At 46.3% G+C, this 72,089-nt stretch overlaps 2 protein-coding genes across 3 annotated transcripts; one reads left to right on the top strand and one right to left on the bottom strand.

Annotated features, from left to right (window-relative positions):
- Positions 1 to 19,027: 19,027 nt before the first annotated feature.
- On the top strand, positions 19,028 to 26,964 carry LOC142913987 (uncharacterized). Its single transcript, XM_076061112.1, has 2 exons — positions 19,028 to 20,352; positions 25,788 to 26,964. The coding sequence occupies exons 1-2, from the start codon at positions 19,249 to 19,251 to the stop codon at positions 25,920 to 25,922; spliced, it is 1,239 nt and encodes a 412-aa protein (XP_075917227.1). The 5' UTR covers positions 19,028 to 19,248; the 3' UTR covers positions 25,923 to 26,964.
- Positions 26,965 to 37,616: 10,652 nt separating this feature from the next.
- LOC142913986 (baculoviral IAP repeat-containing protein 7-B-like) lies at positions 37,617 to 56,751 on the bottom strand. Of its 2 annotated transcripts, none has more exons than XM_076061110.1 (7): positions 56,608 to 56,751; positions 45,706 to 46,251; positions 43,980 to 44,133; positions 42,652 to 42,751; positions 40,647 to 40,707; positions 39,524 to 39,575; positions 37,617 to 38,879 (listed from the first exon to the last, which is right to left on the bottom strand). In XM_076061110.1, the coding sequence occupies exons 2-7, from the start codon at positions 46,030 to 46,032 to the stop codon at positions 38,683 to 38,685; spliced, it is 891 nt and encodes a 296-aa protein (XP_075917225.1). In that variant the 5' UTR covers positions 46,033 to 46,251; positions 56,608 to 56,751; the 3' UTR covers positions 37,617 to 38,682. The 2 variants fall into 2 exon arrangements, with proteins under 2 accessions (XP_075917225.1, XP_075917226.1); XM_076061111.1 differs by having other exon boundaries at positions 37,617 to 38,876.
- Positions 56,752 to 72,089: the final 15,338 nt, after the last annotated feature.

Genomic DNA, 72,089 nt, shown 5'->3' with positions numbered 1-72,089 from the left:
GTACACACACACAGATTGTACACACAGTGTACACACACAGTGTACACACACACAGTGTACACACACACAGTGTACACACACAGTGTACACCCACACACAGTGTACACACACACAGTGTACACACACAGTGTACACATACACAGTGTACACACACACAGTGTACACACAAAGTGTACACACACACAGTGTACGTACACACACAGTGTATACACAATAATGTCCACGTTGTTGTAGCTGAGCCCACGCACCCAAGGGAGGGAGCAATGAAAATTAATCTAAATCAACTTAAACTCCAATCCCGCTCTGTGACGTCACCACTCAGCATTACTTCATCGGCGTGAAACGCCAGGGTGAGGTGTACCTCGCTAGTTACGTCATATCACCATGGTATTCCACCGCGCTCTTGAGCGTGACGTCACCTCCGCTTGGGTCACTGCCGATTGAGTTCCAGTGCCAATCCTTATTTGGGCAAAGCTACGCCCAGTGACGGCCTCCATTAACATAATTTATTCGTTAAAGCCGGCGAGTTCATTGCCCACGACAGATGGGACGAGTACATTAACATAATATATTTATTCTCTATTTAGTTACGGAGCCGCTCATTGTGGGAGGAGCGTGTATCGTTCCCCGGATGTGACGTCATGTCACCTGCTGCTGCGTGACGTCATGAGGTAACACAGCACTGAAATCCGAGGTGAGAAATTCTCATTGCGATTGTGGTTGTTGTTGTGGTGGTTGTGGTGGTGATTGTTGTTGTTTACCAAGGTAGAGCCTCGCTCTCTTTCGTAGGGATGTCAATTGAGTAGCAGCGAGCATGGGAATCGATGTCCAGGTTGGAACTTTACAACGCGGGGCCTAGCCACGCGGGGCCTTGCCTCCTGCCCTCGCCTGATTGCATTCACTTTAATTATCTCGCTTAAGTTTAATTTGTCTTCACCCGGCTCGCCACTTTGTAACTTTGTTTTATTGTCAATATTCACGCAGTTTTTATTTTCTTTTGTTAGCAGGCCAAGCCCGCTTGAGCTGCTATACCGCTCTTGTTATCAGAAGCGACCTGCCCACAACAACACAAGGTGAGGCTTTGTCAACGTGTGTGAATGTTTTGACTTAAAACTTTGGTGACTGCAGGAATTAATATTCTTGGTTCTTTCGGTAAAGTCACGTAGATAGAAAATAAAATTAAAATAAATAAAAATAAATTGTAAATAAAGCAAAAAAACTCACGTTTTGATCGCAACACAAGTGGTCTTTATTTAATGTAATTGTATTATCTGTTATTGTTATTTTCTATCTACGTAACTTTACTGAAAGAAACAAGAATACGTGTGTCAATGTCTATCGGTCAAAGACGATAGACGGAGAGACGCGCAAACTCCAAATATAGAGCAGGCGTCAGGGTCGGGATCGAACCCACGACTTCCTGTATACCAGGTGAGGCAGTTAACATCTCACCACGGAGAGAGACAAGCAAACTCCAGTTAGCCTCGGATATGTTCGTTGATCCTCAATTAATTACTTAGTGCAGTGAGGAAGCATTCATGCCAAGCAGATGAAGGTGGCCAGGCGTGATTCTAGACACGCCACCGCCTGTTTACCCAGTGACAGTGTACAGTTTGTGTTTGCAGTAACGTCTATTAACTCTGTTGAACACGGAGGTTATATCATAACAATAGTTTACTTTTGTTTTCCTCTGGAACTCTTTATGCGAATGGAAACAGGAAGTTAACACAGCACACACATTCAGCTGAAGTCGGAACTGTTCATCCCAGCATTCAAGGACATCTGAGCCTGGATTCACACCTCTAAGTTGCGATTGAACGTTAATTTATGAATTTCTGCATAACACAAATAGTATTGTTTTCAACACCCTTTGCTATGTCAGCTGAATTTAGCTCTCAAATATTCCTTTTGTAGCCAGACAGCTGAAATTGTGTGCTAGGAGTTTTGGGTGAACATTCATTTTGAAGATACGAGGGCTTCCAGGCATGTTTATAACCATTTGCCCTCTCATTGTGTGCCATAACAGCCCTGTGATGAATTTGGGAAACGTTTTTACTACATCATGAATATATGAATATAGACGTGTAAGTCACATGTGACTATATATGCATTCCTCTGTGCCTCGATACTGACGTGTAGATGGTGTGGATATTTTTTTCTGTCTGCAGCTGACACTTCCTCTGACGCTTCCTCCGCAGAATTGGTCTGATGGAGCAAATGCACTCAGCGCAGCTCGGTATGACAAGTCAGCAATGCAACCAGCGTGCATACAGCACGGATCAGACTGGAAATTTGACACGGCACCAAAGAACTCACACAGGAGAGAAACCCTTCAAGTGCACGATGTGCGGGAAGGCATTTGCACATTCATCACAGCTGCAAAGACACCAGAGAACACACACGGGAGAGAAACCCTTCAAGTGCAGTGCGTGTAACAAGGCATTTACACGGTCATTTGCTCTTAAAATACACCAGAGAACACACACGGGAGAGAAACCCTTCAAGTGCACTGTGTGTGGGAAGGCATTTTCACAGTCATCTGTTCTTAAAGAACACCAGAAAACACACACGGGAGAGAAACCCTTTAAGTGCACTGTGTCTGGGAAGGCATTTGCATGGCCATCAGTTCTTCAGACCCACCAGAGAATTCACACGGGAGAGAAACCCTTCAAGTGCACTGTGTGTGGGAAGGCGTTTGCACGTTCATCTACTCTTGTAATACACCAGAGAACACACACGGGAGAGAAACCCTTCAGGTGCAGTGTGTGTGGGAAGGCGTTTGCACATTCATCTACTCTTGTAGAACACCAGAGAACACACACGGGAGAGAAACCCTTCAAGTGCAGTGTGTGTGGGAAGGCGTTTGCATATTCATCTGCTCTTGTAACACACCAGAGAACACACACGGGAGTGAAACCCTTCAGGTGCACGATGTGTGGGAAGGCTTTTGCACATTCATCTACTCTTGTAGAACACCAGAGAGCACACACGGGAGAGAAACCCTTCAAGTGCAGTGTGTGTGGGAAGGCGTTTTCACGGTCATCTGTTGTTAAAAAACACCAGAGAACACACACAGGAGAGAAACCCTTCAGGTGCATTTTGTGCGGGATGATGTTTGCACATTCATCAAATCTTCAAGTACACGAGAGAACACACACGGGAGAGAAACCCTTCAAGTGCACTCTGTGCGGGAAGGCGTTTTCACAGTCACCACATCTTAAAGCACACCAGAGAACACATACAGGAAAGAAACCCTTCAGGTACACTCTGCGGGTAGGCGTTTGCACATTCATAAAATCTGCAAGTACACCAGAGAACACAGAAGCATCAGAAGATCTGCAAGGAGTGGAGTCTGAAATCAGCTTGTGAAAGTCAAAGTGCCACAATAAGCCCATCCCTCATGAAACACGAACCGGAAGAAAATCCCAGCTTGGACACTTTTAAAGGTATCGAGGTGAAATATGAAGAGGTGATGGTGAAGAGGGAAGAAGTGATGGTGAAGAGCGAAGAAGTGAAGGTGAAATGTGAAGATGAAGATTCAACTCCAAAATGCGACCTTCACATCGATGGAGGCAACGTGAAGCAGGAGGAGAATTCTAACTGTGAGGCAGAGCGAGGCAACTCCCAGTAGTTGGTGGAAGTGGAGGTGTGGGTGGACTTCCTCCGAGACAATCCAAAGTCAAGTGGAGACCCGGTAGATGTGTAAGCCAGAGACGATGTCGCTACAATAGATGCACCTTTGTCACAGGCCTTTAATCACAAGAATGTGAAGTTGAACACTCATTTCCTAGGTTCAACCTGCAGAGTAAGAGCGGCCAGTCTTTGTGGGCCCGTGGGTTGGGTAGATCTCTGACCAGGAGCGAGAGCAAAGAAGCCCCCAAGCATTCACTATTTTATAATAATTGCATTTGCTCGGTGCTTGCTTAATCGCCTCGGCAACTGGGAGTTTTGTATCTCGTCTGAAACACTCGAAGAGCATCCCCAAGTAGCAGCTGCCCCTGTGTGGCACAGGGTAGTGGCCCTGCACCGGCCTGCATTTATTATTTTTTCTGCCTGAGGACGACCGCTTGTGTTACGATCGAAACGTCGTGATCTATTATTTTGTCTACCTACGTGACTTTACTGAAAGAACCAAAGAGTATGTGAACAAGAGGCTGTCAGTAGGAGGCGATGATTGATGTTTCATCTCAGTTGTGTAATTTGTCGCTAATGTTTAGAATTCGCCAGCATGCAATGGCCTCGTTTTGAATGACACAAAAGTATGTTTTACATCCACTGTTAAGTAGACCGTGCATATATTTTTTTTCAAATAGCTTCTTAATCAGATGTTATCTGATGCAGTACATTTCACTGCAGTAATTAAATTTTGTTAAAATGCCTGTCAATTATTCAGAATGAACACTTGTCTGATTTTGTGTGTACATGCATCATTTTATTTATAAGGGTCAAACATTGAATAAGTTACGTTAGGACAAAGTGTGTGTGTGTGTGTGTTTTGGAAGTAACCTGTACAGAGAACTCAGGTGAGACCCGTTGTTCTTGTGATACAGGTCATGAAGCATCTGGAGCAACTCATTGTCTTTGACATAGGAAGCACACTCGGATCATTCATCAGTTACAAGGCATACCACCTTAAAGTTACACGTAGAGGAGATACATTCTCTATAACACGAATTATAATTTTGTATTACGTGTTGACGTAGATTTTGTCGAACTAGGACATGAAATGCTCCTTGCTGATTCACGTCTGGATGTTCACGACCAAGGGCTGTAGCAAGCCTGACCGCCGGCGGCGCCCCTCACAACCATTTGCGGCCTTGGGCCAGGAAAGTCACGAAAAAAATTGCACACGAACGACGCCTCCACGCAAGCTCCCGATGCTCCGTCTTGAAGTTTTAAAGTGAAACAACTTTGAATTGTGTTATGTCTTGAATTGTATAATTGTATTTCTTCATTAAAAGCTTATTCATTGAAAAGGACATTTCGTGTGAATGTTCTCTCATCGTAATTAGACGATGGCCTTGCCGGGGGTTCGGTTCGATGCGGACTTTCACCTGTTTGGGATTGCGGGATCGAGATGAGGCGACACGGAGCTGCTGGCCGTCTGCAGGTCGATTCCAACGTAATCGAACGTCTGTCCCTGCGCCTCCGTCGTTGGTACAGGGGGTGCGTGTCTCCGTTGTGGAGTTTCTGGATAATGTTTGGAATTAACACAATTTTGACCGTTACACCAACATGACCTGTGCGTTGTGAATGACGCAACGTTATGTTTGACATCTGCCGTTTAGCAGACTGCACATATTGTGGTGAATGTTTCTGGGGTAGCCAGGTGTGCCTGTCGGATTTTAACCTTGAACCTCTGCAATAAATAGAGAATGTGCTACCATATTCCTGGTTCTTTCGGTAAAGTCACGTGAATAGAAAACAAAAAAATAAGAAAATTGGAAAATAATAAATTGATGAAAAGATGCCCATTGGTCGACTGAGATGACTGTGCCCCCCACAGTGTACACACACTGTGTACACACACAGTGTACACACACTGTACATTCACAGTGTACACGTACACACAGTGTGTACGTGTACACACACACAGTGCACACACAGCGTGTACGTACACAGTGTGTACACACAGTGTACACAATAGTTTCAGTTTATATATTTTGGTATACCCCTGTGAGCCATTCGGCTCTTGAATCAAGTGCAACCACAACAAACACAAAAACGAACAAGAAACACATCTTAAAGTGACTACTTTGTGTGACTCTGCAAACAGAAAATCCATGAATAAAAAACAGCAAAATATTCCTGAAAAAAGCACCGTACACCAACGCTGTGTGCTAAAAAATCCCAGTGGGATGCAATGTCCACGTTGTTGTTGCTGAATTCAAGGGAGGGAGTAATGGAAAATGAATCTAAATCAACTTAAACTCCAATCCCGCTCTGTGACGTCACCACTCAGCATCACCTCATCGGCGTGAAACGCCAGGGGGAGGTGTACCTCGCCAGTGTCGTCATGTCACCAAGGTATTCACCCCACCCCGTCTACCGCGCCCTTGAGCGTGACGTCACCTCTGCCTGGGTCACTTCCGTTATCTGTTCAAGTACACTCCTTATTTGGGCAAAGCTACGCCCGGTGACTGGCGGCTCATTAACATAATATATTCGTGAAGGCCGTCGCGAGTTTATTTGCGAAGGGTTTGAGCACCCACGCCCCATCCCTCCACGTATGGACCGGGCTCATTAACATAATTTATTTAAATTAGGTCCGGCTCGTTGCGGGAGGGGAGTGTCTTGTACCACGCAAGTGACGTCATCTCATGCTGCCGCGTGACGTCACGAGGTAACAGGAATTTGCCGCTCCGCGCGTGAACTGAAATCCGAGGTGAGAAATTCTCATCGCGGTTGTGGTGGTGGTGGTTGTGGTGGTGGTTGTTGTTGTTGTTTACCAAGGTAGAGCCTCTCTCTCGTAGGGATGTCAGTTGAGTAGCAGCGAGCATGGGAATCGATGTCCAGGTTGGAACTTTACAACGCGGGGCCTAGCCACGCGGGGCCTTGCCTCCTGCCATCGCCTTATCGCGTTTACTTTAATTATCTTGCTTAGTTGAGCAATCTTTGTAAGAAAGTAATCTACCAGGCTATGCGTTTATTGTGTGTTGATCGACTCTCTGTGTTGCATTGCATTACATTTCAAAAATTTTACTCAGTTTCTTTGATTAAGTGTGCTTTTGATTTAAAGCTTTCTTGACTGCAGGGATTTATATTCTTGGTTCTTTCGGTAAAGTCACCACCACGTAGAAGGGAAACAATAAAATAATAAAAATATCAAACAATAAAATTCTCACGACGTTTCGACTGCAAGACGAGCAATCATGATCAGGTGTGAAAACCACAGCAAGAACATTTTCTTGCTGTGGTTTCTTGCTGTGGTTTTCACACCTGATGATGATTGCTTGTGTTGCAGTCGAAACGTCGTGAGAATTTTATTGTTTTATATTTTAATTATTTTATTGTTTCCCCTTCTACGTGGTGACTTTACCGAAAGAACCAAGAATATAAGTGTGCTTTCTCTCTCTCTCTGCGTGTACTCGTGTTATTATTATTTCCTGCAGTCACCAAAGTTCCAAATCTCTCATTGACACAAGGCCGTAATTATAATATATTATAATAATTATAATATATATTGGTGGGGGACATATCCCCCCACAATAATCAAACATGCTCAAAATGTCTCCCCCAATTTATTGCTCTAAAAATATTTTTTTAAATAATAATTGCTATTCTATGTTAATAAAAACAATTTGCTAAACCTTGGCCACAAAATGTGGACTTGTCTTCATATAACAATGCGTAGATTTGTGTTTATATGATTGGGTTGTACTTTATGAATCCCTAATCTCTGCCATTATATACTATGAAACAAGAAAAGTAAAAAAATAAACAACAGAGCAATGTAATACAATACAATATTATACAATATTGTATCAAATAATACAAATTCCATCCCATGTGTTAGTGAAATTTTTCAATATTTTAGAAATTAGTTTAGATTTTCTTTCTAGGGGGGGAGACCCCAGAGCCCCTGGTAGATTTGTTCCCCCCCCCAATGTTGACTCCATGGCGACGGCCTTGCATTGACTCGCGGATTTCTCTAAACCCCTCCCCTCTCTCTCTGCCCCCCTCTCTCTCTATTTAAGGCCTCGACACAGAGGCGTTGTTTCTCTGTGTGCCTACAGTGAGGGAGAAAAGTATTTGATCCCCTGCTGATTTTGTACGTTTGCCCACTGACAAGGAAATGATCAGTCTATAATTTTAATGTTAGGTTTATTTGAACAGTGAGAGACAGAATAACAACAAGAAAATCCAGAGAAACGCATGTCAAAATATTATAAAATGATTCGCATTTTAATGAGGGAAATAAGTATTTGACCCCCTCTCAATCAGAAAGATTTCTGGCTCCCAGGTGTCTTTTATACAGGTAACGAGCTGAGATTAGGAGCACACTCGTAAAGGGAGTGCTCCTAATCTCAGCTTGTTACCTGTATGAAAGACACCTGTCCACAGAAGCAATCAATCAATCAGATCCCAAACTCTCCACCATGGCCAAGACCAAAGAGCTCTCCAAGGATGTCAGGGACAAGATTGTAGACCTACACAAGGCTGGAATGGGCTACAAGACCATTGCCAAGCAGCTTGGTGAGAAGGTGACAACAGTTGGTGCGATTATTCGCAAATGGAAGAAACGCAAAAAAACTGTCAATCTCCTTCGGCCTGGGGCTCCATGCAAGATCTCGCCTCGTGGAGTTGCAATGATCATGAGAACGGTGAGGAATCAGCCCAGAACTACACGGGTGGATCTTGTCAATGATCTCAAGGCAGCTGGGACCATAGTCACCAAGAAAACAATTGATAACACACTTCACCGTGAAGGACTGAAATCCTGCAGCGCCTGCAAGGTTCCCCTGCTCAAGAAAGCACATATATATGCCCGTCTGAAGTTTGCCAATGAACATCTGAATGATTCAGAGGACAACTGGGTGAAAGTGTTTTGGTCGGATAAGACCAAAATGGAGGTCTTTGGCATCAACTCAACTCGCCGTGTTTGGAGGAGGAGGAATGCTGCCTATGACCCCAAGAACACCATCCCCACCGTCAAACATGGAGGTGGAAACATGCTTTGGGGTGTTTTTCTGCTAAGGGGACAGGACAACTTCACCGCATCAAAGGGACGATGGACGGGGCCATGTACCGTCAAATCTTGGGTGAGAACCTCCTTCCCTCAGCCAGGGCATTGAAAATGGATGGTGGATGGGTATTCCAGCATGACAATGACCCAAAACACACAGCCAAGGCAACAAAGGAGTGGCTCAAGAAGAAGCACATTAAGGTCCTGGGGTTGCCTAGCCAGTCTCCAGACCTTAATCCCATAGGAAATCTGGAGGGAGCTGAAGGTTCGAGTTGACAAACGTCAGCATCGAAACCTTAATGACTTGGAGAAGATCTGCAAAGAGGAGTGGGACAAAATCCCTCCTGAGATGTGTGCAAACCTGGTGGCCAACTATAAGAAACGTCTGACCTCTGTGATTGCCAACAAGGGTTTTGCCACCAAGTACTAAGTCATGTTTTGCAGAGGGGTCAAATACTTTTTTCCCTCATTAAAATGCAAATAAATTTATAACATTTATGACATGCGTTTATCTGGATTTTTTTGTTGTTATTCTGTCTCTCACTGTTCAAATAAACCTTCCATTAAAATTATAGAGTGATCATTTCTTTGTCATTGGGCAAACGTACAAAATCAGCAGGGGATCAAATACTTTTTTCCCTCACTGTATGTGTGTATCTCTCTCTGTGTGTCTCTGTGTTCTATCTCTCTCTGTCTGTGTGTCTCCGTGTCTGTGTTTTGTCTCTCTTTCAAATTGAGCAATCTTTGGAAGAACGTTATCAACCAGGTGGGGTGTTGACTCTTATGTTGGCCGACTCTCTGTGTTGTATTGCATTACATTTCTATTCTAGATTTAAAGCTTTCGTGACTGCTAGGATCCATACGCTTGCTTCTATTGGGTAAAGTCACGTAGGTAAAAAATAAAATAACAAAAATCACGACGTTTCGGCCACAACACAAGCGGCCTTCATCAGGTGAAGGGACGAGACTGTCTGGAGGACAGCGCTGGAGTGGAAAAAGCCACGCGCAGATCACGACCTTTAAGCTGTGTGAGAAGAAACAAAGCACCTTGACAAAGGAATTAGCATATAATTTAGCATTGAAATGGCTCATTGAAATAGATAAATTAAAGTATACACATCCGCAGAGGCACCCCTTGACAAAGGAATTAGCATAGAATTTAGCATTGAAATAGCTGAGTTAGTAGCTTGTAACTGGTCACAGAAATAGCTATGTTAAAGTCAGAGCATATACATTCACCGAGGCACCTAGTACAAATCAAACAGGAGAATTTAGCGAAACACAACCACGCTCAGACCGCGGACCTTTAAACTTTGTGCGAGCAAACAAGGTGTCCTGACAAAGAAATTAGCATAAAAATTAGCATTTGATTGGCCGATTTTAGAAAAGAGGTGTTGTACGTGCCGGTGGACTTGCCGTTTGGCGCGGGGGGGGGGGGAGAGTTTACCTATTGATGGTGTGAAAAGGGAATTTATAAGAGCTGCGAAAGTTTGGGGTACCACTACTTGAAAAATATACTGTACCATTGAAATTAGTTTAATGTTTAGTTCGATTTAGAACATCTTTCCAATGGTTGCTAAATTTGAAACCATCTCGGTTGAAATTGTGTCTGTGTTTGTAGATCTGAATTGCCTCGTGAACAAATCTCTGATAAAAACCCGTGGGTTTGCAAAGTACCTTGGTATCGGAGAAAATGATATCGTGATCACCCACAGCGTTGTAACAGTGATCAGCCACGGCAGAAGAATTCGTTTTGCCGTGTTTCAAATCTGATTTGTGCTCGCAGATTCGGTCAGAGACATGTCGCTTTGTCTCCCCGATATAGCAATCACCGCAGGTACAACTCAATTTGTAAACCCCGGGGTACTGTAAGTCAGGAATGACATCCTTCACGGATGGGATCAGATCACGAATTTTGTGTACTGTATTGAACCGGACCTGGATCTTGTGTTTGTTTAGAATTTTGGAAATCTTTTTAGTAACGCCTGCTATATATGGTAGTGTGATGGTTTTGACCGGAGTATCAAGTGGTTGTTTCTGTATGGAGGGAGAAACAGCTTGGCGGATGATACGGTCAGAGTAACCATTCCTTTTGAGGGCCAGGTGTACATGTTTTAATTCACTGGTCAGGTGGTGTTCGTCCGAAATGCAATGAGCCTTATGGTATAAAGTTTTGATGAGAGAATTATTTTGGGCTGGGTGGTGGTGGAAATCAGGTTTCAAGTAGGAATCTGTGTGGGTGGGTATCCTGTAGACAGAATGCCCCAATGAGCCATCAGGTCTCCTCTCAAACAGAACATCTAAGAATGGTAGCTTGCCATCTTTCTCCACTTCCATGGTGAATTTGATGGCGGGATGTTTGGAATTGATGTGGTGTAGGAAAAGGTTCAAAGCTGGGAGGCCATGTGCCCAAATGACGAAAGTGTCATCCACATATCTCTTCCACAGGGAAGGTCTGAGGATGGAAGTCTGGATGGCGTCTGATTCAAATTTCTCCATGAAAATATTGGCTATCACTGGTGATAAGGGGGATCCCATGGGGGTACCCTCATTTTGATTGTAGAAGGAGCCATTCCAAGTAAAGTAGGTATTGTTGAGGCAGTGCCTAACCAGTGCAGGTGTGTCGGGGTCTAGTCCATGTTGGACCAAATTTTCAATTATTTCAATGGTATCAGGTACTGGGACCTTGGTGAACAAAGAGACCACATCGAAGCTGACAAGGATATCGTCAGGGGACAGTACAACATCTTTGACCTACGTGACTTTACCCTTTGAACCAAAGAGTATGGATCCTTGCAGTCACGAAAGCTTTAAATCTAGAAGTGTACACACACACACACACTGTACACACACACAGTGCACACACACACAGTGTACACACACACACACACTGTACACACACACAGTGCACACACACACAGTGTACACACACACACACACTGTACACACACACAGTGTACACACATAGTGTACACACACACACAGTGTACACACACACAGTACACACACACACAGTATACACAGACACACAGTGTATACACACACAGTGTACACACACACACAGTGTATACACAATCATGTCCACGTTGTTGTTGTAGCTGAGCCCACACACCCAAGGGAGGGAACAATGTAAAATGAATCTAAATCAACTTAAACTCCAACCCCGCTCTGTGACGTCACCACTCTGCATTACCTCATCGGCGTGAAACGCCAGGGTGAGGTGTACCTCGTTAGTGACGTCATGTCACCAAGGTATTCCACCGCGCTCTTGAGCGTGACGTCACCTCCGCTTGGGTCACTGCCGATTGCGTTCCAGTGCCAATCCTTATTTGGGCAAAGCTATGCCCAGTGACTGGCGGCTCATTAGCATAATGTGTTCGTTAAAGCCGTCACGAGTTTATTGCGACGGGTTCATTGCCCACGACATATGGGACATGTCACATTAACATAATTTATTCATTCTCTAATTTATTCAGTTACGGAGCGGCTCATTGTGGGAGGAACGTGTTTCGTACCCCGGATGTGACGTCATGTCACCTGCTGCCGGGTGACGTCACGAGGTAGCAGGAAACTATCGCTTCCTGCACTGAAATCCGAGGTGAGAAATTATCATTGCGATTGTGGTTGTTGTGGTGGTGGTTGTTGTTGTTTACCAAGGTAGAGCCTCGCTCTCTCTCGTAGGGATGTCAGTTGAGTAGCAGCGAGCATTGGAATCGATGTCCAGGTTGGAACTTTACAACGCGGGGCCTAGCCACGCGGGGCCCTGCCTCCTGCCCTCGCCTGATTGCGTTCACTTTAATTATCTCGCTTAAGTTTAATTTGTCTTCACCCGGCTCGCCACTTTGTAACTTTGTTTTATTGTAAATATTCACGCAGTTTTTATTTTCGTTCTTTTGTTAGCAGGCCAAGCCCGCTTGAGCTGCTATACCGCTCTTGTTATCAGAAGCGACCTGCCCACAACAACACAAGGTGAGGCTTTGTCAACGTGTGTGAATGTTTTGACTTAAAACTTTGGTGACTGCAGGAATTAATATTCTTGGTTCTTTCGGTAAATTCACGTAGATTGAAAATTTAATAAAAATAACATAATGAAAATAAATAAAAAAATAAATTGTAAATAAAGCAAAAAAACTCACGTTTTGAACACAAGCAGTCTTTATTTAATGTAATTGTATTATCAGTTATTGTTATTTTCTATCTACGTAACTTTACTGAAAGAAACAAGAATACGTGTGTCAATGTCTATCGGTCAAAGACGCTAAACGGAGTGACGCGCAAACTCCAAATATACAGCAGGCGTCAGGGTCGGGATCGAACCCACGACTTCCTGTATACCAGGTGAGGTAGTTAACATCTCACCACGGAGAGAGACACGCAAACTCCAGTTAGCCTCGGCTATGTTCGTTGATCCTCGATTAATTACTTGGTGGAGTGAGTAAGCATTCATGCCAAGCAGATGAAGGTGGCCAGGCGTGATTCTAGACACGCCACTGCCTGTTTACCCAGTGACAGTGTACAGTTTGTGTTTGCAGTAACGTCTATTAACTCTATTGAACACGGAGGTTATATTATAACAATAGTTTATTTTTGTTTTCCTCTGGAAATCTTCATACGAATGGAAACAGGAGGTGAACACAGCACACACATTCAGCTGAAGTCGGAACTGTTCATCCCCAGCATTCAAGGACATCTGAGCCTGGATTCACACCTCTAAGTTGCGATTGAACGTTGATTTATGCATTTCTGCCTAACACAAATAGTATTGTTTTCAACACCCTTTGCTATGTCAGCTGAATTTAGCTCTCATAAATATTCCTTTTGTAGCCAGACAGCCGAAATTGTGTGCTCGGAGTTTTGGGTTAACATTCATTTTGAAGATACGAGGGCTTCCAGGCATGTTTATAACCATTTTCCCTCTCATTGTGTGCCATCACAGCCCTGTGATGAATTTGGGAAAGTTTTTACTACATCATGAATATATGAATATAGACGTGTAAGTCACATGTGACTATATATGCATTCCTCTGTGCCTCGATACTGACGTGTAGATTGTGTGTATATTAATTTTTTTCTGTCTGCAGCTGACGCTTCCTCTGACGCTTCCTCCGCAGAATTGGTCTGATGGAGCAAATGCAGTCAGCGCAGCTCGGTATGACAAGTCAACAATGCGACCAGCGTGCATACAGCACGGATCGGACTGGAAATTTGACACAGCACCAGAGAACTCGCACAGGAGAGAAACCCTTCAAGTGCACTGTGTGTGGGAAGGCATTTTCACAGTCAACTGTTCTTAAAAAACACCAGAGAACACACACAGGAGAGAAACCATTCAAGTGCAGTGTGTGTGGGAAGGCATTTTCACTGTCATCTGTTCTTAAAAAACACCAGAGAACACACACGGGAGAGAAACCCTTCAAGTGCACTCTGTGCGGGAAGGCGTTTTCACAGTCACCACATCTTAAAGTACACCAGAGAACACACACGGGAGAGAAACCCTTCAAGTGCAGTGTGTGTGGGAAGGCGTTTGCACAGTCATCTCCTCTTGTAACACCAGAGAATACACACAGGAGAGAAACCCTTCAGGTGCACTCTGCAGGAAGGCGTTTGCACATTCATAAAATCTTCAAGTACACCAGAGAACACAGAAGCATCAGAAGATCTGCAAGGAGTGGAGTCTGAAATCAGCTTGTGAAAGTCAAAGTGCCACAATAAGCCCATCCCTCATGAAACACGAACCGGAAGAAAATCCCAGCTTGGACACTTTTAAAGGTATCAAGGTGAAATATGAAGAGGTGATGGTGAAGAGGGAAGAGGTGATGGTGAAATGTGAAGATGATTCAACTCCAAAATCGGACCTTCACATTGATGGAGGCAACGTGAAGCTAGAGGTGAATTTTGACTGAGGCAGAGCGAGGCAACTCCCAGCAATTCATGGAAGTGGAGGTGTGGGTGGACTTGCTCCTAGACAATACAAAGTCAAATGGAGACCCGGTAGATGTGTAAACTTGAGACGGTCGCTACAATAGATGCACCTTTGCCTTTAATGAAAAGAATGTGAAGTTGAACACTCAATTCCTAGGTTCAACCTGCAGAGTAAGAGCGAGCGGCCAGTCTTTGTGGGCCCGTGGGTTGGGGAGATCTCTGACCAGGAGCGAGAGCCAAGAAGCCCCCAAGCATTCACTATGTTATAATAATTGCATTCATTCGGTGCTTGCTTAATCGCCTCGGCAACTCGGAGTTTTGGATCTCGTCTGAAACACTCGAAGAGCATCCCCAAGTAGCAGCTGCCCCTGTGTGGCACAGGGTAGTGGCCCTGCACCGGCCTGCATTTATTATTTTTTCCGCCCAAGGACGACTGCTTGTGTTACGATCGAAACGTCGTGATCTATTATTATTTTTTCTACCTACGTGACTTTACTGAAAGAACCAAAGATTATGTGAACAAGAGGCTGTCAGTAGGGGGCGATGATTGATGTTTCATCTCAGTTTTGTAATTTGTCGCTAATGTTTAGAATTCGCCAGCATGCAATGGCCTCGTTTTGAATGACACTACAATAGTATGTTTTACATCCACTGTTAAGCAGACGCTGCATATCTTTTTTTAAATAGTTTCTTAATCAGATGTTATCTGATGCAGTATATTTCACTGCAGTAATTAAATTTTGTTAAAATTCCTGTCAATAATTTAGAATGAACACTTGTCTGATATTGTGTGTACATGCATCACTTTATTTTTTATAAGGGTCAAACATTGAATAAGTGATGTTAGGACAAAGTGTGTGTGTGTTTGGAAGTAACCTGTATAGATAACTCAGGTGAGACCCGTTGTTCTTGTGATAAAGGTCCAAGGCTATTTTTGTGTTTCAGGAAGCATCTGGAGCAACTCGTTGTCTTTGACATAGGAAGCACACTCGGATCATTCATCAGTTACAAGGCATACCACCTTAAAGTTACACGTAGAGGAGATACATTCTCTACAACACGAATTATAATTTTGTCTTACGTGTTGACGTAGATTTTGTCGAGCTCGGACTAGAAGTGCTCCTTGCTGATTAACGTCTGGATGTTCACAACCATGGCTTGAAGCAAGCCCCACTGCTGTTGAGACATTGTCCACCAAAACCGGTCCACAGTTGGCTTGCACTGAAGCAATGCTGCAGTAATTATGGACTCGCACGAAGGCCGTGGGATTCATATTTCGTGTTCAACATTCCTTTGTTTCGTGGAGAGACCGATTAAATTAAAGACGTCTTGTCTGCTGATCTTGTTCATATCTGTGTACATCGATATCCCACATTGCTTGCACGTACACACCACACACAATTAAATCAATAAAAATAAGAATGACTTCCGGGCATTGCGAAGATCGAGGAATCTCTTTCAATGGAGCAAGTTCAGTGTGTTCGATTCAACATGTCTCTGTCCGTCTGTGTCATCTGTTTGCCTCTGTGTTTATTTCTGCCTGTGTCTCTCTGTCGTCTCTGTGTTCCTCTTGTCTGTGTCTGTCCGCCTGTCTTGTCTGTGTGTGTGTCTCTCTATCAGCGTCTATCCAACCGTATTCAACGACTGTCAGTAGCAACACGCGCCCGGTCAACTTCCACGGCCCACGACTCAAACTTGTTTATCTGTAACTTTTGCACCGTACGTAGCCAACCGTGTTAATCCATGGGTCTCTGTGTGTGTGTACATAACTTCTTTCGCACCATACCTAGCCAACCGTGATAATCTATGGGTCTCTGTGTGAGTCTCTGTGTGTGTATCTGGAACTTATTTCGCACGGTACGTAACCGAACCTGCCCAGGAGGAGCGGCTGGTATCTGTGGAGCTGTGGGCTGGGTAAATCTGTGAGCAGGAGTGAGAGACAAGCTCCCAAGCATTCACTACGTTATAAACAACACATTTGCACTCATAAGTCGCTTGCCTAATTGCCTCACCAACTCGGTGTTTCGTATCGAACCTCATCTCAAACAATGGAAGGGCGCCCCCTAGTGGCAGCTGCCCCTGTGTAGCACAAGGTGGCCCTGCACCGGCCTGCACGAGACATGAGTCTGTCGGTAGGGGGCGATCATTGACGCGTCATCTCCCTGTGGAGTTTCTGGATAGTGTTACTGGAATTGCCACAATTTTGACCGTGACACCAACATGCAATGTGCGTTGTGAGTGACACAGTGGCTTGTTTGACATCCGCTGTTAAGCAGACTGCACAGAGGATGTACTTTCTACGGCAGCTGAAGAAATTCAACCTGCCAAAGACAATGCTGGTGCAATTCTATACAGCGATCATTGAATCCATCCTCACATCCTCCATAACCGTCTGGTACGCTGCTGCCACTGCCAAGGACAAGAGCAGACTGCAGCGTATCATCCACACTGCTGAGAAGGTAATTGCCTGCAATCTACCAACCCTCGAGGACCTGCACACGACAAGGACCATGAGGCGAGCGAGGAAGATTTGTGGCCGATTCCTCCCACCCTGGACACTCTGTTTCAGCTACTCCCCTCCGGCAGAAGGCTTTGGTCCATCAGGACCAAAACCTCACGTCATAAAAACAGTTTCTTCCCATCTGCTGCTGGCCTGTTAAACAAGGCCAAGGGCTAACACTGATATTAACATTTTATCTACATAATGACACCTTGCCGATATTAACTATGTTAACCTATTTGTATTTTTTATTTTTAAATTATATCTTAAAGCTATTTTATATTCGATATTTATTCAATTTCATATACTTCAGCCCCTTGTGTGTTAGTTAGACTTTTAACCCTTATAGTAAGACTTGTTTAAAACTTATTGAAGATTTTAGATTCCTATATGTTGAATGTATGCACCATCCTGCCAAAGTAAATTCCGTGTCGGTGTGAACTTTCATGGCGAATAAAACCCTTTCTGATTCTGATTCTATCAGTAGTCTATGGGTCTCTATCAGTAGTCTATGGGTCTCTGTGTAGTGACTCTATGGGTCTCTATCAGTACTCTATGGGTCTCTATCAGTAGTCTATGGGTCTCTATGAGTAGTCTATGGGTCTCTATCAGTAGTCTATGGGTCTCTATGCAGTGATTCTATGGGTCTCTATCAGTAGTATATGGGTCTCTATCAGTAGTCTATGGGTCTCTGTGCAGTGACTCTATGGGTCTCTATGAGTAGTTTATGGGTCTCTATGAGTACTCTAAGGGTCTCTATGAGTAGTCTATGGGTCTCTATGAGCAGTCTATGGGTCTCTATGAGTAGTCTATGGGTCTCTATCAATGTTCCGTTTGGAATTGATAAAAGCTACCATACTGCCTCTACTTGACTACTGTGACATCGTGTATAAATCAGCCCCAAGTACTGTACTGAAGAAGCTTGATTCCATCTATCACTCGGCCTTAAGATTTGCATTGAACTGCCCATATAGGACTCACCACTGTGATCTCTACATTGGGTCAAACTTAACATCTCTTAATGTTCGACGGCTTGTGCACCAGATCTTATTTATTCACGATGTACTTACAAAAAATTCCGCAGACTACTGGATCTCCTCTGTTTCAAAGAACAAATTTGACCTCAGGTCTTCGCTCATTTACCAGCTTCACATTCCCTATTGCCGTACAAAAACTGGAGGAAGAGCTTTTGCTATTGATGCCCCCAGGGTCTGGAATGCTATTGCCAATAAACTGCAACTTAAATCACTACCTATGAGATCTTCACTCAAAACTGCTCTAGAGGAGTTGTACAACCCTAGCTGCCACTGCTATTCAGTGGCCTAAATTATGGCCCTAGATTTTGGTGTTATAATTTATTTATGTAGTTTATTGTTAAAAATTCGGTCACAGTCCCTATGATCACTGTTACATTGCATTTATGGCTTTTATTTTGGTGATTTCGAAAAGTTTTTTTTTGTTTTGGCCATGTTTTTGTTTATTGTAGTACGGAGTTAGACTGATGGCCTTAATCTTAGTTGTCTTGTGGTTGTTGTTGTTGTTTGACTTGCATCCCACTGAGATTTTTGCACACAGCGTTGGTGTACGGTGCTATTGCTGCTTGAATATTTTGATATTTTTTTCCTGTATTTTCTGTTTGCACAGTCACACAAAGTCACTTTAAGATGTTTTCTTGTTCATGTTTTTTGTTTGTTGCGGTTGCACCCGATTCAAGAGCCGAATGGCTCACAGGGCTATACCAAATAACTGAACTATGAACTCTGTCTCAGAACTGATTTTGCATTGTACGTCCACCCACGTGGCCCCGCCCCCTCGCGTGCGGATCGTGAATCGAGGTCAAAATCGACCGACGGCTTGCAATCGAAGTCGATTCGAACGTGGAGGAATCGATTTCCCTCGATACCGAATAGATCCACGGATCGATCCTACGCCATCACCGAGAACCAAATCTGAATGGAGGGAGAAGCCAAACAGCTCCCAGCGAGGCGCGAAGTCGCCACCTCCTCTGCCTCCTCTACCTCCTCTACCTCCACCTCGTCCCCCTCCTCCACCTCCTCAGTTGCCTCGCGACATCAACGACCCCGCAGCAGCGGAATCAGCAACAACGACGTCAACGCCCGCCACTGAGGCCTACACCGCCATGCAGCCTGCGGCCTCTGCCCATGCCGCGTCGCATTCTGCGGGTGGGATACAGGCGAGGGTCGGCTGCTGCGGCGGCGAGGAGGAGGAGGAGGATGAAGCGATGCAGCTGCTGACCATCGTAACCTCCGATCTAATCTCCGGCTACGTGGCTCACCTGACAGAACAGGCGGAGCAGCGGCGGCAGCTCCACAAGCAGCAGCACCAGCAGCCTGTGCAGCAGGGACTGCAGCACCAGCAGCCTGTGCAGCAGGGACTGCAGCACCAGCAGCCTGTGCAGCAGGGACTGCAGCAGCAGCACCAGCAGCCTGTGCAGCAGGGACTGCACCAGCACCACCAGCAGCAGCTTCAGCAGTTGCCGGAGCAGCTCCTGAAGGTGCAGCGACAACTCCAGCTGGCGCAGCAGCAACAGCAGCAGCGGGCGGAGAATCTCCGGCAGCAGCAGCTCCAGCATGTGCAGGAGGTGCAGGAGCAGCTTGAGCAGGTGCAGCAGCAACAGCAGCTCGTGCGGCGGCTCCAGCAGGAGCGGCAGCAGCTCCAGGGGGTGCAGGAGCAGCAGCTCCAGGAGGTGCAGGAGCAGTATCGGCTCCAGGACTTACAGCTAATGCATCGGTTCAAGCAGCTGCAGCTGACGCAGCACGAGCAGTTTGAGCAGCTGCGGCAGTTCAAGAACTGGCAGGAACTGTGGCGGCAGGTGCAGCAACTGCGGCGGCAGGCGCAGGAGGTGCAGTCGGAGCTCCAGGCTTCCCAGCGGCTCGTCCGGCAGCGTGTGGAGCAGCTGCAGGAGGTGCTCGACACCCAAGGGGACATCTTGCTCGCTCAGCTTGAAGCCTCCATCCCGGACTTGGCGAGCCGCACGGAGGAGCTGGCGAGGGAGGCGGAGCCGCTCCGGCTGGTCGTGACCATGGCCTGGAAGGTTCTCGCCGGCGGGCCCATGAACTGGGAAGGCGTCCTGTCCATGGTGGTGTTTTGCGCGCTGCTCGTGAAGAGCTTGAGGGCCTCCGGTCGTCTGGGCGACTTAGAGAAGTCGTGGCCCTTGACAGACGCGGTGGCCGCTGTGCTGTTGATCACACGCAAGCCGTGGCTCATGGAGCAGGGAGGCTGGGTGAGGGGTTACACACCGCCAACACCAACACCACTACCGTCGCCACCACTAACACCGCCAACACCACTACCGTCGCCACCACTAACACCACTACCGTCGCCACCACTAACACCACTACCATCGCCATCACTAACCACTAACACCACTACCGTCGCCACCACCAACACCACTACCGTCGCCACCACTAACACCACTACCGTCACCACCGCCAACACCACTACCGTCGCCATTGCCACCACCAACACCACTACCGTCGCCACCACTAACACCACCAACACCACTACCGTCGCCACCGCCACCACCAACACCACTACCGTCGCCACCACTAACACCACTAACGTCGCCACCACCACCAACACCGCCAACACCACCACCGCCAACACCACCACCAATAACATGTTTGAGAAATAGGGAGCCATCCCTTGACTGCACCCGGGCATCAATCAGCCTCCCATTGTATCTGTACCAGATGAAAAGGCTTCACAAACTACGTGGTCAAAATAGATGTTAAATAATGTGGGAGCCAGAGGACATTCCTGTCGCACCCCAAGGTGTACAGGGAATGGCTGCGACTCCCGGCCACGTAGTTTTACCCAGGCCTGCTCACCATCATGAAGGTCGTTCATGATCGTGAGCAGCAGGTCAGGGACTCCGAAAGCACGAAGAACAACCCAGATCCCAGGCCTACTGATGGTATCATAGGCCTTGACCAGGTAAATAAAGCAGAGATGTGTAGGTCTTGTTGGAATTCCCTACACCTCTGCTGTAGCAAACGGACAGATCACATGGCATCTGTGCAGGACCGCTCTTTCCTGAAACCGCATTGGGGCTCCGTAAGCCTCTCCTCAGCATGCCTGGCAAGGCGATGTTAAATAATCCTTGCCAGGACCTTTACCAGCACACTAAGGAGTGAGATGCCCCTGTAGTTGTTACAGTCTGTGCGGTCCCCCTTTTTAAAGAGGGAGACCACCAGGGCATCCTTCCAATCCTGCGGAACCCGTCCAGTGGTCCAGACTGTTGTTATGATGTCATGTAGGGCAGTTTCAAGTTTTCAAGTTTCATTCATTAGGTGTAGCCCTGTGAGCCATGCGGCTCTTGAGTCGGGTGCAACCGCAACAAAGTATGAACAGAGAAACATCTTAAAGCGACGACGACGCGCAACAGAAACATCCTGGATAAACCAGCAAATCTTACAGAAAAAAACACCGTATTACAACGCTGTGTGCAAAAATCCCAGTGTGATGCAAGACAAACAATAACAACCAGAAGACAAGTTAGATTCAAGTTATCAGGCCAACTCCGCACTTCCGCAAGAAACATGGCTTAACCATCTGTTTTAGAAATCACCAAAATAAAGCTATAAAATACATAGTGGTCAGCACACCATACGATTGAACCCTAGTTCAACTCCCAGCCACGGCTAACATCACAGTGAGGAGCTATATCTGAACTAGTCCCTGGCTTCCACCATATAAACTAAATTAAAAATATATATTTCACCAGGTAAGGCCCAGAGCTATATAGCTCTTTTTTTATAAACGATCTGGCTATCACAAATGATAGCTCAACGAAGTGGCTCATCATGGGGAAATTTATAGCAGCCAAATACTCTATAAACGCACGTTGATTCTAAATGTGGAGAGGGAAAAACCGGAGGCCCCGGAGAAAAATCTATGCGACCACGATGAGAGAGAAATTAAAACTCCAAATATACACGTGTAAGGGTCGGGATCTAACCCACGACCTCCTATATACCAGGCGAGGTAGTTAACATCTCGCCACCTCGAAGTATGGTCATACAACCATTGTGACCAACATGGCACAGACGCATCCATCTGTCTAGCAGTGGATTGACAAATGTCCACGATTTAATTATTTGAAAACTGCTGAACTGTACTGTCTGCTACACTTCACACAGCATTCAGTTGCCTTGGAGGTGGGTGGGCGGCTGCACAGCATGGCATCTCAATGCCTGTGTTATCCACCAACACTGCTTGCTTGTTAATGGATTATACATGCATCAGCGCCATTAAACGTCGTCAACAAAGGACAGCTGGGCAAAAAATTCAGTTAAAGATTTTTTTTTAATCAAGGTGTTTCTTTCTTCATATGCACTGCTTATCACGGTTGCTGATGCAGCACACCAGTAAAGATTTATGCGGCACTTTGTCAATCCGCCGCTGGATGAAGGATTCCCCAACAGTATTGGTCATGGGAATTGTTGGGCCATGCTTTCCCACCAGCCCTTTCGTGAAAATACTGCTGAATAATGGTCTGATTACACCATGTTGGGTCATTTAGGTTGTTTGACCATACTTCACCATGCTGATCAGTGTGGGTTGTGAAGTAGTGTGGACCTAGGACCGGTTCAGATATTATTCGCCGCTGAGAGTCATCCAAATTGCGTGTAATTCCAGGTGTTCGCTTGTTTATCAAGGACAACCTCAATGAGTATCATGACTCTTTCAGGAGGCCCCTGCCATACTTCAGCCATAGGGGTCTTCCACGAGTGCTGTCTATTACAATCTGCGGGTCATTTTTTTTTATTTGGCAAATCGGGACCGTGACAGCAGCACACAATGGCGTGATCTTGCGACAGACGTTGCGAGGTCTTTAACATCCGACTGTCAAGTGGAAGGCGCGTATGTTTACGGTTAATGCAACGGCAGCCGTGAGCAGGGTGAGTGCCGGATTTGAACGGTGAATTTCTGCAACAAGCGGCGAACGTGGTAAAGCTGGCATGCGCCACCAAAATGATTCAGCCGTGGGGATAAATGGCCACTGCTTTTGTTGATGGTTTGGGGGGGGGGTAGTTATCCCCGTTGAGAAACTGAATAAGTAAATAATTGTCCTCTGTCATTTGAGCTACCACTGTCGTCTACTCCGTGTCCAATGCTAATAGGCGTCTCTCTCTCTCTTACTCCGGATCATCAAAGCAATGCTGCGGTTGCCACCTAGCGGTTGAATCCCCGTACTGCCATTTCTAATAACATGATGTAAACCAACTACGTAGATGCATAAATAAATAAATAAAGGGTCGCCATTCAAATTTATAAAAGACAATAACCTATCACAGCAGCAACATGAGCGCGGGACGGGCAACGAACGGTTTCAGCAACGCCAAAAGACGTGTACTGTGTGGACAAAACTTTTCAACAAACGCCACCCTCGCTCAGCATTTCGCTTGGGAGATCATCTCTGCCCTCTGCCTTTCCTGGTCTTAGGCTCTGGATCGCCTTAAGTACTTCCTCAACAGATGGTACCTCAGCCAGCCACTCACAGGGGGTGACTTCTTCGACACCTTTGAGGCACCGCAGCCTCAGCAGGGTCATCCCCACTTTGTGCCACGATGTTTTCCAGGCTGAGGGATTTCCCCTCCTCCAGGACCTCACAGAAATGCTCAGCAAATCTGCAAACCCGTTCCTGGGGGTCGGAGATTGGATCACCGTTCTTTCCCCTAATCATAGTAATAAGTGTGGTGCTGCAGGTTACTTCTTTATGGAATTAAAGAGCGATTTGTGATAATGGGCCATTGAGGCAGACTCCATCTCCTTAGCAACCCGCGACAACCGACCGTCCTTACAGTGCCTCACGGCTCTCCGAACCTCCGAGCGAAGGCTGCGGTAAGCCTCATTCTCTGACGTGGGATGCTGCAGACGATGAGAGTCAGCCTGTCGCTTTTTTCTCAGCCAGCCTGAACACCTACTTTGTGAGCCAGGGTCTATGGGGATAGGTCTGGACCGCGTACCCAAAGCAGCCAATTGCAGCTGCATGAGCCACAGTCCTCGCCCATTTCCCCTCGACATCAGGAGGAGCGGGGGATGAACCAGCCCGAAGGTTCTGGAAAGGGGCGTGGCCAGTGGTGGAGCTTGGAAAGGGGCGTGGCCAGAGGTGGAGCTTGGCCACGCCCGGCATATATAAGGGAGACCGAAACCAGAGGTTCAGGGCTGTTAGCGGGTCTTGGGTCCTGGCTGCGTCTCTGCTCGTCGTGATCCCTTCGTCTCCGACCACGTGGCTGTTCTGCAACACCCTCTCCGTTGCCGCCGCCGCTACGCTAGTCGGACAGCTGGCGCAGCGTATGCCGGAGATGGGCTGTGTGTTAGGATCGTCTATGTGCAGCTGTGTTACGAAGTGTGTCGCCCCGTGTGCTCTTAATAAATAAGAAGCCTTCTACTCGATGTGTCTCGGAAGTCGCTCAGTGCACACGCTTTGTCTTTGAGAACTGGTCGGCCTACACCAGATACAGCAGTAGAAGCAGTCTTCTCTATGGCCTAGACTCCTACCCAGTGTCTCACTCCCCAGTGTCTCACTACCCAGTGTCTCACTACCCAGTGTCTCACCACCCAGTGCCTCACTACCCAGTGTCTCACTACCCAGTGTCTCACTCCCCAGTGTCTCACCACCCAGTGTCTCACTAGCAGTGTCTCACTACCCAGTGTCTCACCACCCAGTGTCTCACTAGCAGTGTCTCACTCCCCAGTGTCTTACTACCCAGTGTCTCACTACCCAGTGTCTCACTACCCAGTGTCTCACTTGCAGTGTCTCACTACCCAGTGTCTCACTACCCAGTGTCTCACTAGCAGTGTCTCACTACCCAGTGTCTCACTACCCAGTACCTCACTAGCCAGTGTCTCACTTCCCAGTGTCTCACTACCCAGTGTCTCACTACCCAGTGTCTCACTACCCAGTGTCTCACTAGCAGTGTCTCACTATCAGTGTCTCACTACCCAGTGTCTCACTACCCAGTGTCTCACTAGCAGTGTCTCACTACCCAGTGTCTCACTACCCAGTGTCTCACTAGCAGTGTCTCACTACCCAGTGTCTCACTACCCAGTGTCTCACTAGCCATTGTCTCACTACCCAGTGTCTCACTACCCAGTGTCTCTCTACCCAGTGTCTCACTAACCAGTGTCTCACTACCCAGTGTCTCACTGCCCAGTGTCTAATTAGCAGTGTCTCACTACCCAGTGTCTCACTACCCAGTGTCTCACTACCCAGTGTCTCACTACCCAGTGTCTCACTAGCAGCGTCTCACTACCCAGTGTTTCACTACCCAGTGTCTCACTACCCAGTGTCTCTGTACCAGTGACTCACTACCCAGTGTCTCACTAGCAGTGTCTCACTACCCAGTGTTTCACTACCCAGTGTCTCACTAACCAGTGTCTCACTACCCAGTGTCTCACTACGCAGTGTCTCACTACCCAGTGTCTCACTACCCAGTGTCTCACTACCCAGTGTCTCTCTACCAGTGACTCACCACCAAGTATCAGATCAGAGAACAACGCCAAAAGGCGACCAGCACAAGGACAATGCCATGCGTATCAGCAGAGCATTTACAGCTCGGGGCTGAGTAGCAGCAGCAGCAGCAGCAGCTGTGTGATGACGATGATGATGATGGGGCTCTCTTTTCGTTCTGTTTCTCTGCTGCCACACAGGAGGGCTTCCTGGGAGCGTTCGGGCCGGGGACGCCCACCTATGAGAGGAGCCGCAGACGCCGAGCTCCGACGGGCAGCGACAGTGGAGACGAGAAGAGAGAGACAGAGAGAGAGACAGAGGCTTTTGACTTTTAAACAACTTTCATTGCCGCGTTAAAAACGTGCCAACTACAAACTTAAATGTTCATGTTTTAAAAAAGAAATTCCACAAAAATAATTGTCGTGGGATGCATTTTATTGAGTGCGTATACGCAATTTGACTTTAAGTCTTGCCGCAGAAAACTGGTTACACACAAACAGAACGTACAGCCAAGAAATTGTGATGACGTGTTGTTTTAAATTGCCTGAATTTCTGTTAAAACACTTTTTTAAGTCACAACGTCAGACAGTTGTCTTTGATCATTCACAATGAACGTTTGTGTGTTTAGCGTTACCGACGTAAAGTGCGTGCAAGTAAGTCGTGACTTTTAACCGTAATCTTAACTTCTAATGGAACATAAATCTGAGTAATAGTATCATGGCACTGAGCTATGTGAAAATATAGCTGGGTACGCTCAGTCACATAAAAAAAGTCATTTTCATGTTCCGTTGAAATACGTTCACTCAGTGTACTAAGCAACCAAAAACGACATCATTATGAACAGAGGATTAACCTTTAGTTATGGAATGCACCGTCGGATCCTAAAGATTGTTGAACTATGAGACCACAACGACGCCTATCTTATAATCCTGTGGGGAGTATACAACATGCACACACACCAAAGTAGTCTGAGCATTCGTGGAAAATGTGCGGTACAACACATCGTTCAATTCCTGTCAAGCCTAACGCATTGCTTACGAGTATCCTATTAGTGTAACAGTCGGCATTGGTCACAGGTTCATAACGTATATATATGTATCGTGTACAAAATCCTCTTCGAAGACGTCTGGCCAACGTGAAAGAGTCAAAATTACCCCCCCCCCCCCGCCCGCCTCAAAGGGGCTCTCCAGTGCCCCCTCTCGTGGAGCCCCATCTGTCAGCAGTGGCACGGGTAAGAATTGCAGGGCTACGCCTCTTACCTGTTACACAATGTCTGGCAATAGTGGCGGTGAGCGTTGACCGAGATTGAGTGATTGATGTGAAACTATCTGCAGTAAATGATATGTTGCGTCTCTTAAAACGTTTGTGCTTTTTTTTTCTAGCTGCGCTCCGAGAACAATTTTCCCGGATGATTGTTGCGTTTGTTCAAATGCATGTTTTTTTATCTTCATTAGACCTCCTTTGCCAGTACCAAAATGTAATAATAATAGGGGTTTTTCCCATTTTTTTGGCAACAAAACTGAAACCTTTTTACAAGGATTCATGTTACTGCATTAACCACAATACCTGCAGTCAAAATGCAAACAAAACACATACTATGATAATATATGATGCATTGTCCTTTAGAAAGAAAGCCGTCCCTTGGTGTGGACCAATCAGTTTCAAGGACAATGCCACAAATATCAGTGTGTTTTTTGTTTGCAATTTGACTGCAGGTATTGTGGTTAATGCAGCAGCATGAATCCTTGTAAAAAGGTTTCAGTTTTGTTCCCAAAAAAAGGGTAAAAGCCCTACTATTATTACATGTTTTATAAACACATATGTAGCGACTCCAACTGAGTCGCAGACGTTGTCTCGGGAGCAACACCACATCACCGACTCAACATAACACAAGCCACGCTTGGGTGTTGAACGCCCATCTAGCTACGCTACGGCAGCACCGGACACGGCTCGTTATCCCGGCCCGGACCCTGAGCTGGGTCCCAGACCGCGTGGCTAGAGGCTTCTCCCCCCGACGTGGATCTTCATCGCTGGCAACACGAAGAACCCCGGGGCCCTCGCGGGGCCCCCGTCACATCGGCCCGGGCCGGGGCCGGCTCCGCCTCTCGCCCCGCCCACCTTCCAGATCTCTCCGCCTCTTTCCCGAAGGCTCCCCGAGAGCTCCTCTACGCCACATGACCGCCCGGCGGCCCCCCTCCAACGTCGTCCGGCCGCGTGCCGGCGGGTCAACCGGCGTGTCGTGCCCCAACGCGAGCCCGGCTGGCCCGCGCCGCACGCCGCTCGCGGTGCCTCCGCGCCGACCGGCGCTCAGCCAGGCCCCGCGCTAGGCCCGGCGGCGCCACGCCCGGTGAGCAGGCCGCACGTGATGCCAACGCATCGTCCGCCGTGGATTCGTAAGCCTGGCACCACGCGGTGACAGTCGCAGTCACTACACACGCGTTTTCATCTTCTTTGGTTCTTTCGGTAAAGTCACCACGTAGAATGAGAATAAAGTAATAAATTAATAAAATAAAATAACACGATAAAATTCTCACGACGTTTCGGCCACAACACAAGTGGCCTGTCCTCGAGACAGTCTCGTCCCTTCACCTGATGAACACACACTACACCGATAACTCTTTAGAATTGCCGCTTGTTGTTGTCGTCTTTCAGCACGGTTGGGCAACGTGCGGTGGTGGTGTGACAGAAAGAGTTCAACGTACACACATACACACACACACATACACACACACATACACACACACATACACACACACATACACACACATACACACATACACACACATACACACATATACATACATACACATTCACACATACATACACACACATACACATACATACACAACAACAACAACAACCGCCATTCGCCACTAAGTGGCGGTGACGTCACCACGACGCTTGTGCCAGGCTATGTGCACTCTGAGGCCATGTGAAGTGTCAAACGCCCGCTGGCAGGAGGTCACGGGGCAGACCCAGGTGCCACGGGTCGACTGACTGAGATGACTGGCTGATGCACCACCTGTGCCCCCTACTGTGCCAACCTGCTGTGCTTTAGCCACCCGGCACTCCGCTCATTGTTCTGAGCGTCGCTCCTCCGTCCTCCATTGTTGTTGGAGGGCGACTGCCTCCAACTGCCCAGTAGCATCCTTCACGAGCCTCCTCCACAGAGGCCGATCTTGACACCGCTGGTACCAGTCATCGGCAAGTCCACTCAGCTCCACATCCTCCTGTACCACATCACTCCATCTCTTCTCTAGCCCGTGCCGCGCCCGCTTAGCCCCCTCAATCCGGCCAAACAAAAGCTGTTTCGGCATGCGGTGGCTGGGCATGCGGGCTACATGACCCAGCCATCGCAGCCTTGCCTGCCGGAAGAGCTCACCGATGGGACCCTGCCCAGATCTTTCAAGGATTTGTGAACTCCTCACACAATCCAGTCTGGTTAAACCCAGGATGGATCGTAGGCAGGCCAGCCTAAATGTTTCTAACCGGCGAAGATGTTCCATTAGGGGGGTCCACGTTTCGCAAGCGTAGAGAAGGGAGAGAATGACCGTGGCCGAGAAGACCTGAAGCTTAGTGCGGAGCGACAGACCAGGTAGCTTCCACGCAGCATTACGCAACCGATGAAAAGATATTGCCGCTCGACTGATTCGGAGTGAGACCTCTGCTGTTAAACTGGAGCCAGTCATAAGCACACTGCCCAGGTATGGGAAACTCTCCACTCTCTCCACAACTGCCCCATCACCGATTGGGAGTTGTGGGGGTGGAGTGTCCGATGGTACAAAATACCCAGGCAGGTGCTTAGTTATGGTGGGGCTGATGGTAAGGCCCCACCTCTTAGTGGCACGCTCCAGTCTCAGCAGTAGCGTCTCCAACTCCTCCTCTGACTGAGCAGCTATTACCAAATCATCAGCATACATAACGTGGTTGAGCAATAGGGAGCCATCCCTTGACCGCACCCAGGCATCGATTAGCCTCCCATTATATCTGTACCATATGGAGATTCCCCGGTACAGCTAGTGAAGGCTTCACGAACTACGTGGTCAAAATAGATGTTAAATAATGTGGGAGCCAGAGGACATCTCTGTCGCACCCCAAGGTGTACAGGGAATGGCTCTGACTCCCGGCCACGTAGTTTTACCCGGGCCCGCTCACCATCATGAAGGGTCTTAATGATCGTGAGCAGAGGGTCAGGTACTCCAAAAGTACGAAGAACGACCCAGAGCCCAGGCCTACTGATGGTATCATAGGCCTTGACCAGGTCAATAAAGCAGAGATGTAGGTCTTGTTGGAATTCCCTACACCTCTGCTGTAGCAGACGGACAGAAAATATAGCATCTGTGCAGGACCGCCCTTTCCTGAAACCGCATTGGGGCTCCGCAAGCCTCTCCTCAGCGTGCCTGGCAAGGCGATGCTGAATAATCCTTGCCAGAACCTTTCCCGGCACACTGAGGAGTGAGATGCCCCTGTAGTTGTTACAGTCTGTGCGGTCCCCCTTCTTAAAAAGGGGGACCACCAGGGCATCCTTCCAATCCTGCGGAACCCGTCCAGTGGTCCAGACTGTTGTTATGATGTCATATAGGGCAGTCTGTGCACAAACGCCACCCTCCCTCAGCATTTCGCTTGGGAGATCATCTCTGCCTGCTGCCTTTCCTGGTCTCAGACTCCGGATCGCCTTCAGTACTTCCTCAACAGATGGCACCTCATCCAGCCACTCACAGGGGGTGACTTCTTCCAATATTTGAGGCACCGCAGCCTCAGCAAGGTCATCCTCACTTTGTGCCACGATGTTTTCCTGGCTGAGGGATTTTCCCTCCCCCAGGACCTCACAGAAATGCTCAGCAAATCTGCAAACCTGTTCCTGGGGGTCGGAGATTGGATCACCGTTTTTCCCCTAATGATGGTAATAGGTGTGGCGCTGCAAGTTACTTTTTTGATGGAGTTAAAAAGAGATTTGTGATCACGGGCCACTGAGGCAGACTCCATCTCCTTAGCAACCCGCGACCACCACCCATCCTTGCAACGCCTCACGGCTCTCCGAACCTTCGAGCGAAGGCTGCGGTAAGCCTCTTCATTCTCTGACGTGGGATTCTGTAGCCGATGACAGTGGGCCTGTCGCTTTTTCTCAACCATCCTGAACACCTCCTCTGTCAGCCAGGGTCTCTGGGGAGGTCTGGACCGCGTACCTAAAGCAGCCATTGCAGCTGCATGAGTCACGGTCCTAAACCTCGCCCATTTACCCTCGACATCAGGAGGAGTCGGGGACGATGCCAATCCCAGCCGCAAGCGATGATGAAATTCTCGCTTGCAACTTTTATCAGATAACTGAGACCAGGCCACTTTAGGTCGGAATGGGGTCCTGGGTGTACACCCACCACCGGAGTGGAAGAATGGCAGGCGCATCTTACAGATGACTAGTCGATGGTCAGAGGGCAGATCAGCTCCACGGTAGGTCCTGGTGTCAAGGACATGGGCTCGCATTCGCTGGTCCGTCACTATGTAGTCCAGCAGATGTTGTTGCTTGGACCCGGCATGCATCCATGATGTTGTGTGGATGCGCCGATACCGGAACAGCGTGTTGGTAATTACAAGCCCATGGGCTGCACAAAAATCTAGCAGCCTCCTACCGTTGTTATTGAGCTGATCTGGCCCATGCCCTCCAATCACTCCAGACCAGGTGCCAGTATCATGACCAACTCGGGCATTGAAGTCACCCACCATGATGACTCTATCCCGAGGGGCCACTTTAGCCAGCACCTGTGACAGGAGGTCACAGAAGGCATCTGACTCATCGGCTTTGCTTGCATCCCTCCACGGATGTTCATCTTCGGTGGGGGCATAAGTAACCACGACCACCATTCCTCGCCTCCAGTTGATGGGAAAGCGAGCCCAAAGTAGCCTGGGGCTTACAGCTTCCCACACCTCACCGCCACGCTCCCACGCCCCCTTCATTATTTTGTTCAAAAGAAGAGCCACACCCTGTTGTTTGGCAGTCTGCTGCCCCGAGTAGAGGACTGTCCACCCCTCATGGTGGCAGGAGCCAGAGCCGGTCCACCGGACCTCCTGAATGCCGCATAGATCCAGGCGGTACCGGTCCAGCTCCCGACAGAGGAGTGGCAGCCTCTCCTCCGCAGTGAGCGTTCGAACATTGCACGTGGCCACCCGTAGTGGCTTTTCGTTGTTTCTGGAGTAGCCCCAAGGGTAGGTATTCAATCTCCTGGCTCCGCCAATTGGGGTTTGGCCAGGAGACGTCATAGACGCCTGGCCCCCCGGCACAAGCTTATTAGTTACATATTTCAGTTTAACTCGTGGTTTCGTGGTAATTAATTGAAGGTGGAGGGGTTACCAGCCCCTCGCACCCGTCCAGAGCCCCCGTTTAGCCCCTGTGGTAGACATATATGCCATGAGGGGAGGAGCCAATCAAAATTGGATCTCCCCCCACAGCACTGTCCACGACAGAGTTGCCCGTCCGGCACACACATACACACACATACACACACACATACAGACATACATACACACATACATACACACATACACACACACATACACACACACATACCAACATACACACACATACACACACACACATGCATACACACATATACACACACATACACACACACATACACGTACACACACACATACACACACACATATATGCACACACACACATACACACACACATACACACACATACACACACACACATACACACACACACATGCATACACACATACACACACATACACACACATACACACATACACACACATACACACACAGACACACATACAACAACAACCGCCATTCGCCACTAAGTGGCGGTGACGTCACCACGACGCTTGTGCCAGGCTATGTGCACCCTGAGGCCACGTGAAGTGTCGAACGCCCGCTGGCAGGAGGTCACGGGGCAGACCCAGGTGCCACGGGTCGACTGACTGAGATGACTGAGATGGCTGGCTGATGAGCGTGAAGTCGCGATTGACTAATGGGGGCTAACGAATGAGTAATTAGTAATACACGTTGCTTTAAGAGATTGTTAAAGTTACAATGTTCTAATACGTGTTTAATCTAAATTACTTTTTGAATGTCATTAATTTTGTTGTATTATTTAATAAGACTAATTAAAATAGCTCAGAGGTTACTTCATTTCCACTTGTCTTATTAATTCCCCCAGACCCGCTGCCCTTCTAAGGGCCGGGACCGAGCAGGCCAGTGGTCGAGACCCTGGGAGCCCCCGGGTCCCGACGTCCTTGTAAGGGCCGGGACCGAGAGGGCCAGTGGTCGAGACCCTGGGAGCCCCCAGGTCCCGACGTCCTTGTAAGGGCCGGGACCGAGCGGGCCAGTGGTCGAGACCCTGGGAGCCCCCGGGTCCCGACGTCCTTGTAAGGGCCGGGACCGAGAGGGCCAGTGGTCGAGACCCGTACCTTGGCTGGGTCGGGTCAGTGTAGCCTCCCCTAGGTCACCGTTAGCCGGAGGCGAGAGAGCCCGTGGTCCCAGTGATAGGCCACGCTTGTTCGGGGGCCGTACCCCCCCCAGGTAGCGGGTTAAGGGGCCGTTACCCCTTTGTGTTAGGGACCGTTACTATTGCTGTTACCGCTGTCGTTAAATCAACGTGCTGCCTCTACACGCCGTCTCCAATCTCCTTGCACCCACTACACGCGCAGCGTTTGTTTCACGTCTCGTGTGGTCACTGTGGTAAGAAACTTGCTTGGCTTTGATTCCCAGACAATTCGTAACGGTAAAGAAATTTAATAATAATAGAATACGACGTTTCGATTGCAACACAAGCGACCATCATCAGGTACAAATGAATGAGAACAAACATAGTTAACTTGGAAATATAATGCAATATAACACAGAGTCGGCCAACAAAACAATCAATGCCCCACCTGGTTGATTACGTTATTCCAAAGATTAATACATTTGAGAGAGACAAAACGTAGATACGGGGACACACAAGCAGAGAGAGAGAGAGACAACACAGAAACACACAGAGAGAGACACACAACATAGACACACAGAGAGAGACAATACAGAGACACACAGAGAGAGACACACAACATAGACACACAGACATACACACAAGCAGAGAGACTCACACAGAGACACACAGAGAGAGACACACAACATAGACACACAGACATACACACAAGCAGAGAGACTCACACAGAGACACACAGAGAGAGACACACAACATAGACACAGAGACACACAAGCAGAGAGAGACTCACACAGAGACACACAGAGAGAGACACACAACATAGACACACAGACATACACACAAGCAGAGAGACTCACACAGAGACACACAACATAGACACACAGAGACACACAAGCAGAGAGAGACTCACACAGAGACACACAGAGAGAGACACACAACATAGACACACAGACAGGCACACAAGCAGAGAGAGACAACACAGACACACAGAGAGAGACACACAACATAGACACACAGACAGACACAAGCAGAGAGAGAGACACACAACATAGACACACAGACAGACACACAAGCAGAGAGAGACAACACAGAGACACACAACATAGACACACAAACAGACACAAGCAGAGAGAGAGAGACAATACAGACACACAGAGAGAGACACACAACATAGACACACAGACAGACACACAAGCATTGAGACTCACACAGAGACACACAGAGAGAGACACACAACATAGACACACAGACAGACACACAAGCAGAGAGAGAGACAACACAGAGATACACAGAGAGACACACACAACACTGACACACAGGCAGACACACAGGCAGAGAGAGACAACACACACACACACAGAGAGACACACAACATAGAAACATAGACAGACACACAAGCAGAGAGAGACTCACACAGAGAGAAACAGAGAGAGACACACACAACATAGACACAGACATGCACACAAGCAGAGAGAGACTCACACAGAGACACAGAGAGTGACACACAACATAGACACACAGACAGACACACAAGCAGAGAGAGGCAACACAGACACACACAGAGAGTGACACATAACATAGACACACAGACACACAGAGAGAGACTCACACAGACACACACAGAGAGTGACACACAACATAGACACACAGACAGACACACAAGCAGAGAGAGACAACACAGACACACAACATAGACACAGAGACAGACACACAGACACACAGAGAGAGAGAGACTCACACAGAGACAAACAGAGAGACAAACAAGAGCTTTAATAGCTCTTAAAACCCCTCCCACCGCTCCTGCAGTCTAAACACAACAAGACTCCCAAGTCCTCTGGTGACATCAAAAATTATTTAATAACGAGACGAACAAACGAGCCACAGAGCGAAGCCTCGGCCCTACGCGTTGGGCCTTGCGTGGCCCATTAATGGGCACTCGACTCGAATGTGCGGACGTTTCACTGACTGAACGCAACATTGAAAACAGCATTGAGAATCTTCACTTGAAGCTTTCGTGACAACTGCAGGGATCCACGCTCTCAAAGTCATCACGTGGTAGGTGTATAAAATACATCGCCACGTTTCTATTGCGACACAAGCGACCGTCATCAGGCGGAACAGGTACAGTTCAACTGATGGGGGGTCGCTTGTGTTGCGACAGAAACGTCGTGATTTATTTTATTTTGTCCCTACGTCACTTGACCGAAAGAACCTTGAAGAATGTTCTTGGTTCTTTCGGTAAAGTCACCACGTAGAAGGGAAACAATAAAATAATAAAAATATAAAACAATAAAAATTCTCACGACGTTTCGACTGCGACACAAGAAGCAATCATCATCGGGTGTGAAAACCACAGCAAGAAAATTTGAAAAAAGTGGCGTTTTTTTAACGTTAGCACCACGGAGAGCGATTTGGCAGTTGTTCAGATGGACGAGTCCATCTATGTCCGGAAAAGAGGAGGGGGGAGAGGAAGAGAATGGAATGCGGTCTGAACAACTGCCAAATCGCTCTCCGTGGTGCTAACGTTAAAAAATAACCGCCACTTTTTTGAAATTGTCTTGCTGTGGTTTCCACACCTGATGATGATTGCTTCTTGTGTTGCAGTCGAAACTTCGTGAGAATGTTATTGTTTTATATTTTTATTATTTTATTGTTTCCCTTCTACGTGGTGGTGACTTTACCGAAAGAACCAAGAATATGAATCCCTGCAGTCACGAAAGCTTTAAATCAAAACCTTGAAAGATGTTTTACAACGTCCGTGTTTTAAACGCGCAAAATAATCACGTTTCCCCAATTTTACACATTCTCAGGAAGCTGTGCGTATATATTTAGTTTACACCACGCGCGACGATGTTCAACGCAGCAGCCGTTTAAAAACTCTGGGTTAAGAGCGGCAAAGCCGGAAACTCGGTGCAGGCGGACGCTGCTGCTGGAGCTGAATGAACGAGCGAGCGTCGCAGCCGAGGACGGATTCCACCTTTTCAACATTTCCGAGCGGTGATTTCTAAATTTGCCCGCGGCCAATCTCCCGAGGCGGGAGCTGCTCCGGCGTTCTCTTCGCCAAGTGCCGAGTCCAACGCAAACCCCCGCGGGACAAGGTGCGCCGAGGGGCCCTAATCCAGCAGCGGGTTAACGAGTCCCCGAAAATTATCTCTCACGCGACTGATGGAAGAAAAAAAAACCTGCCAACTTCTTAGAAACAAAAGCGGCGAGGAACACACAAAGCCGTCCACACACAGCCTAAAGATTCCCCAACCACTGCCGTGTAGCCTTAACAAACTGTTGGGGCAAGTGCTGTTAGCGAGTAGCAGCAGCTATGAAGATCCCCCCCCGTGTGGTCTTAACAAACTGTTGGGGCAAGTGCTGTTAGCGAGTGGCAGCAGCTATGAAGATCACCCCTCGTGTAGCCTTAACAGACTGTTGGAGCAAGTGCTGTTAGCGAGTAGCAGCAGCTATGAAGGCTACCGGCACTGTGGCACACGAGGGTGGGTGGTCAACACCACGCACAGCCGCCTTTGTCTCCCCAGTGGCGATGTCTTTACATATCGCAGCGGGTACTCATTCGAGGCCAAGTCGACCTAGGGGAGGCCCAGGACCGGTTGTTCAGATAATCGCAATCACTGTGGCGTTGGCCGTGAGCGGGAATGGAACTCGGCTGATCGCCGGCGTTGGTAGCGCTGACCGCTCCACCAACCCCCCACCGCTCCCCACCACCGACAAAGAGCGGCCACCGTGGAACGCGACAATTACATTTTTGATGACATCACCATTGCAATAAGTGCTCCATGGGGCTATTATTGCACACGCTGTGTATGAACTCACTCTGTCTGTTGTTGTTGTATCATCAAATATAGTAACTCAATCTTAACCCACTTACCAATGTGGTATACTTATGTCATAATGATGACAACACTGTATTCTAGCGTAAAAACATATTTTTCAACAATCTTTTTTTAACACGTTATGTTTCAGCTTGGGTGTAATTGTCCACGCTCAACTGACGTCGTTGGCTGTAAATCTCCACGGTCCCCTTACGTCGTGGCCAAGCCTCGGGGCCACTTCCTGGAGTCGTGGAGTTATTCCGTTACCAGTAGGGTACATTAAATTAAAGAGTGTTTAAAAAAAAAAAAGTATTTTAAAATATTACTTATTAATGTAATAACTCACAAACGTAAAACATGTTTACGCACGTGAACTCTGCGTAACATTCCAGTTCCAGTAAAGATTTACAGAACGTAACTTCTTCACTTCAAGTCGAGCACCAAACGCCTTGAAATCACCGCAACTCTTTAACCCTTCCGCCCATTGCAATAAGCGATCCACAGAGTTACACGTTTAAGAGCTTACACGTGTATATGTGTAAGCTGTTACACATGTATATGTGTAAGCTGTTACACGTGTAACAGCTTACACGTGAATATGTGTAAGCTGTTACACATGTATATGTGTAAGCTGTTACACGTGTAACAGCTTACACTTGAATATGTGTAAGCTGTTACACATGTATATGTGTAAGCTGTTACATGTTACATGTGTAACAGCTTACACGTGAATATGTGTAAGCTGTTACACGTGTATATGTGTAAGCTGTTACACGTGTAACAGCTTACACGTGTATATGTGTAAGCTGTTACACATGTATATGTGTAAGCTGTTACATGTTACATGTGTAACAGCTTACACGTGAATATGTGTAAGCTGTTACACGTGTATATGTGTAAGCTGTTACACATGTAACAGCTTACACGTGTATATGTGTAAGCTGTTACACATGCATATGTGTAAGCTGTTACACATGTATATGTGTAAGCTGTTACACGTGTAACAGCTTACACGTGTATATGTGTAAGCTGTTACACATGTATATGTGTAAGCTGTTACATGTTACATGTGTAACAGCTTACACGTGAATATGTGTAAGCTGTTACACATGTATATGTGTAAGCTGTTACACATGCATATGTGTAAGCTGTTACACATGTATATGTATAAGCTGTTACACGTGTAACAGCTTACACGTGTATATGTGCATCTACATTCACTTCGTCACTTCCCAAGTCTGACATCGTACACCTTAAAATCAACGCACTCTTATTAACGCTTTCCCATGCCACCCATTGCATTGTCCCACAGCGTTATAAATGTAATAACTCGCACATGTAAGTACGCCTTAAAATCACCGCAATCTTTGACCCTTCCACCCGTTGCAATAAGCGCTCCACAGAGTTCTAAATGTAATAACTCCCAAATGTAGAAACTGTTAACGCGTGTAAACTTTGCGTACCATCCGGTTAAAGCAAAGATTACAGAACAGTCTTAAAACTTCACTTCCTTCACTTTCCAAGTCTGACATCATACGCCTTCAAAACCACCACACTGATAATTATTAATGAACCCTTTCACATTCCGGAACCCCCCCCCAAAAAAGGCTGCTCTATGGGTGGAGGCCGGTGGCCAAGTGAAATTGCCCTCCCCGTGCCTCCCTGCGCGAAAAAACGAACGCCGAACGCTCGCCAGCGACCGGCTTATGCCTCGGCACGGGAGAGGGGAGGGGTCAATCAACGAACTTGCCCCGACGGTCGAAGCCACGGGCGGTCAGGATCCCTGGCGGTCGTTTCTCTCTCCTCCTCCTTCGCCCGGCCGTCCGCCTAAACCACGAAGGCCCGGAGCGACGTCTTCACGGCGACGCGGCACACGGGACACCGGCTCAGGGAGAGGGCGCAGTGGCCGCACGTGGCCACGTGTCCGCACGGCACGAACATCGTGGACACCTCGCGCTCCATGCACACCTTGCAGGACAGCCGCTCTTCCAGCTTGTCCAGAAGCTCCTCAGTTGATGGCGCTGCTGTGGACAAAAGCGCGCGCAGACGCACGCGGAGACGCACGCGGAGACACACGCGGAGACACACAGAGACACACAGACACACGTGCAGACACACAGAGACACACAGACACACGTGCAGACACACAGAGACACACAGAGACATACAGAGACGCACAGAGACACATGCGCGCATGCACAGACGCAAGCGCACGCGCAGACAGAAGCACACACGGGCACACCCGCACACACTTTCAGCGGTTTCAAAAAGTGATGGTCGATCATCACCAGACTGCTTACATATGGGCGCAAAGTTGGCGAGATGTTGACCACCTCGTCTGGTATACATGAGGTCGTGACTCTCACCAGTATCAGACTCTCACCTGGCTCAGACCCTCACCTGTATCAGACTCTCACCTGTATCAGACCCTCACCTGTATCAGACCCTCACCTGTATCAGACCCTCACCTGTATCAGACTCTCACCTGTATCAGACCCTCACCTGTATCAGACCCTCACCTGTATCAGACCCTCACCTGTATCACCCTCACCTGTATCAGACCCTCACCTGTATCAGTCTCTCACCTGTATCAGACCCTCACCTGTAACAGACCCTCACCTGTATCAGGTGAGGGTCTGATACAGTGCGCAGGGATCCGTCGTCTTACCGTGCTCAATCTCCGCGGTTGTACTCTGCGGCGTCTGTCCCGGTAGCGGAGCCTTTGAACCGACAAATAAAGATGAACATCGTCGCGTGTAAGAATCATCGCCGGTGTCACGCAGAAGAACCGAAAAAAATGGATAAGTTACGCAGGCGACGACCGCTCGCGTTGAAAACGATCGCGACTTTTTGCACCGTCACTCTGCGCTCGATTTGCAATCGGCGTGTCGGCAAACCAAACGGAACGACAAGAGCCGGCTCTCGATTGTCGCCGCTAACGACGGGGGGCAGGGCAGCTGCAGACGGCTCAAAATCGCGCAGCATCCAAAAAGATAAAATAAAAAAAAATTCCGTGGATCTCTACGCCAAAAACACCGATTATCCCCATAGTTATATATATAGTTATATAGTACATTCAATCTGGCTGTTGCCTGATGAAGCTCGTTGTTGTTGTAATTACTGGTGAAACGTCGTACTCAGATTCTAAATGTTGTGGCTTGGCTCTCCAACACACCGGTGTGAGCTGTACTAGTATTATACACTATACACTACTATACTATTATACACTACTATACTATACACTACACTATACACTACACTACTACACTATACACTACTATACACTATACACTACTACACTATTATACACTACTATACTATACACTACTATACTATACTATACACTACTACACTATGCATTATTACACTATACACTACTACACTATTATACACTATACACTACTATACTATACACAACTATACTATACACTACACTACTATACACTACTACACTATGCACTACTACACTATACACTACTATACTATACACACTACTATATTTACAATAAGCATATTGGTAATAAAACCACATTCTTTTTGTATTTTTACCCCTGAATGATGAACAACATTTCAAGCTGCCTGCGAAGTTTAAGTTTGAGTCTATTTGTGTTCAAGACCGCTGATAAACTCCATCAAGAGACGAGGCTGGTCTCGTCTGTTCAACGACCGGAGTTGACCAAGGTCAACGTTAAAAAACTAAACAAAAAATCGTACGTGCGGCGCGTTCGCACGCCGGCGTTAAACTCGATTCTCCTGCGAAACCAAAAGTTGGCGAGAAAATGTTTTGTTACCGGCGGCCGCGTCGACCCGCGGACGAAAGCTTCCCCCTTCTGTCGTCCAACAAACACGCAGCTGTTCAGCAAACGACGCGGGAAGAGAGGCGGGGGGAGGGGGGTCATTATTTTACGCCGGCTGGGTACAATGTGGTGGATGTATTGGGGAGCACGTCACCATTATTATTATTTATATTATGATCTTATAGTGAGATGGTTGTATTGGGGAACACATTATATCTATTATTTTATCGCGTTTATTATGATTTTGTTATTATCTTATAATGCGTTGGATGTATCAGGGAACACATCATTATTATATAATGCGATGGATGTGTTGGGGAACACATAATTATTTAATATTTACAGTGAGGGAAAAAAGTATTTGATCCCCTGCTGATTTTGTACGTTTGCCCACTGACAAAGAAATTATCAGTCTATAATTTTAATGGTAGGTTTATTTGAACAGTGAGAGACAGAATAACAACAACAAATCCAGAAAAACGCATGTCAAAAATGTTATGAATTGATTTGCATTTTAATGAGGGAAATAAGTATTTGACCCCTCTGCAAAACATGACTTAGTACTTGGTGGCAAAACCCTTGTTGGCAATCACAGAGGTCAGACGTTTCTTGTAGTTGGCCACCAGGTTTGCACACATCTCAGGAGGGATTTTGTCCCACTCCTCTTTGCAGATCTTCTCCAAGTCATTAAGGTTTCGAGGATGACGTTTGGCAACTCGAACCTTCAGCTCCCTCCACAGATTTTCCATGGGATTAAGGTCTGGAGACTGGCTAGGCCGCTCCAGGTCCTTAATGTGCTTCTTCTTGAGCCACTCCTTTGTTGCCTTGACCGTGTGTTTTGGGTCATTGTCATGCTGGAATACCCATCCACGACCCATTTTCAATGCCCTGGCTGAGGGAAGGAGGTTCTCACCCAAGATTTGACGGTGCATGGCCCCGTCCATCGTCCCTTTGATGCGGTGAAGTTGTCCTGTCCCCTTAGCAGAAAAACACCCCCAAAGCATAATGTTTCCACCTCCATGTTTGACGGTGGGGATGGTGTTCTTGGGGTCATAGGCAGCATTCCTCCTCCTCCAAACACGGCGAGTTGAGTTGACGCCAAAGAGCTCCATTTTGGTCTCATCTGACCACAACACTTTCACCCAGTTGTCCTCTGAATCATTCAGATGTTCATTGGCAAACTTCAGACGGGCATGTATATGTGCTTTCTTGAGCAGGGGGACCTTGTGGGCACTGCAGGATTTCAGTCCTTCACGAGGTAGTGTGTTACCAATTGTTTTCTTGGTGACTATGGTCCCAGCTGCCTTGAGATCATTGACAAGATCCTCCCGTGTAGTTCTGGGCTGATTCCTCACCGTTCTCATGATCATTGCAACTCCACGAGGTGAGATCTTGCATGGAGACCCATGCCGAGGGAGATTGACAGTTTTTTTGTGTTTCTTCCATTTGCGAATAATCGCACCAACTGTTGTCACCTTCTGACCAAGCTGCTTTGCAATGGTCTTGTAGCCCATTACAGCCTTGTGTAGGTCTACAATCTTGTCCCTGACATCCTTGGAGAGCTCTTTGGTCTTGGCCATGGTGGAGAGTTTGGAATTTGATTGATTGCTTCTGTGCACAGGTGTCTTTTATAGGTAACGAGCTGAGATTAGGAGCACACTCTTAAAGAGTGTGCTCCTAATCTCAGCTCCTAATCTCAGCTTGTTACCTGTATAAAAGACACCTGGGAGCCAGAAAACTTTCTGATTGAGAGGGGGTCAAATACTTTTTTCCCTCATTAAAATGCAAATCAATTTATAACATTTTTGACATGCGTTTTTCTGGATTTTGTTGTTGTTATTCTGTCTCTCACTGTTCAAATAAACCTACCATTAAAATTATAGACTGATAATTTCTTTGTCAGTGGGCAAACGTACAAAATCAGCAGGGGATCAAATACTTTTTTCCCTTACTGTATATATATAAATTTCACGGGCGCAGCAGGTGCCAAACGCCTCACCTGGGAAACCACTTTGCGTGCTCATGCCAAGCGCTGTCTCCCAGCGCCCACTCTTGTAGATGACCGTCGCAGCTGAAGCACTTCACAAGATCTCCGTAACCTACTCAAAATAGAAAACACGTTACAGGGACCTCTCCCCTACTTATCGACACTGTCGACTTTTCAGAGATAAACAAACCCATCCAGTTGCCCGTTCGGACCGAGAGTCCTAAGTTCAACCGCCTCACAATAGTTGGAGGTGGTGGCATCAACATCTGCAGAACGTGAAAAACCAGTGGCATTTACATCTACAGAACGTGAAGAACCAGTGGCATTTACAGCTACAGAATGTGAAGAACCCAGTGGCATCAACATCTGCAGAACGTGAAGAACCAGCGTCATCTACATCTACAGAATGTGAAGAACCAGTTGCATCTACATCTACAGAATACGAAAAACCAGTGGCATCTACATCTACAGAACGTGAAGAACCAGCGTCATCTACATCTACAGAACGTGAAAAACCAGTGGCATCTACATCTACAGAACGTGACAAACCAGTGGCATCTACATCTACAGAACGTGACGAACCAGTGGCATCTACATCTACAGAACGTGAAGAACCAGTGGCATCTACATCTACAGAACGTGACGAACCAGTGGCATCTAAATCTTCAGGAGATTATACAACTTATAAAGGCATTCCCCGTGTTTCGTGTACACACTCTACAACACGTTTGGAACCGACAGGACTTCGCACTCCTATCGTGTTTTTGTAAACCGTTCGTTGCCGTGACGTTCTTACCCCCCGTGCCCGGACTGGACATCATGCGAAAAAGAGCTTCACAGCTCAATGGATTCCTCCAGTATAGATAAATATTCTGATTCTGACCTCCCTCAGGTGTTTGACCAAAACTATTAACCAACATTGATACTATTTTATGATACCAGGTGTTAGGACCATTGAGTTGCTATTTAGCTCTTTTTCAGAGGTGACCACCTGGCTATCACAAACGATAGCTCAACGAAGTGGCTTATCGCATGAGAATTTAAATGCAGCCAAATACTCTAAACGCGTGTTTCTAAATGTGCAAGGAAAAAACCGGAGGACCGGCAGAAAAAATCCACGCGACCACGGGGAGAGAGGCACGAAAATTCCAAATACACATCAGGCGTCAGGATGGAACCCACCACCTCCTGCCTTCCAGGCGAGGTAGCCAACATCTCCGAGCCACCGTGGCGCTTGCCCCCAAAGAGCCGCCCCTCCCCCCACAAAACGGGGACGACTACAGCGCCGGGGAAGGCCTCCACCCACTTCTACGCAGCGGCAGCAGCAGCACAAACCGTACCGGAATAGTAGAAGCCTGCGTAGGCCAGTTCAGGCGGGGACACATTGGCGGTGTACGGCCAGCTCGCGAAAGATCTGAGTCGCGCCCCGAACGAACGCATCTCTGGACTCAGTCCGGAGTCGGCGCCATCCTGAGTGGCCGGCGGCAACGGGGCCTGCGGGGAAAAGGCGCCACCCAGGGACAAACGCAACGACGACAACGGTGACGACGATGACGACTGCGACGGCAGCGTCGACGGCGACGACGGTGACGCAGTGAGCTCATCGAATTGTCCCCGCCCTTTGGAAAGGCTCCCCAGGAAGCCGTGAGGGCATTGGAATCGTTTTTTTTTAAACGACATCTTCGAAACAAAACCTTTTTAGACTGGCCTAAAAAGGTTAAGTCATTTACATGACTTAATACGATTACATCTCCATAACTAGCATAACTTATGCGCATAATTACATCAATTAACGTTATTTCGGATAATTACGCATTTTTCCAAATTTCATTTCATTTTTATTATTTTTATTAAAATTTTCAAGACCCGGCATATACAACAGGTGGGGGAATTTATAGAGAAGATAACATTACAGTAGAATCTTGATTTGAATTACAGTACACTCTGGATGATCCGCGCGCGGTTTGTTCGATTTGCAGATGAACCGCACACCTGAGATTTTGACGGAGATTAAGAACTCGTGGATATTCCCCTGAAGTCCACTTGAAGATGACCGTTTGAGTTATAGTCGAAACGTCGTGAGAATTTTTATTGTTTTATATATATTATTTTGTTGTTTCTCTTCAACGTGACTTTACTGAAAAAACTAAGAATATAATCTAAAAACAGTTTATACAACAATGGTTAATTCTTGGACATTTTTATTACAAGTCATGTGGCGCTTTAACCGAACAAATACGTTGCCCCGGTTAATCCGAAATCCACGTGACCGCCTCTACGGCAGCTGCAACGTCTTTACAACGGTGGGCAGAGTTTAATTGATTTTGTTGCCGTGGCTCTGCTGTGAAATGAGCGAGCCGACTCTTCAGCGCGGGGAGCGGGAAAGTCTCATCATTGAACATGGTTATAGGCACAAAGCATTGAAGAACTGAGACTCATCTACAAGGGCGCAGCGGTAGCCAGGAGATGTGAACGACCTCGCCTGGTATGCAGGAGGTCATGGGCTCAAAACCCGACCCTGACACCTGCTTCTGCCTATTTGGAGTTTCCGTGTCTCTCTCTCTCTCTCTCTGTTCCCCCCGTGGTCACCACGTGCGAGGGTATTCGGCAAATATAAATGTCCACGCAACGATGCTGAGCCCGCTTCGCTGAGCAACGTCGCTGCTTTGCGTGACGGAGAGGGTCGGCATCTGAAACAAATAGCTACGTCATCGCAGCGCTGAGTAGGGCCCTCGCCAGGTCAAGAATAACTGTGTTAGCACAGGGTGCTTACAAAGAAATGTTCACACTTGTTTTTGGACTATCGTTTTTTAATATAACACGAATCTGACCGCGAATGCGCGTCAATGGATTCAACGAGCCAAAGGGTCTCCGCTCGTTCGCCATCGTCGTCTAAACATGCCTAGAATTATCTCCAATCGGTACCCAGAACCCCGAGGCACATCTCTTCGTGCCAATCGTTGCAAATTCTCAGCGGCACCCCGCACTAGTTTTAGGAAAGACCCGGCCTCGCCCCCCCAAAACAAGCGTCAGGACGTCACCGGCGCCGTCGCTGGCGTCACCCACCGCGCGAGCGCAGGCGGGGAAGTGCCTGGCGTGCTCCCGAGCGGGGTCGTCCCCCTCCTCCCAGCGATGCATCATCCCGCCGCAGCGGAAGCAGGCCACCAGGTCGCTGAAGCCCATGCGGTAGAGTCCGGCCCGCGCCAAGTCCGCGGGCCGCACGGGGGACGACCGGGGCCACCCCTTGGAGAACGACAGCAGCCTGGCCGATTCGCTCAGCATCTTCGAGGCCGACGGTCGCGGGATCCGGTCGAAACGGGGCATCGGGGGGGCAGAGCGTCTCGCCGCCGCCGACGCCCTGCGGGAGGCCCGAAAGTCTACGACGTTCGGCATCGACCCGGCGGAAAAATACGGGGCGATTTGGGGTGAAAAGAATGCTTTTGCGAGGGACGAGTCCGCCCGGGGGTCTCTTGTTAAAGATCGCTCAAGAAACGTCGAGGCCTTCTCCTCCTTTCAAGGCGTCGAAGAGATCCCGGGGCTCGTAGCTCAACGGGTAGTTTAAAAACCGGCGATGGGAAATGGCACGACCCCTGTTGTCACCCTCGACGGCTCCTGAATGCGGGAACAAAAATGTTGGGGCGGCAAGCGTCATTAAAAACGGACATCTTTTAGTGATATTCTTAGCTCTTTCGGTAAAGTCACGTTGAAGGCAAACAATAAAATAATAAAATACATATAAAACAATAAAAATTCTCACGACGTTTCGACCATAACACAAACGGTCGTTATGTTATGGTCGAAACGTCGTGATAATTTTTATTGTTTTGTATATATATTTTATTATTTTATTGTTTCCCTTCAACGTGACTTTGCCGAAAGAGCTAAGAATATGAATTACTGCAGTCACGAAAGCTTTAAATCAAAATAAAATATTTAAGTGACTTGAAATGTTTGGTTTAAACAATTCATCCATACACAAAGGCTTTTTGTGGGTTAGATTGCGTAAATATATTAATGTTAAACCCGCCACCACCCGACACGGCCAACTGGTAAGGGTTGTCACGTAAACAGAACAATCTCTATTATGGATGATATTGGTCGCCAAAGCCTACGTGTTAAGAATTAAACAGTTCAGTCTGTCACTTCTGACAAACTCATGCACAGCAATAAAAGGGGGCACACACAGTCTGGATGGTCCTGTACCAAACGGAGTTTCGAGAGTTATCTGGTGTGAGAAAAACCAACACTACCCATAGACTCAGCACTGCACCATAGACTCAACACTACCCAAAGACTCAACACTAACCATAGACTCAACACTGCCCATAGACTCAACACTGCCCATAGACTCAACACTACCCATAGACTCAACACTCTACCATGGACTCAGCACTGCACCATAGACTCAACACTGCCCGATAGACTCAACACTACCCAAAGACTCAACACTGCCCATAGACTCAAAACTGCCCATAGACTCAACACTGCACCATAGATTCAACACTGCATCATAGACTCAGCACTGTACCATAGACTCAACACTGCACCATAGACTCAACACTGCCCATAGACTCAACACTGCACCATAGACTCAACACTGCCCATAGACTCAACACTGCACCATAGACTCAACACTGCCCATAGACTCAACACTACACCATAGACTCAACACTGCACCATAGACTCAACACTACACCATAGACTCAACACTGCACGATAGATTTCGATTTAAAGCTGTCGTGACTGCAGGGATTAATCTTCTTGGTTCTTTAGGTAAAATCACGTCGGTTCTAAACTAATTGTATTTTTACGGTGACCTCAGACCGCAGCTCTTTCGCTGGCACCGCCTCTTAACACCTCTCACAGCACGGTTAACGTTGTGGTTTGTAACGTGGAGTATAACAGCGCCTCGTGGCTGTTTCTCTCCCCCCCCTCCTCCGTCCCGAGGAGCGTGGATGGACTCGTCCGTGTGAATGGGGCCCGTCGCTGTCCGTGGTGCTGGAGGTGAGGGGAAGGATCCCACACACTCTGTGGTTCTATTCGGTAAAGTCACCACGTAGGTTAATTAAAATATAAAATAACAAAAATCACGACGTTTCGGCCACAGCACAGGCGGCCTTCATCAGGTGAAGGGACCCTGCTGTCATGATGAAGGCCGCTTGCGTTGTGGCCGAAACGTCGTGAGATTTTTGTTATTTTATTTTTGTTACCTACGTGACTTTACCGAATAGAACCAAAGAGTGTGGATCCTTGCAGTCACGAAAGATTCAAATATAGTAGAAGAATCCACCCATTGTTTCGCAATATGGCATTGTGATATATAACGACTTATTGTTGGTGGCTCAGCTGGTTGGAGAGTATATAGAGTTTATTGATAACATTGAGGTATAGTAATATGTTTTACCCTTTTAACTGGCACAAAAACTGACACCTTTATTCAAGGCATCATATTCTTAGTTTTTTCGGTAAAGTCACGTTGAAGGGAAAATATAATATATATTTTATTATTTTGTTGTTTCCCTTCAACGTGACTTTACCGAAAAAACTAAGAATATGAATTACTGCAGTCACGAAAGCTTTAAATCAAAATTCAAGGCATCATGTTTGTAATAACCACAACACATGATGCCTTGAATAAAGGTGTCAGTTTTTGTGCCAGTTAAAAGAGTAAAACCTATTACTATATCTTGTTACTGGTAAAGGAGGTCTCATAAAACATTGAGGTAGTTTATATTTTAGTTTTGTATTGGTTTACTATATGGCATTCATTATATAGCGTAGTGTATACCCAGTTGCTCTGTGTTAATAGCTCAGCTTATTGAAGAATATACTGAGTACATTCATTATATTGATGTAATTTATACTTCGATTTTATCACATCGGTTTACTGCACGATAGTTGGGTTAGTTGCAGCCCCTTTAGCGTCCACAGACTCAACAACTGCTGCACCTGCAAATCGTCTGCAAATTTACAGTTCACAGTTCATTTATTTGGTATAGCCCTGTGAGCCATTCGGCTCTTGAATCAGGTGCAACTGCAACAAACAAAAAACATGAACAAGAAAACATCTTAAAGTGATTATGTGACTGTGCAAACAGAAAATACAGGAAAAAAATATCAAAATATTCCTGAAATAGCGCCGTACACCAACGCTGCGTGCAAAAATCCCAGTGGGATGCAAGTCAAAATAACAACAACAACCACAAGACAACTAAGATTAAGACCATCAGTCAACTCCGTACTACAATAAACAAAAACATGGCCAAAAAAAAAAACTTTTCGAAATCACCAAAATAAAAGACATAAATCCAATGTAACAGTGATCATAGGGAGTGTGACCGAATTTTTTACAATAAACTACATAAATTTATTATAACACCAAAATCTAGAGCCATATTTTAGGCCACTGAATAGCAGTGGCAGCTAGGGTTGTACAACTCCTCTAGAGCAGTTTTGAGTGAAGATCTCATAGTTAGTGATTCAAGTTGCAGTTTATTGGCAATAGCATTCCCAGACCCTAGGGGCATCAATAGCAAAGGCCCTTCCTCCAGTTTTTGTACGGCAATAGGGAATGTGAAGCTGGTAAATGAGCGAAGACCTGAGGTCAAATTTGTTCTTTGAAACAGAGAGGAGATCCAGTAGGTAGTCTGCGGAATTTTTTGTAAGTACATCGTGAATAAATAAGATCTGGTGCACAAGCCGTCGAACATTAAGAGATGTTAAGTTTGACCCAATGTAGAGATCACAGTGGTGAGTCTTATATGGGCAGTTCAATGCAAATCTTAAGGCCGAGTGATAGATGGAATCAAGCTTCTTCAGTACAGTACTTGGGGCTGATTTATACACGATGTCACAGTAGTCAAGTAGAGACAGTATGGTAGCTTTTATCAATTCCAAACGAAACATTGGGGGGAAGCAGTGCTTGTGTCGATACAGAAAACCAATTTTTATTTGTCTTTTTACCAATATAATCAATGTGATCTTCAAAACTAAGTTTTGAATCCAGGATGACCCCAAGATACTTATAGATCTTGACTTGCTCTATTTGATAATTATTCAAGGAATGTAATTGGGGAAAAATAACTTCCTGCTTTAGTCCCAGAGAGAAGCATAGCACCTTGGTTTTGGAGGTATTCAGGACTAGTTTAAGAGAAACTAGCTGATGTTGTAGTTTGTTGAAATCACCCTGGAGCTTAGCAATCACGTCATCCAGAGAGCGGCCAGCAGTAATCAGTATCGTGTCATCTGCAAAAAGATTTACCCTTGAATGATCCAGTTCAGTGCCCAAGTCATTGACATAAAGAGAGAACAAGAGGGGGCCGAGGATGGAACCCTGTGGAACCCCTTTTGTTATCTTAACACTGTTTGACCTCCAACCATCTGTGAATACAGTTTGGGTGCGAGAAAAGAGGTAATTTTTTAACCATTGTACTGTGTTCTCGGAAAAACCGAGGCAACTTAGTTTACTAAGCAGGGTGTTGTGGTCAACTGTATCAAAAGCTTTGGACAGGTCAAGAAAAAGACAGGTACAGTACTGCTTATTATCAAGGCTATTGTAAATTAGATTCAAAGAGTCTAATGCAGCAGATGTGGTGCTGTATTTTTTTCGGAACCCAGATTGTTTTAGATGTAGTAGATTGTTGGTGGAGAGGAAACTGCTAATTTGGTAGTTCAATAATTTTTCAAAAATTTTCATCAATGGGGACAAAATTGAAATAGGTCGCTAGTTATTGGGATCATTTTTAGGGCCCCCTTTGTGAAGTGGACGGACATAGGAATGTGTCCATTCTAGAGGAACTGATGCTTCTTTGATGGACAGGTTGAAAATATGGGCTATAGCAGGGGTCGGGAACCTATGGCTCGCGAGCCAGATGTGGCTCTTTTGATGATTGCATATGGCTCGCAGATAAAACAAAATATTCTCACTTGTTTTAATCCATCCATCGATTTTTCACTGCGCATGTCCTGTTCAGGGCTGCAGGAGCAATTGTCCATTATTTTAATTGGATGATACTGGCCTACGTTTGCCGTTGCTGGGTAAAACAGGTAAACGCCCCCTTTTGAATCAGTCTGAGACTGCGTCTGCTCGGTCATTAGCTCAAAGCTAATCCTTCGACGAAGAAGATGGCGAAAAGAAAAAAAGACGACGAGTATCGTACATTTCAGGACGAATGGACCGAAGAATTCGCCTTTGTGGAGAGAGCGGGTTCTGCGGTGTGTCTAATTTGCAATGACAAAATTACATCGTTGAAACGGTCGAATGTAAAGCGGCACTTCGACACGCGCCACGCTACCTTTGCATCAAAATACCCTGCGGGAGACAGCAGAAAGAAAGCGTGCCAAGAGCTTCTGAGCAGGGTGCAAGCTAGCCAGCAGCAACTCCGCGTATGGACCCGGCAAGGTGACTATAATTCGGCTAGCTTTGCTGGTTCTTTAGCAATAGTGAGGAACGGAAAACCATTCACAGATGGCGAGTATGCTAAAACGTTCATGCTGGATGTAGCCAATGAACTTTTTGATGATCTTCCGAACAAAGACAAGATAATCAAACGGATACAAGACATGCCTCTGTCGGCAAGAACTGTTCATGATCGTACCATCGTGATGGCAAACAAAGTGGAGGAAACGCAAGTGAAGGACATAAATGCAGCGCCGTTCTTTTCTCTGGCTTTGGATGAGTCAACAGACGTGAGCCATTTGTCGCAGTTCAGCGTGATTGCAAGATATGCTGTTGGTGACACACTGCGCGAAGAAAGTCTTGCTGTTCTGCCATTAAAAGGGTCCACAAGAGGTGAGGATTTATTCAAGTCTTTCATGGAGTTTGCTCAAGAAAAAAGTCTACCTATGGATAAACTTCTCTCAGTGTGTACTGATGGTGCTCCGTGTATGGTGGGGAAAAACAAAGGATTTGTGGCGCTTCTCCGTGAACATGAAAATAGACCCATCCTAAGTTTCCATTGCATTATACACCAGGAGGCACTTTGTGCTCAGATGTGTGACAGGCAGTTTGGCGAAGTGATGTCGCTGGTCATTCGTGTGATCAACTTTATTGTTGCCCGAGCCTTAAATGATCGCCAGTTTAAAACACTGCTGGATGAAGTTTTAAATAACTATCCTGGTCTGCTTTTGCACAGCAATGTGCGTTGGTTGTCAAGAGGGAAGGTGCTTAGCCGTTTTGCGGCTTGCCTGAACGAAATCCGGACTTTCCTTGAAATGAAAGGCGTCGGGCATCCTGAGCTAGCCGACACCGAGTGGCTCCTCAAGTTTTACTATCTCGTAGATCTGACTGAACATCTGAACCAGCTCAACGTGAAAATGCAAGGCATTGGAAATACAGTGTTATCCCTTCAACAAGCTGTATTTGCTTTTGAAAACAAGCTGGAGCTTTTCATCACGGATCTTGAAACAGGTCGTTTACTACATTTTGAAAAACTGAGCCAATTTAAAGATGCATGCACAGCAAGTGAGCCCATTCAAAACCTTGATCTCCACCAGCTAGCTGGCTGCACATCCAGTCTCCTACAGTCCTTCAAAGCACGCTTTGGAGAATTTCGTGAGCACACTCGTCTTTTTAAGTTCATCACCCATCCAAACGAGTGTTCACTGAACACAGCCGACCTGAATTACATCCCTGGTGTCTCCGTCAGAGATTTTGAAGCAGAAGTGGCTGACCTGAAGGCCTCAGACATGTGGGTGATAAGTTCAAGTCACTGAATGAAGATTTGGAAAGAATCACACGACAGAAAGCGGAGTTGGCGAGCAAGCACATGTGGACAGAAATGAAAAAACTCTAACCCGAAGACCAGCTGATTCTCAAAACTTGGAACGCGCTTCCTGTCACATACCACACAATGCAGCGTGTGAGTATTGCTGTATTGACCATGTTTGGATCTACGTATGCATGTGAGCAGTCATTCTCACATCTTAAAAACATCAAGTCCAACCTACGATCACGTTTAACGGATGAAAGCCTCAACGCTTGCATGAAGCTTAACCTCACCAAGTACCAACCCGACTACAAAGACATCAGCAAATCCATGCAGCACCAGAAGTCGCATTAATGGTGAGTGTTATAACAACATTATTTAAAAGAATAAATTCAGAGGCTTATTATACTGACATTTAGTTGAATTCACTTTTAAAATATATTATATGGCTCTCACTGAAATAAATTTCCAAATTTTTTGCTTTCATGGCTCTCTTAGTCAAAAAGGTTCCCGACCCCTGGGCTATAGGTTTGTATATTAGGTGACCAACAGTTAGTAGAGCAAAGACGGGAAAACTATCTGCCCCGGTAGAGGAGGACCCTTTGAGGTAGGACAGTTGTTTCAGAACATTACTTTCGTGGATTGGTTGGAAACTAAATTCGTTTAATGTTTGGACAGGGGTGTAGGAATTTGCAGGAGCAGGGGTGACTCCCAATACATTATCAAAAAGATTACCAGCTTCAGAAAAATGAAGGTTAAAATTGTCAACTATTTTTTTGGGATCTGAAAAATATTCCCCATTTCGGTGAAGCTCAACGGACAGATTTTCTGTTTTGGATGCCTTTTCAATAGATTTGATTGTTTTCCAAAAAATCCTGGTATTTCCATGTGATTCCAGGAGAGTGGAGAAAAAATAGGCATTTTTTGCATGCCGTATTTTTTTTACGCATCTATTCCTTAAAATCCTGTATTCTAGCCAGTCATTTACCAAATTACTTTTCTGAGCACATGCCCAAGCCTTGTCCCTAGTTTTCATAAGCTTTGTAATCAAAGGATCATACCATGGTGGGCGGTTGCCTTTAGTTTTAAATCTAACCAACGGAGCATGTTTGTTAAGAATTTGGAGAAACGTGTACCTGAAAGTCTCCCAAGCCGTAGTCAGGTTGGGGATATCACAGACCTTATCAATATCCGAGTGAAGCACATCATTTGTAAATGCCTGAGTGCTGAAGTGCCTCAAAGAGTGCTTCTCAACAATTTTAGGGGGGGCTTTGGGTCTGGCTGATGATCTCACACCAAAAATGAAGGAGTGATCACTAAGGTTATTACCCAGAACACCAGTCAGTGCGAAATTGTGAGGGGCATTTGTCAATAGGACGTCAAGTAGAGTTGACTGTCCCAAATTTTTTAGGTTGGGTCTTGTGGGGACATTTATTAATTGAAACAAGTTAAATTCATCTGTAAAATTTGTGGCCACGGCCGGCGGGTTTAGCCAATTCCAATTTAGATCACCCACTAAAATTATTTCACCTTTAGGGAGGCCCCCAAAAAGCTCTCTCAGTGCCGATGCAGCTTCAACATCCTTCCCACAAGGCAGTCTATAGCAGCACACTACCAATATCTGTTGATTATTTGGGAGAGTTATTCTGGGAGCCAGACCTTCAAAGCAACATTTTTTAAACAAGGAGTGAGCTGGTGAACATGCAATAGTGTTACGAACATAGATGGCAATTCCACCTCCTTTAGATCCTCGGTCAAGCCGAAAAAGGTTGTAGTTTTCAATCGTAATCTGCAAGTCATTGACGGCAGGAGTGAGAAATGTTTCTGTTAGGCAAAAAAAGTCCGGGTCAAGATTTGCCACTTCTAGTTTTAGTTGACTTAATTTAATCACAAGCCCTCTGATGTTGACATGTAGAACACCAACACCTTTCCTGCCAGAAAAATCTACAGAATTATACGAGCTCTTTTCATTTGGGCCAGGATGAAGCTCAATACCACCCAGAAATAAGTATTTTCTGTGAAAGGAGAAAGAGCGGCGAACCTTGGACGAATAGCAGCAGCTCGCAGATGGTGTTATTTTTAAGAGCAGAATGAAGTTTGGAAGGAGTGCTGGTGAAGTAATAGGACAAAGATAGGGTTTAAAAGGATACAATGATGGAGTGTAGAAGTGTCTATGAGCTGTTTCATTTGCAGGTGTAGTGGCAAATCGAGCAACAAGTATTGATGCAAAATAACGAGGGTAGCCGTTTGTAGAGTTGAGTGTGGCACTAGACATGGCCGGGAGGGACAGCAGTAGGATACACAGCAGGAGAATTGCCATCTCTAAAATATCCGGGGTATACACAGATTTACACACAAGTGGAATAGAAAAATATATATACTTGTAGGCCGAGCGTGAGAAAAACGTCTTGCCGCACTCGTCACACATGCACGGCTTCTCGCCCATGTGTTAGGGTTGAACAGCGCCCACCCCCCTCTCCCAGACAGCAGATTTTTGGCTGTTGTAGGCTCGGCTGAACCGCTTGCACCGCCTCCTTTCCCCGCCGCAGGATGGTGCTCGAATTAGCCCTCCTTGAGCTCAGCCCACGACTGGAATGTCGTTTCTTGGCCTCTCGTGTCTCTGCTGCCCGTCCAGACGGCCCCACTGAAGCCCACACAGGGGACTCTTCATTCACAACCCTTGGCCGTCTCGAATGATCTCCGTGAAGTTGTCCAGGATGGAGCGCACGTCGTCCTTGAGCCGCTTGTTGAACGACTGCAGCAGCACCTCCTTGCTCTGGGGCAGCGCCCGCGACATCTCGGGGGAGTAGTGGACAGAAGCACGGCTCTCCCTCAGGGCAGCAGTGGACAGAGCACAACCCTGCCTCAGGGCAGCAGTGGAGAGAGAGTCTGGCTCCCTCACGGCAGCAGTGGAGATAGCGCGTCTCTCCCTCAAGCCAGTATTGGAGAGCACGGGGCTCCCTCCGGGCAGCAGTGGACGGAGCACGGCTCTCCCTCAGGGCAGCAGTGGACGGAGCACGGCTCTCCCTCAGGGCAGCAGCCGAGAGAGCGCGGCTTTCCCTCAGGGCAGCAGTGGACGGAGCACGCACTAGGCCGCTACAGTAACTGGAAGCCTCACTCGGGCTGTGCCTTGTGCATGATTTACTAGGCCTCACTCAGGCTGGCCCAGGTACACGATTACCTAGGCCTCACTCAGGCAGTGTCCCGTGCACAATTTACTAGGCCTCACTCAGGCTACGCCAGGTGCACGATCAGCTAGGCCTCACTCAGGCTGCGCCAGGTGCACGATCAGCTAGGTCTCACTCAGGCTGCGCCAGGTGCAAGATTTACTCGGCCTCACTCAGGCTGTGTCATGTACAGTATTACCTAGGCCTCACTCAGGCTGGGCCAGGTGCATGATTAACTAGGCCTCACGCTGCTCCAGGTGCACGATTAACTAGGCCTCACTCAGGCTGCGCCAGGCGCACGACTAACCAGGCCTCACTAAGGCTGCGCCAGGTGCACTATTAGCTAGGCCTCAGGCTGCGCCAGGCGCACGATCTAGCTAGGCCTCACTCAGGCTGCGCCAGGTACACACACGAGCGCACATCACCACACCATCACACACACGAGTGTACACCATCACACACACAGTGCACACCACCACACTATCACACATACAGAGTGCACACCACCACACTATCACACACACAGAGTGTACATCACCACACCATCACACACACACACCTCACGCTTTCTCTCTGTTTAAACGTGAAAACTCTTAAAACACCAACCCTAGCAAACCGACCCTTAAACACCAACCCTTAAACACCAACCCTTAAACACCAACCCTTAAACACCAACCCTTAAACAGCAACCCTTAAACACCAACCCTTAAACAGCAACCCTTAAACACCAACCCTTAAACACCAACCTTTAAACGCCAACCCTTAATCACCACCCGTTAAACACCAATCCTTAAACGCCAAGCCTTAAACACCAAGCCTTAAACACAAACCCTTAAACACCAACCCTTAAACGCAAACCCGTAAAAGCCAACCCATAAACGCCAACTCTTAAAAACAAACCCTTAAACACCAACCCTTAAAGGCTAACCCTTAAAGGCAAACCCTTAAACACCAACCCTTAAAGGCCAACCCTTAAACACCAACCCTTAAACGCCATCCCTTAAACTCCAAACCTTAAACAGCAGCCGTTAAACACCAACCCTTAAAGGCCAAACTTACACGCCACAACCTGGACGGTAGAGGGCATTCTTTACCTCACGCTTTCTCTCAAAAGTGGCGACCTCACACTCCTAGCGGGTCCTCCTCCTCCTCGTCGTCGTCCTCCTCCTCGTCGTTAATTGAGCAACAAAAATAAATTTTCCGGCGTCTGCACCCCCCTCACGAATTAAAAAAATGGCGGTGGGTGAGGGGGAGGAGCCAAAACAAATTGGCGGGAAAACAAAAAAAACTTCGCGTCACGTGGGAAGGGAGACGCCAAATCCGATTGGCTCCGAGGTGGGAGCGACTTTGAGGAAAACTTTTTTTACAGTAAGAAATTACAAAACTCAACATCGACAATAAAACTCGCGTTGGCATTCGCGCCGGTGTAAATAAATGTAAAAAAAAAGTTGTATTGTTGACGTACCATATTTAAATCAAATGTTTTTGACTCGAACGCGATTCCGTTGTTTCGATTCCTTCTCAGTCCTGAATCGTGTCGAGCTATGATGACGAAACGCGAATCGTGGTCCGAGTTTGCTGAGCCAATAGGAGCGCAACGCTGCTGAAGGCAGCGTCCAATAGGAGAAGGCGATGGTGGGAGGTGGCCGGGTGCCGCTTGGACCAATCAGTGAGCAGGACGTTCAATGTTTCCCGCTCTTTCGGGGGGTTTTTGTTAAATCACAAAAACAATATTTAAACCCCGGGGTAAAAGTTATCGAGAGCATTGTTTTAATAAGTGTGTAGTCGGCAAAGTTTGCACGTAAATTATATTTAAACAGAGGAGCAATAACAATAATATAACTACACCAATATTATCCCAATGGTAATCGATTCCATCAGCTACAATCACTACCATCTCGATTCCCGCTTTATCCCCCCCATTGAAAATCGATTCCACGAGCTCCATTTACCAACGATCGATTCCCATGTTATCAACAACGGGATTCGACTCCATCTAAAACGTCGGAAGCGCAACGGGAATCGACTCCATCTAAAACGTCAGAAGCCGCAACGGGAATCGACTCCATCTGGACGTCGGAAGCAGCAACGGGAATCGACTCTATCTGAACGTCGGAAGCCGCAACGGGAATCGACTCCATCTAAAACGTCGGAAGCCTCAACGGGAATCGACTCCATGTTATTTTTAAACAATGTCTAAGAGTTTTGATTTAAAGCTTTCGTGACTGCAGTAATTCATATTCTTAGTTTTTTCGGTAAAGTCACGTTGAAGAGAAACAACAAAATAATAAAATATATACAAACCAATAATAGAGTTAATAGACTTTACTGCAAACACAAACTTGACACTGTCACACACTGCCATGAGTAAACAGGTGGTGGTGTGACCAGCACCATGCCTGGCCACCTTCATCTGCTCAGCATTAATTCTTCTTCACTCCACCAAGTAATGAATCGAGGATCAATGAACATAGCCGAGGCTATCCGTGTCTCTGTCTCTCTCTCCCCGAGATGAAGGTGTTCCCCTCCACACATTCAGAGTCAACAGCGGCACGCGCTTAGTGTCTTTGACCGATAGATACATTGACGCACGTATTGTTGGTTCTTTCAGTAAACTCACGTAGATTGAAAATAAAAATAACAGATTAAATTCAATAAGATAAAGACCACTTGTGTTGCGATCGAAACGACGTGGTTTTTGCTTTATTTACAATTCTTAATTATTTTTACAATATGTTATTTTAATTTTATTTTCTATCTACGTGACTTTACCGAAAGAACCAAGAATATTAATTCCTGCAGTCACCAAAGTTTTAAGTCAAAACATTCACACACGTTGATAAAGCCTCACCTTGTGTTGTTGTGGGCAGGTCGCTTCTGATAACAAGAGCGGTATAGCAGCTCAAGCGGGCTTGGCCTGGTGAAAAAAATAAAAACTGCGTGAATATTTACAATAAAACAAAGTAACAAAGTGGCGAGCCGGGTGAAGACAAATTCAACTTAAGCGAGATAATTAAAGTGAATGCAATCAGGCGAGGGCAGGAGGCAAGGCCCCACGTGGCTAGGCCCCGCGCTGTAAAGTTCCAACCTGGACATCGATTCCCATGCTCGCTGCTACTCAACTGACATCCCTACGACAGAGAGAGGCTCTACCTTGGTAAACAACAACAACAACCACCACCACCACAACGACCACCACCACAACAACCACCACCACAACGATGAGAATTTCTCACCTCGGATTTCAGAGCAATCGCGCACACGGCAGCTTCCTGTTATCTCGCGACAGCAGGAAGTAGTATGACGTCACTTCCCTCTCACGAGCGGCTCTGTAACTGAATAAATTATATTTTGATTTAAAGCTTTCGTGACTGCAGTAATTCATATTCTTAGTTTTTTCGGTAAAGTCACGTTGAAGAGAAACAACAAAATATATATAAAACAATAAAAAATTCTCACGACGTTTCGACCATAACTCAAACGGTCATCATCAGGTGTGTCGGTTTGCATAAATTTATTTTGAAAACGGCATATTTATTTATTTATTTATATAAAAATAACGTTTGCGTCACGCGCAACGATTGGCTGTTTGCCAGGACTAGTCCATCTATTTTTTGAGCCTACTGAATTAGAACAATGATCTGCTACGGCCGAGGTGTTGGTCCTACCGTGTTTAAGGTCTGCTTTATGTTCACGAATGCGGTCCGAGATATGGCGTTTGGTTTCTCCAATGTAACTACTACCACAGAGGCAACTTAGTTTGTAGACACCAGGGTATTGTATGTCCGGAATCACATCTTTTACAGACGGAACCAGATCACGGATTTTATGTAATGTGTTGAAACGGACCTGGATCTTGTGTTTATTCAAGATTTTGGAGATCTTTTTTGTGATCCCAGCAATGTAGGGTAAAGTGATGGTTTTGAAAGGCTCCTCAAGAGGGTTCTTCTTCATGGTTTGAGTGATAGCTTTGCGGATTGTATAGTCGGAGTAACCATTAGCCCTAAGAGCTTGGTGTACGTGCTTGAGTTCACTGCTTATGTGTTCCTGGTCGGATATGCATTGGGCTCTATGATACAGAGTCTTGATGAGAGAATTCTTCTGTGATGGATGGTGGTGGGAATCCGGTTTCAGATAAGCATCCGTATGGGTAGCTTTCCTGTAGACAGAGTGGCTCATTGAACCATCAGGTCTCTTTTTAATTAGGACATCCAAAAAAGGTATCTTGCCATCTATTTCGACTTCCATGGTAAATCTGATGGCTGGGTGTATGGAATTGATGTGGTCGAAGAATTGGTCTAGAGCAGGCCGGCCATGTGGCCAGATGACAAAAGTGTCATCCACGTACCTCTTCCATAAGGTTGGGCGCAGAGTGGCAGTCTGGATGGCGTCAGTCTCAAATTTCTCCATGAAAATGTTAGCTATAACTGGAGAAAGGGGGGAGCCCATTGGGGTGCCCTCAGTTTGTTTGTAGAAAGTTCCATTCCAAGTGAAGTATGTATTGGTTAAACAGTGTCTCACCAGGGGGGGTACCTCAGTGTTTAGTCCTTGATGAACCAAGCCTTCAATGATTGCAATGGTGTCAGGTACAGGAACCTTGGTGAATAAGGAAACTACATCAAAACTGACAAGCAGGTCGTCTGGGGACAGGGAAATACCCTTGATTGTTGATACCAGGTGAGTAGAATTTTGTACCGCAGAGGTGGTCTTTCCAGTGAAAGGACGCAGGATTTCAGACAAAAAACGAGCTAGTTTGTAGGTGGGGGAGCTGATAGTAGAGACTATGGGACGAAGAGGTGTATCAACTTTATGTATTTTTGGTAAGCCGTATAATCTTGGTGGCCTGGCAGCAGAAGGTTTCAACGAAAACTGTTTAGATTGATCAATTAATGCGGTTGAATCAGAAATTATTTTGTTGGTTTGTGTGACGAGGCTGTTGGTGGGATCTCTTTTTATTTTTGTATAACTACCATCGTCGAGTAATTCTTTAATTTTGTTGTTGTATTCTATTTTATCCATGATAACAGTAGCATTGCCTTTGTCAGCTGAGAGAACTACAATATCATTCCTCTTTTTTAATTTATATAATTCAAAACGCTCATCTTTGCTGAGGTTGCTAGCTGGCATCTTAGCGTTTTTGAGGGTTGCAGCGATTTCAGATCTTGCTACGTCTGCAGCGATGTGACCCAGGCCCCTGAGAGCAACGTCTACTTGGGCAATTATATCATTAACTGGTATGTGTTTAGGTGTGACTGCAAAGTTTAGACCTTTAGCTAAAACGGATTTCAGACCATCGGAAATAGAACTGTTACTGCGATTAATTACGACTTTATTAACGTCTAACTTTTTGGTGTGTGGGTCCGGTCTTTTGTTGAATAGGAGGTTAAATTTGGAAATCAGGTTTTCCTTACATTTGGTCGACATAGTAGCAGCTGAAGAGGCAGTCATATTGTCTACATGTTCCCAATCCGATGTGGACATTATTGCCGTCAATGATAAGTGTGATTTGTAGAGTGTCTTGTCTAACTGATCTAGTTCTGTGCGTATAAGTCTGATTTTTTCTGAGATAAGAGCTAAGCTAGTTTTGAAAAGAATTCGTTTCGCATTAGAAGAAGTTACAGTAGCAGAGGTGAGTGTAAATGCGATTGGTATTACCCCAGAGTCGCGGCATCTCTTCAGGAAGGTGAGAGACTCGATCAGCTGAGCTTTCTTATCCCGGAGTTTGTTGAAGGATCTTAAAGTTATGTGAAAACCCTCCCCGTAGAGGCGATTAAATTTTGATTTAAAGCTTTCGTGACTGCAGTAATTCATATTCTTAGTTTTTTCGGTAAAGTCACGTTGAAGAGAAACAACAAAATAACAAAATATATATAAAACAATAAAAAATTCTCACGACGTTTCGACCATAACTCAAACGGTCATCATCAGGTGTGTCGGTTTGCATAAATTTATTTTGAAAACGTCATATTTATTTATTTATTTATATAAAAATAACGTTTGCGTCACGCGCAACGATTGGCTGTTTGCCAGGACTAGTCCATCTATTTTTTGAAAAGAGGAGGGGGGAGACGAAATTTGTTTTTATGTATGCTGTCTGAAAGCCACTGTAAGCGTGAACAATCAATCAAGAACTGAAATGATTTATCAAATCTTTCCAATGATTGCTAAGATAGAATCCATCTTCTCGGTTGAAATTGTCTCTGTGTTTGTATATGTGGATAGCCTCATGAACGAATCTCTCATGGAAGCCAGATGGCTTACAAAGAACCTCCGTCTTGGAAAAGTCAATGGCATGTGAGCCTACTGAATTAGAACAATGATCTGCTACGGCCGAGGTGTTGGTCCTACCGTGTTTAAGGTCTGCTTTATGTTCACGAATGCGGTCCGTTTCAACACATTACATAAAATCCGTGATCTGGTTCCGTCTGTAAAAGATGTGATTCCGGACATACAATACCCTGGTGTCTACAAACTAAGTTGCCTCTGTGGTAGTAGTTACATTGGAGAAACCAAACGCCATATCTCGGACCGCATTCGTGAACATAAAGCAGACCTTAAACACGGTAGGACCAACACCTCGGCCGTAGCAGATCATTGTTCTAATTCAGTAGGCTCACATGCCATTGACTTTTCCAAGACGGAGGTTCTTTGTAAGCCATCTGGCTTCCATGAGAGATTCGTTCATGAGGCTATCCACATATACAAACACAGAGACAATTTCAACCGAGAAGATGGATTCTATCTTAGCAATCATTGGAAAGATTTGATAAATCATTTCAGTTCTTGATTGATTGTTCACGCTTACAGTGGCTTTCAGACAGCATACATAAAAACAAATTTCGTCTCCCCCCTCCTCTTTTCAAAAAATAGATGGACTAGTCCTGGCAAACAGCCAATCGTTGCGCGTGACGCAAACGTTATTTTTATATAAATAAATAAATAAATATGCCGTTTTCAAAATAAATTTATGCAAACCGACACACCTGATGATGACCGTTTGAGTTATGGTCGAAACGTCGTGAGAATTTTTTTATTGTTTTATATATATTTTGTTATTTTGTTGTTTCTCTTCAACGTGACTTTACCGAAAAAACTAAGAATATGAATAAATTATGTTAATGAGGCCGGCCCATATGTGGAGGGATGGGGGCGTGGGCGCCAAACCCCTCGCAATAATCTCGCGACGGCTTTAACGGATACATTATGTTAATGAGCCACCAGTCACTGGGCGTAGCTTTGCCCAAATAAGGATTGCCACTGGAACGATATCGGCAGTGACACTAGCGGAGGTGACGTCACGCTCAAGAGAGCTGTGGACGGGGAGGGGCGAATACCTTGGTGACATGACGTCACTAGCGAGGTACACCTCACCCTGGCGTGTCACGCCGATGAGGTAATGCAGAGTGGTGACGTCACAGAGTTGGAGTTTAAGTTGATTTAGATTCATTTTCTATTGCTCCCTCCCTTTGGTGTGAGCTCAGCAACAACGTGGACATTATTGTGTATACACTGTGTGTGTGTGTACACTGTGTGTGTGTACACTATGTATATACACTGTGTGTGACACTGTGTCACTGTGTGTCGCTGTGTGTCACTGTGTGTGTCACTGTGTGTCGCTGTGTGTGTCACTGTGTGTGTCACTGTGCCTGGCACAAGCGTCGTGGTGACGTCACCGCCACTTAGTGGCGAATGGCGGTTGTTGTGTCACTGTGTCACTGTGTGTGTACACTGTGTACACACAGTGTGTGTACACTGCGTGTGCACACTGTGTCACTGTGTGTGTATATACAGTGTGTGTACCGTGTGTGTACACTGTGTGTGTGTACAGTGTATACCCTGTGTATGTGTACAGTGTATACAGTGTGCGTGTACACTGTGTGTACACTGTGTGTGTGTACACTGTGTATACACTGTGTGTGTGTACACTGTGTGCATGTGTACACTGTGTGTACACTGTGTGTACATTGTGTGTGTACACTGTGTGTGTACACTGTGTCCGAACCCCCGGCAAGGCCATCTACTTAATGACGAGAGAAAATTCACACGAAATGTCTTTTTCAATGAAGTCTTCCAGATGTAAATTGATACAAGCTTTTAATGAATAAATAAAATCATCTAATTCAAAACACAACACAATTCAAAGATGCTTCATTTTAAAACTTCAAAATGGAGCATGGGGTACTTGCGTGAATGCGTCCATCGTGTGCAAATGTTGTGACTTTCCTGGACTGAAGGCCGTCAATGTGTTGGACCATTAAATGGTGCACAGCGTCTCAACAACAGCAGTGGGGTTTGCTTCAACCGATAGGCAACGAACATCCAGACGTCAATCAGCAAGGTGCATTTCTAGTCCCAGTTAGACAAAATCTACGTCAACACGTAAGACAAAACTACAATTCGTGTTGTAGAGAATGTATCTCCTCCTATACGTGTAACTTTTAAGTGGTATGCCTTGTAACTGATGAATGATCCGAGCGTGCTACCTATTTCAAAGACAATGAGTTGCTCCAGATGCTTCGTGGAACCCAAAAATACCTTTTGACCTGTATCACAAGAACAACGGGTCTCACCTGAGTTCTCTGTACAGGTTACTTTCAAACACACACACACACTTTGTCCTAACATCACTTATTCAATGTTTGACCCTTACAGATCAAATGTTACAAGTATGCACAAAACCAGACAAGAATACATTCTAAATTATTGACAGGCATATTAACAAAATTGGATTACTGCAGTGAAATATACTGCATCACGTTACATTGTATTAACAAGAAGCTTTTACAAAAAAGTTGCACAGTCTGCTTCACAGTGTATGTAAAACATACTATTGTGTCATTCAAAACGAGTAGGCCATTGCATGCTGGCGTCTGAGTGAAAATGTAGCAAATTCTAAACATTACCTACAAACTACACAACTGAGATGACACGTCAATCATCGCCCCCCACTGACAGGCTCTTGTCCACATGCAGGCCGGTGCAGGGCCACCACCTTGTGCCACACAGGGGCAGCTGCTACTTGGGGATGCTCTTCGAATGTTTCAGACGAGGTACGACACAAAACTCCGAGTTGCTGAGGCGATTAAGCAAGCACGATGTAAAATAAATTATTATGATAACAGTGAATGCTTGGGAGCTTATTGGCTCTTGCTCCTGGTTAGAGATCTACCCAACCCACAGGCCCACAAAGTGTTCAACTTCACATTCTTGACATTAAAGGCCTGTGACAAAGGTGCATCTATTGTAGCGACATCGTCTCTGGCTTACACATCTACCGGGTCTCCACTTGACTTTGTATTGTCTAGGTGCAAGTCCACCCACACCTCCACTTCCACAAACTGCTGGGAGTTGCCTCGCTCTGCCTCAGTCAGAATTCTCCCCCTGCTTCACGATGTGAAGGTCCCATTTTGGAGTTGAATCTTCATCTGCACATTTTACCTTCACTTCTTCGCTCATCACTTCGTCACATTTCACCATCACCTCTTCATATTTCACCTCGATACCTTTAAAAGTGTCCAAGCTGGGATTTTCGTCCGGTTCGTGTTTCATGATGGGCACATTGCGGCACTTTGACTTTCACAAGCTGATTTCAGACTCCGACTCCGCTCCTTGTGATGCTTTTGTGTTCTCTGGTGTCTTCGAAGATTTGATTAATCTGCAAACGCCATCCCGCACACACTGCACCTGAAGGGTTTCTCTCCCGTGTGTTCTCTGGTGTTTTACAAGATCAGATGACTGTGCAAATGCCTTCACGCACACACTGCACTTGAAGGGTTTCTCTCCCGTGTGTGTTCTCTGGTGTTTTACAAGGGCAGATGACTGTGCAAATGCCTTCACGCACACACTGCACTTGAAGGGTTTCTCTCCCGTGTGTGTTCTCTGGTGTACTTCAAGATGTGGTGACTGTGCAAACGCCTTCCCGCACAGAGTGCACTTGAAGGGTTTCTCTCCCGTGTGTGTTCTCTGGTGTGTTACAAGATGCCATGAATCTGAAAACGCCTTGCCGCACAGAGTACACTTGAAGGGTTTCTCTCCCGTGTGTGTTCTCTGGTGTTTTTTTAGGAACAGATGACCATGAAAATGCCTTCCCACACACAGTGCACTTGAAGGGTTTCTCTCCTGTGTGTGTTCTCTGGTGGGTCTCAAGAACTGATGGCCATGCAAATGCCTTGTCACACACACTGCATTTGAAGGGTTTCTCTCCCGTGTGTGTTCTCTGGTGTGTTACAAGATTACATGACTGTGTAAACGCCATCCCGCACATCGTGCACCTGATGGGTTTCTCTCCCGTGTGTGTTCTCTGGTGGTTCTGAAAAACTGATGGCCATGCAGAAGGTGACATGACGTCACCTCCGGGGTACAAGACACTTCCCTCCCACGAGCAGCTCTGTAACTGAATAAATTATGTTAATGAGTCCGAGCCATATGTCGAGGGATGGGGGCGTGGGTGCTGAACCCGTCGCAATCAACTCGCGACGGCTTTCACGAACACATTATGTTAATGACCCGCCAGTCACTGGGCGTTGCTTTGCCCAAATAAGAATTGTACCGGAACAGATATCGGCAGTGACCCAAGCAAAGGTGACGTCACGCGCAAGGGTGCGGTGGACGGGGGTGGGGTGAAACCTTGGTGACATGACGTCATTAGCGAGGCACACCTCCCCCTGGCGTTTCACACCGATGAGGTCATGCTGAGTGGTGACGTCACAGAGCGGGGATGGAGTTTAAGTTTTGATTCATTTTCCATTGCTCCATCTCTTGAACAGAGGCCCCTTGCGTGCGTGAGCTCAGCAACTACAACGTGGACATTACTGTGTGTACACAGTTTCTGTGTGTACACACTGTTTCTGTATGTACACACTATTTCTGTGTGTACACTGTGTGTATACACACTGTGTGTATACACACTGTGTGTATACACTGTGTGTGTGTACACTGTGTATACACTGTGTGTACACTGTGTGTGTGTACACACTGTGTGCCTGTATCTGTGTGTGCCTGTGTCTCTGTGTGTGTGCCTGTGTGTGACACCTGATGATGATTGCTTGTGTTGCAGTCGAAACGTCGTAAGAATTGTTTTATATTTTTGTTATTTTGTTTCCCTTCTACGTGACTTTACCGAAAGAACCAAGAATAAATATCAGCTCTATGTTTTCAAGTAAATACATTTTGGGTAGTGAATAAATTATAGTCTAAATAAGCTACACATGACGAATTGTAGGCAATTATAGTTACAATCAAAGACATTTTTAAACAATCACGTGGTCCCTGTAGTCGCCGTTAGAGACAATCTGCTTGAAAACAGTTTATCAACATATATGAATACATTGATTCGAATAAGCAGAGTTAATTTCCTATTCATGGCATGCCAGCTATGTGTCAGTTTTCGATATCAACATCACCTTATAAAAGAATAACATTTTAAATATAAGCGCACAACTTTATCCGTGATGGAACGCTGCACTTTGTCGTTTTCACGCAGGGGGCGCTGTAAACCTACACGCGCCCCCTGCATGCGAACGACAGACAGGCACACCTGGCTACCCCAGTAACATTCACCACAATATGCGCAGTCTGCTAAACGGCAGATGTAAAACATAACGTTGCGTCATTCACAACGCATGTTGGTGTCACGGTCAAAATTGGGGTAATTCCAAACATTATCCAGCACCCCCTGTACCAACGACGGAGGCGCAGGGACAGACGTTCGATTACGTTGGAATCGATCTGCAGACGGCCAGCAGCTCCGTGTCGCTTTATCTCGATCCCGCAATCCCAACCAGGTGAAAGTCCACATCGAACCGAACCCCCGGCAAGGCCGTCTACTTAACGACGAGAGAACATTCACTCGAAATGTCCTTCTCAATGAAGCCTTCCGGATGTAAAATGAAATAAACTTTTAATGAAGAAATAACAATAATCTAATTCAAAACACAACACGATTCAAAGATGTTTCATTTTAAAACTTCAAAACGGAGCATGGGGTACTTGCGTGAATGCGTCCTTCGTGTGCCGTAAACGTTGTGACTTTCCTGGCCGAAGGCCCTAAAATGCTTGGACCCTTATTGGTGCACAGCGTCTCAACAACAGCAGTGGGGTTTGCTTCAACCGATAGGTACGAACATCCAGACGTCAATCAGCAAGGAGCATTTCTAGTCCCAGTTAGACAAAATCTACGTCAACACGTAAGACAATTCGTGTTGTAGAGAATGTACCTCCTCCTATACGTGTAACTTTTAAGTGGTATGCCTTGTAACTGATGAATGCTTCGAGCGTGCTCCCTATTTCAAAGACAATGAGTTGCTTCAGAGGCCGACGCTTCGTGAAACACAAAAGTACCCTTTGACCTGTATCACAAGAACAACGTGTCTCACCTGAGTTCTCTGTACAGGTTACTTCCAAACACACACACACTTTGTCCTAACATCACTTATTCAATGTTTGACCCTCAGACAAAATGTTACATGCACACGCACAATCACACAAGTATTCATTCTAAATTATTGACAGGCATTTTAACAAAATTGAATTACTGCAGTGAAATAGACTGCATCAGGTTACATCGTATTAACAAGAAGCTGTTTTTAAAAAAATATGCACCATCTGCTTTACAGTGTATGTACAACGTACTATTGCATTTGCATGCTGGCATCTCGGTCAAAACTTGATAACATTCTAAACATTACCTACAAATTCACGTAGAAGGGAAATAATAAGATAATAAAAAAATCAAATAAAATTCTCACGACGTTCGCAAGCAGCGGAAACGTCGTGAGAATTTTATTTTATTGTTTCATTTTTATTATCTTATCGTTTCCCTTCTACGTGACTTTACCGAAAGAACCAAGAAGATGAATCCCTGCAGTCACGAAAGCTTTAAATCGAAACATTACCAACAAACTCCACAACTAAGACGCCACATCAACCAACGCCCCCTACTGACAGGCTCTTGTCCACATGCAGGCCGGTGCAGGGCCACCACCTTGTGCCACACAGGGGCAGCTGCTACTTGGGGATGCTCTTCGAGTGTCTGAAACGAGATACAAAACTCTGAGTTGCTGAGGCAATCTTGATTTGAAGTTTGTGACTGCAGGGATCCATTCTCCTTGGTTCTTTCGGTAAAGCCACGTAGAGGCGATTAAGCAAGCACCATATAAATGCAATTGATAAAATAGTGAATGCTTGGGAGCTTATTGGCTCTCGCTCCTGGTTAGAGATTAACCCAACCCACAGGTCCACAAAGACTGGCCGCTCTTACTCTGCAGGTTGAACCTAAGAACTGAGTGTTCAACTTCGCGTTCTTTTCATTAAAGGCCTGTGACAAAGGTGCATCTATTGTAGCGACATCGTCTCTGGCTTACACATCTACCGGGTCTCCACTTGACTTTGTATTGTCTAGGAGCAAGTCCAGCCACACCTCCACTTCCACGAATTGCTGGGAGTTGCCTCGCTCTGCCTCACAGTCAGAATTCTCCGCCTGCTTCACGTTGCCTCCATCGATGTGAAGGTCCCATTTTGGAGTTGAATCTTCATCTTCACATTTCACCTTCACTTCTTCCCTCTTCACCATCACTTCTTCACTCTTCACCATCACTTCTTCACATTTCACCATCACCTCTTCATATTTCACCTCAATAACTTTAAAAGTGTCCAAGCTGGGATTTTTTTCCGGTTCGTGTTTCATGAGGGATGGGCTCATGGTGGCACTTTGACTTTCACAAGCCGATATCAGACTGCACTCCTTGTGGATCTTCTGATGCGTGTGTGTTCTCTTGTGTACTTGAAGATTTGATGAATGTGCAAACGCCTTCCTGCACAGAGTGCACTTGAAGGGTTTCTCTCCTGTGTGTGTTCTCTGGTGTATTACAAGATTAGATGAACTTGCAAATGCCTTCCCACACACAGTGCACTTGAAGGGTTTCTCTCCCGTGTGTGTTCTCTGGTGTACTTGAAGATGTGGAGACTGTGCAAACGCCATCCCGCACAGAGTGCACCTGAACGGTTTCTCTCCCGTGTGTGTTCTCTGGTGTTTTTTAACAACAGATGACTGTGAAAACGCCTTCCCACACACAGTGCACTTGAAGGGTTTCTCTCCTGTGCGAGTTCTCTGGTGCCGTGTCAAATTTCCAGTCCGATCCGTGCTGTATGCACGCTGGTCGCATTGTTGACTTGTCATACCGAGCTGCGCTGAGTGCATTTGCTCCATCAGACCAATTCTGCGGAGGAAGCGTCAGAGGAAGCGTCAGCTGCAGACAGAAAAAAATAATATCCACACCATCTACACGTCAGTATCGAGGCACAGATGAATGCATATATAGTCACATGTGACTTACACGTCTATACTTATTCATATATTCATGATGCAGTGAAAAAGTTTCCCAAATTCATCACAGGGCTGTTATGGCACACAATGAGAGGGCAAATGGTCATAAACGTGCCTGGAAGCCCTCGTATCTTCAAAATGAATGTTCACCCAAAACTCCGAGCACACAATTTCGGCTGTCTGGCTACAAAAGGAATATTTATGGGAGCTAAATTCAGCTGACATAGCAAAGGGTGTTGAAAACAATACCATTTGTGCTATGCATAAATTAATGTTCAATCGCAACTTAGAGGTGTGAATCCAGGCTCAGATGTCCTTAAATGCTGGGATGAACAGTTCCGACTTCAGCTGAATGTGTGTGCTGTGTTCACCTCCAGTTTCCATTCTTATAAAGAGTTCCAGAGGAAAACAAAAGTAAACTATTGTTGTGCTATGACGTCCGTGTTCAACAGAGTTAATAGACGTTACTGCAAACACAAACTGTACACTGTCACTGGGTAAACAGGCGGTGGCATGTCTAGAATCATGCCTGGCCACCTTTCATCTGCTTGGCATGAATGCTTCCTCACTCCACCAAGTAATTCATTGAGGTTCAACGAACACAGCCGAGGCTAACTGGAGTTTGCGTGTCTCTCTCCGTGGTGAGATGTTAACGACCTCACCTGGTATACAGGAAGTCGTGGGTTCGATCCCGACCCTGACGCCTGCTGTCTATTTGGAGTTTGCGCGTCTCTCCGATGAGTGTCTTTGACCGATAGACATTAACACACGTATTCTTGTTTCTTTCAGTAAAGTTACGTAGATAGAAAATAACAATAACAGATCATATAATTACATTAAATAAAGACCACTTGTGTTGCGATCAAAACGTGAGTTTTTTTTCTTTATTTACAATTATTTTTTCATTTTATTAGCTGTTATTTTAATTTTATTTTATATCTACGTGACTTTACCGAAAGAACCAAGAATATTAATTCCTGCAGTCACCAAAGTTTTAAGTCAAAACATTCACACACGTTGACAAAGCCTCACCTTGTGTTGTTGTGGGCAGGTCGCTTCTGATAACAAGAGCGGTATAGCAGCTCAAGCGGGCTTGGCCTGGTGAAAAAAATCAAAACTGCGTGAATATTTACAATAAAACAAAGTTACAAAGTGGCGAGCCGGGTGAAGACAAATTAAACTTAAGCGAGATTATTAAAGTGAATGCAATCAGGCGAGGGCAGGAGGCAAGGCCCCGCGTGGCTAGGCCCCGCGTTGTAAAGTTCCAACCTGGACATCGATTCCCATGCTCGCTGATACTCAACTGACATCCCTACGAGAGAGGCTCTACCTTGGTAAACAACAACAACAACCACCACCACGACCACCACCACCACAACGATGAGAATTTCTCACCTCGGATTTCAGTGCAAGCGCGCACACGGCAGCTTCCTGTCACCTCGCGACAGCAGGAAGTAGCATGACGTCACTTCCCTCCGACGAGCGGCTCTCTAACTGAATAAATTATGTTAATGAGGCCGGCCCATTCGTGGAGGGATGGGGGCGTGGGCGCTGAACCAGTCGCAAAAAACTCGCGACGGCTTTAACGGACACATTATGTTAATGAGCCACCAGTCACTGGGCGTAGCTTTGCCCAAATAAGGATTGCCACTGGACCGATATCGGCAGTGACCCATGCGGAGGTGACGTCACGCTCAAGGGCGCGGTGGACGGGGGTGGGGTGAATACCTTGGTGACATGACGTCACTAGCGAGGCTCACATGACATTGACTTTTCCAAACAGAGGTTCTTTGTAAGCCATCTGGCTACCATGAGAGATTCGTTCATGAGGCTATCCACATATACAAACACAGAGACAATTTAAACCGAGAAGATGGATTCTGGCATTGGAAAGATTTGATTAACCATTTCAGGTCTTAATTGATTGTTCACGCTTACAGTGGCATTCAGACAGCATACATTAAATTTTTCGTCTCCTCCCTCCTCTTTTCAGAACATAGATGGACTAGTCCTTCTAAATAAACTGCCAAATCGCTGCGCGTGGTGCTAACGTTTATAAATAAATAAACCGTTTAAAAATAAATACATTTATGCAAACCGACACACCTGATGACGACCGTTTGTGTTATGGTCAAAACGTCGTGAGAATTTTTATTGTTTCATATATATTTTATTATTTTATTGTTTCCCTTCAACGTGACTTTACCGAAAGAGCTAAGAATACGGAATATCATTTGGGTCATTTTTTTGTTA

The sequence above is a fragment of the Petromyzon marinus genome, unplaced genomic scaffold (assembly GCF_048934315.1).
Source record: "Petromyzon marinus isolate PM22_M1 ecotype Great Lakes invasive population unplaced genomic scaffold, UKy_Petmar_22M1.pri1.0 PM_G_Scaffold_27, whole genome shotgun sequence".
Taxonomy (NCBI): domain Eukaryota; kingdom Metazoa; phylum Chordata; class Hyperoartia; order Petromyzontiformes; family Petromyzontidae; genus Petromyzon; species Petromyzon marinus.
The sequence above is the reverse complement of the archived record's forward strand: the minus strand, read 5'-3'. Positions and strand labels throughout refer to the sequence as shown.

Bases quoted from the DNA above. Each gene is read 5' to 3' on its own strand.
- LOC142913987 (XM_076061112.1), top strand. From the start codon at position 19,249: ATGCAGCCTGCGGCCTCTGCCCATGCCGCGTCGCATTCTGCGGGTGGG. The intron at 20,353-25,787 runs GTGAGGGGTTAC...GCTGCCACACAG, and splicing joins TCATGGAGCAGGGAGGCTGG to GAGGGCTTCCTGGGAGCGTT.
- LOC142913986 (XM_076061110.1), bottom strand. From the start codon at position 46,032: ATGCCGAACGTCGTAGACTTTCGGGCCTCCCGCAGGGCGTCGGCGGCG. The intron at 44,134-45,705 runs GTGGGTGACGCC...TTTTCCCCGCAG, and splicing joins TCCCCGCCTGCGCTCGCGCG to GCCCCGTTGCCGCCGGCCAC. The intron at 40,708-42,651 runs GTGAGGCGTTTG...TTTGCTGAACAG, and splicing joins CACGCAAAGTGGTTTCCCAG to CTGCGTGTTTGTTGGACGAC.